The sequence below is a fragment of the Cricetulus griseus genome, chromosome 6 (assembly GCF_003668045.3).
Source record: "Cricetulus griseus strain 17A/GY chromosome 6, alternate assembly CriGri-PICRH-1.0, whole genome shotgun sequence".
Lineage (NCBI taxonomy): Eukaryota > Metazoa > Chordata > Mammalia > Rodentia > Cricetidae > Cricetulus > Cricetulus griseus.
The window spans coordinates 25472286-25544010 of NC_048599.1; the positions used below are offsets into that span (position 1 = coordinate 25472286).

At 44.3% G+C, this 71725-nt stretch overlaps 2 protein-coding genes across 2 annotated transcripts; both read right to left on the reverse strand.

Moving 5' to 3' along the window:
- Positions 1-12809: 12809 nt before the first annotated feature.
- On the reverse strand, positions 12810-17052 carry LOC100754051 (BPI fold-containing family A member 1). Its single transcript, XM_035446018.1, has 7 exons — positions 16842-17052; positions 16514-16673; positions 15118-15225; positions 14676-14825; positions 13504-13582; positions 13155-13218; positions 12810-12850 (listed from the first exon to the last, which is right to left on the reverse strand). Exons 1-7 carry the CDS (start codon positions 17050-17052, stop codon positions 12810-12812), a joined length of 813 nt encoding a protein of 270 aa, XP_035301909.1.
- Positions 17053-23573: 6521 nt separating this feature from the next.
- Positions 23574-30884, reverse strand: Bpifa3 (BPI fold containing family A member 3). Its single transcript, XM_027420951.2, has 7 exons — positions 30758-30884; positions 28207-28357; positions 26368-26475; positions 25518-25667; positions 24503-24587; positions 24069-24132; positions 23574-23608 (listed from the first exon to the last, which is right to left on the reverse strand). The coding sequence occupies exons 1-7, from the start codon at positions 30882-30884 to the stop codon at positions 23574-23576; spliced, it is 720 nt and encodes a 239-aa protein (XP_027276752.1).
- Positions 30885-71725: the final 40841 nt, after the last annotated feature.

Consider the following 71725-nt stretch of genomic DNA (forward strand, 5'->3'; position numbering starts at 1 on the left):
CACATGTTTGCATATTATTTTATTTAAGCACATGTTTACCCAAGTCTGTGCATATGTGTCTCTGTGCATGTATGCACACATGTGTGTTTGAGTACCCACAGAGGCCAGAAGAGGGCATCGGAGTGCTCAGAGCTGAAGTTACAGAGATTTGGGAGCTTTTCCACGTGGGTGCTGGGATACGAACTCCTGACTGTAGGACTGAGCAGCAAGCACTCATAACCACTGAGCCACTCTCCCAGAGTGGGAGGCTCATCGGTGACCACCAGATACAAGGAGATCCTAGAAAAAAGCAGGGCTGTTTGGCTTGTCTGCTGCCTCTACTTTGCTACTGTTGCTATCTCTCACCATCATAACACAGATTCTTTACCTTTCTAAGGTGACTGAAGACCAGTGACTGTTTGGGGATCCTCCAGTTCTTTCATGCCACATTGGGACTGGAGGCATCCAGTCTTGTGGACTGAGCTGGTACAGGGTCCCCAGTCTCTCTGGTGTGCAGAGGTCCATTTAAGGACTACTCATCCCATGCCATGTAAGTCAATCTAAAAATCCCCTTCATAACACATCATCTCATGCTATTGGTTTTGTTCCTTTAGTGAATCTGGACTAATACACCTGCTCTCCCACTTTCCCCCAGCCTAGTGCATATATGTCCACTTAGGTTATGTTTGCACTGTCCTCCAATATCTGACCTCATGAGTGTGCAGCTGGGCAGCAAGTGGCCTCTTTGGTCCTTGTGCTTGGATTAGAAGTGAGTGGCCTCTCTGCATCCTTATCCCCCACTATCTTCTCTACTTTACACACCAGAATGAACTTCCTTCTTAATTATTGAGGATGGTGGGTCAAAGAGCTCTGGACTGGGGCAGGAGAGATGGCTTAGCAGTTAGGAGGGGTCCTGGGTTCAGTTCCCAGCACCCATCATGTTGGACAGCTTATAACCACTTGTATCCGGCCTCAGGCAGTCGGATACTGTTTTCTGGCTTCTGTGGGCACCTGCACTCATGGTTACAAAGGAACACATATATGCATATATATACATAATTAAATATTAAAATCATGTCTGGACTCTGGAATGTGCCGCTCATGTTCCTTCTGCTCGAGACTGCCTCCTTTGGCTTTGCTGGCTGTTCTTGCCTCTACAACTGCATTTCCTCAGTGTCAGGTTCCTCAGCCCAGGGCCTGGAAACCTGCAACACTGCAGGGAGTCCCAAGACTCACCCGTTATGGAGTTTGTGACCCCTGGGATAAAAACATATAATCAATTCAAGTATAATGAAAAGATTTATTGGTTATCTGCTAGCAGGTAATTATCTCTGAACCAAATTTGAGATTGCCACGAAGGAGGGGTGTGGGGAAAGACTTCTAAAGGGAAAAACCACACAAAGACCTTCAATATCTGTGCAAGCAAGCAAAAACTCTTCTGCTCTGGTAAGTTAAGTGGTTAAGGCAACTCAAAACAATCTTTGGGTATATGTGTAAGCAAGTTACAGAAAAAAAGCTTGTGCATTTTGTGTGTGTGTGTGTGTGTGTGTGTGTGTGTGTGTGTGTGTGTGTGTGTGTGTGTGTCTGAGTTCAGGGTTACTGGGAACTTATCTTCCAGGGACTGGATTCAGAGACAAATGGATGGTGGGTACCAAGAAGGATGGGTAACATAGAATGGAGCTTCTTTGGTCATAATATAACCTCTCAAGGTTTCCTCTTTGTTCTTCTACTGCCAGTCTAACTATCAAGACTTTTTTTCAGCAGACAGCCCAGGGCAACCCTTTCTTTTTAACATCCCATGGTAATGCCACTAACTTTGTCAAACCCACAGCATGGAATTCACTTGCATTTGTTTCCTCAGATTTTCCCATCCAGTTTTTTTGTGGCTAAAAGCTGTTCATTGGAGGCATCCATACACATACAGCTACACCAAACAGCACAGGGAGCAGATATTTTATTTCTCATAATAATAACATAAGGCTCATTTGTTCAGAAGCCATGTAATAAGACGTGCCAAGGGATGTTGAAAACTCATGTCATGCGTGAATATTCTAGATCACCCAGATGTTTTGCTTTGATGTTGATTGGTTTCAGATCCTGGCACAGTGTGAGCAGCTTCCTTGGTGACCTTCTTTCAGGGCCAGTGTGAACTGAGTCATCACCCCATGAACAAACTCCTCATCTAGGTATTATCTGTCTTTATTTCTTTTGTAATCACACTAGTCAGGTCAACACTGTCCCAGTATTCCATTACATTGTACAGGGCTGTGGTAGTTTGAATGAAAGTGTTTACCATAGGTTCATGTATCTGAACACTTGGCCTTGGTTGGTGGTACTGCTTAAGGAAGTTATGGGACTTTAGGAGCAGGAGCCTGGCCAGAGGAAGCACATCACAGGAATTGAGCTTTGAGATTCTATAGCTTCATCTCACAGTTCATTCTCTTTGGTAGAAATGTGATCAGCGGTTTCCTGCTCCAGCTCTCTGTTGCCATACCTCCCCACCATAATGGACTTTCTTCTGCAACCTCAAGCCAAAACAGCAAGTTGCTTTTGGTCATGGCATTTTAGTACAGCAACAAAAAAGTAACTAGTTCAAGAACTGTGCTGTTTGCATTGATAATGCCATCATAGACATGGGTGACATTGGATGCTTCAACTTATGGAGCAAACTCTCCTGAGGCAACTACATATCTCAGATTCCACCGTGGAGCCATAGTCAGTCAAGTTCTTTCCAAAACAGCATCTTGACATTGATCTTTCTCTGGATCTTCCAGCAATGGCCACAGGAGCCCCTACCAGTGCTGTGGAGACTCTCTCTCTCTCTCTCTCTCTCTCTCTCTCTCTCTCTCTCTCTCTCTCTCTCTCTCTCTCGGAAAGTTTCTCTGTATTGCTTTGGAGGTTTTTCCTGGAACTCATGCTGTAGACCAGGCTGGCCTCGAACTCACAGAGATCTACCTGCCTCTGCCTCCTGAGTACTGGGATTAAAGGCGTGCACCACCAACACCCGGCTTGTGGAGACTCTTATAGTCCTCTTCATTGAGGTGGCATGGCAAGCCACCATGGCTGAACCATCACCATCCTACCATCTTCCAAACTATGCTGCCCCAGCTCCTGCTTAATTCACTCCTGGTGAACCACTGAGCCCAGAACCAGAGGGCAGATATTTCTCAGTTTTTATTTCCAGCACAGAGGATGGAACTGCGGCCTTGGGCCTGCATAGCACACTCTCTACTATTGATCGATACTCTCATCTCCAATGTTTTTATTGATAAGTCTACAATCCTTCTTCAGGGCCCAATAATTAATGTGGGGAAAATGATGAGTGCATTTGCTGTTAGTACCTAGCTGGACACTAATCACATTCAAAATGGGTTCTTCCAGAAAGTAGGCTGGGCATGTGTGGAGCTTAGTTGGTAGAGTGCTTGTCTACCAGGAAGGGAAGCCTGGGTTCAACACGTAACACTGTATAAAACAGAAGTGGTACATTCCTGTAATCCCAGAATTCTGGAGGTAGATGCCAGCCTGTGTTACAGACCCACTTGTTCTTTTTGTTATTGTTTGTTTGTTTTAAAAGAACTAGGCTTGCTAGGACCCCATGAGTTTTCCACCTGCAGCAAATTACCTGAGTGGTGGACCTTGACTGCTGGCATCTGATAGACCCACTTCTCACAAGCTTTGTAACTTTGGGCTTTTAAGTCTCCATATCTGAGGAGATGAAATGAAATCCTTGCAGGATATAGAGGTGGTAGTCCAGCTCCTTTTGCATAAATGGTAAGAGTTTATCCACAGGCTGGAAGGGGGACTAGTGTTTATATACATCAGCTCCCTCTTGTGGTTGCAGAACAAACTGCACATTGATGCCTATGAGGGGCCTTTGGATCCTAGCTTCTAGAGACCTAGGGCAGAGTCTGGCTGGGCCCCTTCATTACCTTCATTTACATCATTGCTCTTCTAAATGGTCTACTTTTCAAAGGAGAAAAGAGCTACAGGCAAAAATATATTTACACTGCCCTTGTGCTTGTGAATATGTGTTCATACATGTACATGGGCATATGTGTTTAAGTGTGCATGTATGTGTGGCTGCTACTGTCCCTCAGGGGCTATCCACATTATTGTTTGAGAGAAAGTCTCTAATTGATTGTAAAATTTGCCAAGAAGGTTAGGCTTGATGGTCAGTGAGTCCAGAGATCCATCTGTGATTCTTCCATGCTGGGATTATGAGTATATACTACCATGCTGAGTTTGTGTGCACATGTTTATGTGTGTGTGTGTATATATGCGTGTCAGAGGAGGAGCAGTGTGCCAGTGGCCATGTTGGAGAAGTAGCAGGTGGCAATTCAAATTCAAGCTATCAGAAACTCTTTGATGGGCCAATCTTGGACAGACAAGGCCCTGAGACCACAGATGCTGTAATGTCTTTTGTTTCTTCTGTGCCTTTACACGTTTGCTGCTGTGATCTTTCTCTGGTATTTGGCATGGTGTGAATGGATATGGGGATCTCTCCTACTGCCTGTGGTGTAGTGTGTTTATCTCATGGAAACATCCTGTTCTACTGGGCATTTTTACCTGTGGAATCATTGAAGATGATTCCTCCCTAAGCTGTGCTGTCTGATTTATAATAAAAATGTTAGCTTATACAGAGTTTTGATTAGTAAAAATAAATACAAGGAAATGCTGCACAGCCAGAGCCTATGAGTTTCACCTAAGGAGCTGCATAGACCATAGCTCAAGTTAATGATTAAGGAAAACAATTGAGTCCTCAGGAGCCAGGCTTGCTCTAATTCTCTGAATACTGAAAGATGCAGCCTTGGTTTTGGTGTGCATCATTAGCTGAAACAAAGCTTTAAGATAACTTCAGGTTAGATCAGATGTTTTAATGATAGCTTTGAGATGAAAAACAGCAGAAGACAATCCAAAATTCACAAGGACACATAGTTGAGGACAAATATATAAAACAGCCCAATTGTTACTAGCTGACATACTTTCCTTGCTAGGGTTGGTTGATATCAAAGGTGATGATTAATTCCTTATATCCATTTCTGCCCTCAATCTTCTGATGAACAAAACTATTGATGAATGGGTATGTATCCTAAAATTTAAAATACAGCTGGATGATTGTTTTTCATGTATAAAACTTTGGGTTTGTGATTCCTTATAAAATTACTTTTAGTAAAATGATCGATTCTTTCTTTGTAACCACAATACACAGCCTGACAGCAAAACAGTTGGCTGTGAAAAAATACTTTCTGCTTGCTTATGTTCTGTTAATCTGTAACAAGTAACTTAGTTGTAAATGTTTGTGGGTTACTGGGATGACTTTGTTTTTAATCATGTAAGGGAGATGAAAAACGTTTTTACCTGTACTTATAATCATCCCTTGAAAAATAGGATGCCACCATGTTGTAATTTTTATATTGTGTGAAAGATTTTTCTGGAAAGAAGAGAGATAGAGTTAGATAGAGTTAAAATGGGCAAGAAGGAAAACATCAAGGATGAGAGAGTTAAAATGAGTCAGAAGAGAAACATCAGGAATGAGAGAATTAGAAGAAACTAGAAGGGAAACATGATGAATAAAGATAAAGTTAGAAGGAAAGCACCAAGAACGAGAGAAGGAAATCACCACGAAAAATGCAAAAGAAGAATGCAGGAAAGGTCTGAAGGAAACCATCAAGAGCGTGTGTGAGTGTTTTTTCTCCTAACATCCTCAGACGGAAAAGTCTAATGCACACAGATGCCACGGATTCCTCCTGAGCCCTCTGCGGTCTGCAGCGCCCCCCCTCCGCCCCTGCCCCCTGCCCAGCCCCAGGCAGTGATAAGTGTGTGTGTCTGTGTTTATGTGTGTGTGTGTGTGTTTATACATGTGTATATGTTTATGAGTGTGTGTGTGTGTGTGTGTGTGTGTGTGTGTGTGTGTGTGTGTGTGTGTGTGTTCTGGAGAATAAGTTTCAGTTCATGCAAGGCGAGTATGTAAGAACCTTACCTACGGAGCCACCTCCTCCCAGCCTTACTTCTTTTATACTAACCTTTGTACTCATCTGTAAGGCACTAACTTCCCTTCCCTTTCAGCCTGAAGGAAGGACCCCTTTAGGGCATGCTTATTAGTGCCAATCTCTTGGGTTATTTTATTCTTTCCAGTTTTTCCCCCCTGGGAAAACACCAACATCTATGTACTCACCTGACAGGGCAGCTGAGGCTGACCAAAGTGATGAGTTGAGAGGAGACTGCAGCAAAACATGTAGACAGAAGTGATTTGTTTGTCAGGTGTGGGCACACACCTTTCATCCCAACACTTGAGAGGCAGAGGCGTGTGGATCTCTGTGAGTTTCAGATCACACCAAGAGACCTAATTAAAAACAAAATTCCTCCTACAGTTTATTGTGTGTGCTGCTGGGGTTAGAACACGGCTTCGTGCATGCTACCCAACACCCCACCACTGAGCTGCACCTCAAGCCCCTTCTCTCCTCTTAAAGCACAGTTTCTCTGAATACTAAGTTCTTAGCTGATGGTCTTTTCTCTCAGAACCCACAGTTTAGGTCTGTCAGTGAGTGAATGTCTCCCTTAGCTCACTGTGCTTCTCAACTCTAGGCATTTAGGGGTTCTTTTCATTGATCCTGGTATAGAATTGATATTCTCTATTTGGAAAACATTGTTCTGATATTTTCTTCTAGTTTTTGTTTTCTCCCCACATGGTTTCTATGGTGGTTTGAATGAGAATGGTTCCCATAGGCTCATATAGTTAAATGATTGGGCCCCAATTAGTGAGCCTGTTTGGGAAAGATTAGGAGGTGTGGCTTGTTGGAGGAGGTGTGTCACTGGGGGGGTGGGGCTTTGAGGTTTCAAAATCCCATGACAGGCCCAGTCTCTCTGTCTCCTGAAACTTCTGGATCAGTTGTGAGCTCTCAGCTACTGCTCCAGAGCCGTGTTTGCCTGCTTGCTGCCATGCTTCCTGCCACAGTGACCAAGGACTCACCCTGTGCAACTGCAAACAAGCCCCCAATTAAATGCTTCATTTTATAAGTTGCCTTGGTCCTGAGTTTTAATAACAGCAATTAAAATGGTTTCTTAGATGTGTGTTTATTGAACATATTTAAAATAGAAAATGTAAGTCTTTGTGTAGTAAGCGCAACATCTGAGAGTCCTTGGGAACTTCTCAGAGGTAGGAGCAATATTTTCTTGTTCCTTCGTGTGTCTCATACATTTTCAAAATATAATAATTATCATTATATTTTACATGTGTGGATGTTTGGTCTGCATGTATGTATGTGCAACATGTGCACACAATGCTCATGGAGACGAGAAGAAGGCACCAGACTCCATGGTACTGGAGCTACAGATGGTTGTGAGCCACCATGTGAGGTCTGGGAACCAAACTCAGGTCCCTTAGAAGAGCAGTAAGTGCTTTTCACCACTGAGCCATTTCTCCAGTCCCTGCTTTGTGTCTTTGTGTCTCATACTTAAAAATAGAATACAATCACTTTGCAAGTTGGATTGGTCCTCCTTTCCAGACTTTTGTTGTTGTTGTTACTGGTTGTATAAGGTGTCTGTCTAATGACTGAACAAATTCTGTAAACTTCTCTTCTTTGTAGTGTGTGGCTTCCTAGTTGTGCCGAGAGTGGCAGTCTTTTTCAGGCAGTGTTTCGACCCTTTGCTTGGCCAGGTCAAGAATGAGCCTGTGGTGGAGATTCTGCTCCATGCTGTTTGTTGCCTGTAGTAGCATAAAGAGTTCTTTCCCTCTTCTGGCTCTGCACTCAGGTAAAAGTGGATCCTTGGTTTTGCCAGAGAAAAGAGCTTATATGAAGCAGAATTGGAGTTTGTTAAAAAGGAGGCACTTAGTATAGAATTACACACTTGTGTTATGAGAAGAGGAGGCATCCAGGAAAGGAGTGAGGCTTCCTCGACCTGGTGTGGGCTTCTCAAAGTGGAGTCAGGCTTCATCTTCACTATATCTGTCATGTGTACAACTTGGGTGGTTTTTGAAATTTTTGTATTTAAAGGGTTGCCAAGGAATTTAAATGAGGTAACAGAATGGCACCTGAGGTACAGCAGACAAGATTACAGTGAATAAATAATGCCTTAGATCATAGAGATATGGGAAGTTAGTGTATTTTGTATTTTCATGTATATAGTATTTTTTTGTGAGATTCTCAGAAAATACCTGTGAGAGGAGTGAGGCTCTATCTAAGATCATATATACCCAGGTCTTAAGTATGGTTTATTGATAGTCTATTATTGTCACCTGAAAATATTTCTATAGAAAAGGCAGTTTGTCTCTGTGTTATAGCAACCTACAGAGAAAATGCTATTCATACTGGAATTACTCTCAGCTGCTGAGAGTTTTTAACCAAACCCCAGAGTGAGGAGTAGCATCCTCAACTTTCTGTCTTGCTTCATTTTCTGTGGGATAAAGATGTCACAGTGTCTTTGCCTGACCCGGGGACCCTTTTGCTCTAGTTTTCCTTCACTCTGCTTCAATGTGAGCATCAATAGATTCAGAGATGTCCCCAGCTTTCAGATTTACAGACTCCACAGGGGAGGGATAGGAATCTTTGTGGCACAGCAGGGTGTTCCTGGTTAGCTGCTGGCATCAGCAGCTGGTGTGGTCTCTCTCCCCATCTCCCCTGGGTAAGTAAAGCATTTGTGACAGGTCATCCTGACCTCTTGATTGGATGAGATGCACCTATCTGATTAGTGAAGTGCACATGTAAGAATGTTTGTAAGGGGCATTCCAGAGACCACTAGGGAAGGAGACATGCTCTTGGTGTGGATGGTATCATTCCATAGGCTGTGGACCCTCATCTGGTGATAGAGAGGGAAACCTGTTAGCACAGACCTGCCTCCCCTCTGCTTCCTGATCACGAGGTGGTGAGCTGTGCCACACACCCCTTTTCTTCCTACTATGATGCACCAAAACCCCTGAAACCATGAGTCAGAATAAGTGCCACTTATTGATGTGTTCAGACATTTGCCACAGAGACTAGAAACTGTCAGCATTGTCCTGGTCAACACCTGTGTTTTCCTTGAAGAAGTCATTAGCAGCAAGCTATGGGTATAAGTGTTCACATTCTGCTCTCGGGGTGGGTGACCAGTATGTTCTGTCTGCTTAGCAGTCTGGCACAGAAAGCAGGGTCACCCAGGAAACAAGCCATGGCCTTGCCAAATGGTAGCCATTGCTCCAAGATGGGGTTGGCAGGGGGCAAGGGGTGATAGGAAAACTGAAGCGCTAGCATCCTTTGGCTTTTCAGGGACAATGTGGCGATAATGAAGTCTCATCACATCCCAGATGATGCCTGGAGCAGGCAGAGGGACCTGTGCAGGGGACCATCGTTGGTCTGGGTTGCTCGAGGCCACCTAGTAAGAACTGTTTTCATGCATTGATGAATAACTTATAGTCTTAATGAGAACGAGACTTAAAATCAGGTCATTTTCTGAGGGAGATATTTGACTTTGAAAGAGCAGATATGGACAAAAGGCCAGAGAAGCCTCACAACACAGCCGGACTGGTGTTTGTTTGATAAAGAACCATTGGAGATACAAATGTCTTAGGTTGAATGGTGCTCTCAGAGAATGGGCCAAGTGACTAGTGGCCTTGTTCCCCTGTTAGGATAAAAAGGAGCTAAAGGAGGACTTTCCTGTGGCTTTTGCATATTGGTGCTTCCAAGACAAGATTTTCTGGTCTCCTTAAAAGACAATGGAAATGGATGACAGGCAATTTGAGCTAATTTGCTGACCCAGGGTATTTTTCTGCCTGTGGTGTTTGTGTTCACGTGGGTGCGGCCCTTTGGGTGATTTCAAGTGCTGGTGACTATGGTTCCTATTGCTGAGTGCATCACAGCATTGACACACTGTCTGTTTGTGGAACACAGCACCATCAGCACCTTAGGGAATATATGCCTGCTCATAGTTAAAGATTTGAGCAATAGGAGGAGGATGTGTGAACCCCTGCCTGCCAGCCAAGCCCCAGTTGGTTAGTCAGCAAAAGCGATGCCATGTAGCTGGAGGGAAATGAGATGCTTCCTTTGTTCATCCAGTACTCACTGAGGCAGGATGTCACAAATAACCTTGTCACTATGGAAAGGTCTCTTTAGTTCACAAGACTTTCAGGGCATGAAGACCTCCCCCCCCAATACAAGTGGACAGACTCAACAGAACTCCATCTCCAAATAGAAATGACACATACAAGAATATCTAGGGTCCAGTAGTTCCATGATCAAACAGCCAGCTCACCAGGATTCAAAATTCAAACATGTGCCCTGACATGCAGTTCTACAGAACTGAAGGCCCACGGGGCCCATTGGACCTAGGCCATTCCTAGCCTGGTTAATTTGCTACAAATGAGTTAGTCAGTTCTGGTTCAGATTGTCCTGCTGGAGCCTAGTGCAGGAACTCAACCCAGAGCAATGGCTTCCCATTTAACACCCCCTTTCCTTAGTCTATACCACCTGCTCTCACAGAACTTTCAGGTGAGCCAGAGGTGAGGGCCTAGGTCCTCCTCAGGCTGTTCTGAACCTCAAAAACCCCATCATATGCATGCATGGTCTCCCGGAATCCCAAGAATGTGCTGCCCATTTTCAAAGCCTACACCCTGTTTCCCAGATTTTCCTTTGAAGGTCATTCAATTTGTGCATCATTGTCGTAAATGTTACCATCACCTCAGGCAGCTGGTGCTAAGCAAGACCCTTGATTGTTGCTCAACAAATGCATGAGTAAGAAGTTGTACATTCCTAGTCTGAACTATGAGTCAGGTCATATGAAGGCAAACTTAAAGGTGGGCTGTGCAGGGACCTAGTGAATTGGCCACATGTTGCCATAGCTCTGCAGAACTGCATGTCAGGGCACATGTTTGAATTTTGAATCCTGGTGAGCTGGTTGTTTGATCATGGAACTACTGGACCCTAGAGATTCTGGCTAGGCCCTTCTTGTATGTGTCATTTCTGTTTGGAGATGGAGTTGGAGTTGCTCAACCCTTCCCTGGCTTTGATGTTCTCTGGCTGCTTTATTTATTTATTATTATTATTATTATTATTATTATTATTATTATTGTTATTACTGAGACTGTGGGTTTTTGATTGTTTGATCTCTCAGAGACTCTTTTCTTGCATCCAATTTTTCGTATTCCATACAATCTATACAATCTCAATTTTCCCCTTCCTCTTACCACTTCCTCTAAAAAATTCCAATTTTTCCCCTAAAAGAAGTGACAACTTCTATTAACCTCTTCATTGCTCTCTATAATCAGTAAATACTTGGACCATGGTGCCCTTACTTTTGCCCTTTTTGTCATTTCTGTCCTGTTGCTGGAAGAAAAATGAGGCCAGTATGACAATGTCCTTGAGCTTTCCAGGTGTATTACTCAGGGTCTCCCAAGCATCTCCACATAGAGTGGTCCCCCTTCTCTTCCTGCTGTGATCAGTTCACCTTTCCACCTTCCTGGTTACCTCTAGCACCCATCCTGAGATGTGGGCCAGAGCCATATATGTCCTTCTCCACCCTCCTTTCATGCCCAGCTCTGGAGCATATTTACTGAGGCTGCTTCAATTCTGTGGTAACTTGTGTGTGAGCATTGATGCTGAGTGCTCATCCACACCTTGAACCCCAGCCCTCAGCTCTTTAAGACCACGCAGACCCAGGATGAGAGGCTCTAGGGCATAACCCTGACTGCCTAGCTGGTGAGCTTTCTAGCTTCTAAAGCCTCAAGTAATGGTGACGAACACAGGGCACTAGTGCAGATGCAGAGCTATTTTATTTAGTAATGATCATGGGATTAATCATTCCTGATGAAAAAGGAGATCAGGTTTCTTGGGTAGAAGGCTAGCATATAATTTTCCAGGACACGGGCCTCCTCCTGTGAGCCGTGGGAAGATGGGCAGGAGGCTGAGCAGCTGCAATCCTCTGTTGGGAGAAGAGCTTGATCAGGAGGGAGATGTAAAGTCAGTGACTCTCATTGGTATTTTTAACATCAAACTGGCCCTCTGAGGGACAGAGGCATGCTGAGACCCAAGGATAAGATCTCAGCCATAAGGAGCCTGGGTCTTTGTGCATGTGTTGTCTTTGTACCTGTGTGGACTTGACTGTCATGAGTCTATACATGTTTGCACATATGTGTAAGTATAGTGGTATGATACTGCATGTATTTGTATCACATATGTGTCTGGGGTGTGTGTGTGTGTGTGTGTGTGTGTGTGTGTGTGTGTGTGTGTGTGTGGTGTGTCCATGATAATGCACGTTTCTTTTTTTTTCCAATTGTGTTGATGTGGTGCCTGTATCTCTCTGCCTCTGTCAGCTTTTCTATGGACTATTGTGTGTATTCCTATGTATGCCATGTGGATGCTTGTCACTCTTTGGATATTGCTATAACTTGAATCTTAGATGTTGCCATAAGGGGCCAGATGTTAAAAGTGTGGTCCCTATGGTAGCGATGCTGTGATCCAGTGGAGCAGTAGGAGTGGGGTCTCTGGGGAGTGGGAGGTCTTTAGGCGACAGGGGCATGACCTCTGAGGGAACTGGAATTCTACCTCTTGCTGCCTCTGGGCTACTGAACGAATGAATGTCTTCCTCCACTATAACATGCTGCCTTATCACAGTCCCAAAGCAATGGAACAATTGGTCATGAACTGGATGTGCAAAACTGTGAGCCAAAAGAAACCCCTTTTTCTTTATAAGTTGACTGTCTTATGTCTTTCATTAGAGTGATGGAAAGCTGACTAATACTGATGACGCTGTTCCTAGATCCCTGCTTCCTTCTAGAAGGATAATGGCCAATCCTCAAATACCGAGGAATGTGGGATAGTACTCACCAGCTCAACTAAGGCCAATCCTCCCTTCCTGGGGGCTTAGACCTTGATGACAAATTGTAATCCATGGATCAGTAATTCTGGACAACAAAAACAACACAAAAGCCAGATCAGAGTCACAATCTGAAAGAGTCCAGCAAGACCTATGGTCACCAGCCAGGCTTAACACACTCAAGCATGTGGGGAAGGTTGAGCCTCCTCCTCCAGACAGTCCAGCTGTTCTCAGGTCAGGCTGAGAGGGGAGGCAGGTTTTACTTCAAACTCATCTGATCATTCATGGTGACAAAAATACCCCCAAAGAGGGAGGGACGATGTCAAAGGACAAAATTCACTGGGGGAAACATGTTTCCTTGGAGTGGGAGAAGACTTGTAAACAGAACTTACCAGCAATATCATGCACCAGGGTGACATCCAAATGGCTGAGAATCCCATTGACCAGAGGACACACCTGACCCAGGGTAGAGGGGGTGTTAGATACAGCACTCCCTACAAGGAGACCCTTGGAGAAGCAGCATGCCCCAAGTGGATTATACTCAGGAATACTTTCTACATCCCAGAAGAAGCCAACCAATGTGTTTGGAGAGTTGGAAAGAAGTTACACAGATGGCTGGACCACAGGACAGATGGACTGATGGATGGATTCATTCTCACACAGAGTGGCTCAGCTTAGTTCACTACAGAACTAAGAGACTCTAAGATCCCTGGACAGGGGACTGTCACTTTGATCTCTTACCTTGCCTTGCACCAGGTCAGGAAGGACTTTAGTCAAGATGTCTGTGAGGCTGTCAAAGACGCTTTGAAGTGGAGTGGCTCTGGAAGAAAATCATGGGTGTGACCCAGAGGCTTGGGGTTGTTCTGGAGAAGTTGAGCAGCCACTATGCACACTCAGTCTTGGCACCTAGTAACCGAGACCAGGCTTTGCACACTCATGTCCATGCCATATTTAACAGCAAGGATCCCAGATGAAGAGAGTTACACCCAGCCCAGCTATGCACACACAGTTGAGTGTAGAATAAAACATACTTCATGGACATAGTAGGTATACACCAAGACTGTGGAATCCATGAATGCATGAAAAGTATTTAGTCTGTAGCTGTCATGGGGTCTCAATGAAATGATACATGCAAAGCCCAATATATATTTATTAATCAATTGTGAGTCATGGTGTGGCCAGGTCCTATACACTATGAATGACTGGGTCTTCCCATGTGGCAGGCAACTGGAACAAGCATCCCAATTGGTGCTACATCTATTTACCTCTTAGGAGAATTCTATCAATAACCACATGTAATTTTGTATTACAAATAAACAGCATGAGACAAAATTTGAGACATATTAGTGAAGCTCACATCCCCTGTGATAGGTAGGGCTTAAATTAAAACTATTTATTGCCTAATCCATTATAAAATTAGCCATACTATTAAAAGTATAACAACACAATAAACAAAATAATTTTCTCTAAGAGTGTCTAGCTCACTTTTGAGCATCTTACAGTAATAAAATTTGTCTCTTGGTACTAGACAAGATAATTTTAGATTATCTGTGAAGGTCCATGAAGTCGGTAAAACAGACAAAAATATTAATGTCATTAAAAAAATCACAGTGTGCACAGCATTGCTAAAAAAATCACAGTGTGTACTTTTTCATAGCATTAAGAAATTGGCCATTCTGTCTAACAAGGGATAAGTGAGCTTTTATGTATTCTATTACTTAACCATGTGTCCATGTTTGTATATCTTTCTCTTCCCTCACCAAACATACATACATCAGTCTACCTACCCATCCTCTTCTCCTCCTCCCCACATACCCATCTTCCTTCTTATCCTCTTACTCATCTGTCCACCCATTGTTCTGTAATTCCACACTGCTGTCTCTGGGTGGGAGAAGCTAGCTCTTTGGCCTCACCCATTGAGCAAGGTGATTTGCAGGCTGCCAGGGGAGTGGGTGCAGTCACCGAGGACCAAGTGGATCCTCCCCTGATTGTCTTTCACGGCTAAGACTTCTGCAGTGATGTTCATCTTCACAGCCAATTTCAAAAGACTTCCAACCAGGGGCCTGCCAGAAAAGGAGGAAACAGCCCTACTGGATTCCGTCTTTTCCCTGTATTTCAAGGTGGAGGGTTGACAGGAGGGCCAGCCTCACTTCACCCTATATGTTTCACAGTTGTTCTCATCTCCCAAGTAGGAGAAAGCAAGGCTCAGAGAGGTCAAATTACATTGCTAAATTTTCTCACGGTAATAACAGCAATGTGCTAATGTTGGAGACCCCGGCATTTGAAGCTCCCCATAGCCATCAAGCTCTCCCTTTGTGAGGCACCCCCTTACCCACCCACTTGAGACCTACTCACGTATTCACTTTGAGTGTCAAACCCAGAGGGATGGTGACATAGAGACGATGACCATCAGGGCTCTGCACAAGGCCAAGTTCCAACAGCTGGGGATCAGTGATTTTTATGCTGTTCAGGGGGTAACATTAGAGGGATGAAAATCAGTGGTCTCAAAGGTTAAACCTGGAAACCTCTTTCACACAGTTTCACCCATCTCAGAGGGAGAGCTGGCCACTTCAGACAGGGAAGACAGGAAGACAGTTTTACAGCCATATCCATCTTCCTTAAATAGTATCCGAATTGAACCCGAACACACAAGGCCTTCTGTCAATCTCAGGTCTGGGAGGTATTGATGAAAGAGACTGCATATGATAGCACAGAAACTTATAAAGCAAGTGGATGGTTCTGAGGGTTGGGGGATACATAGAAGAGTGGATAGAAGAGCAAGTAAGATGAAAGGAAGGAAAGATGATGGAGGGGTGGATGGATGGACTGTCAGATAAAGTACATGGGCAACTAGAAAAGCCCTGCGCAGGACTCACAGCAGAATCACTAGCTCCGTCATAACCTGCAGTAGCATATCAGCCCTCAGTGCTTATCACAGGGATTAAAGAGTTGGAAAGAATGCAAAATGGTGGGAGGGAGTCTTCCCTGAGCCATCCACGGTGCCAGGTACTAACCCTTCTCTGGTCTCCTCCACAGCCTTTCTCTCTCTGTGTAAAACCCCACCTCACAGATGGAGAAACCAAGCCCAGGAGACCCGATCTTGGGTTATCCAGCACAGACAATTCTAGTCAAGCTCAAGTCTGACTGTCTCCAGGTCAGGAAGCAAAGGCCAGGGAATCCTGGCAATGACTTTGGTCCAGTCTTACTAAGGACTTAGGCTTGGGTATCTGGTCACTGGCGACAAGATCTCCACTGTGGCTTCATGCCTAGGAGGCTATTGAGTGGCTCATGGGAAGCACCACATCGGGTCTCAGCCACATCACTCAGGTGATCCGGCTGAGGAGGCTATCCTAGTGACAGCTCACATTCCCCAGATGGGATGAGCAGGGGTGGAAAAGGCCCCCGCCTGGGGCTTCTCTGAGTTAGATTCCTGACTCTGCATTACCCAAGATATGTGAGCACAGGCACATCTCTGTGCCTCAGTTTTTCCATTTGGGAACTGGGGATATTGGAGCTGACATAGAAGGGTTGTCATGGAGATCATAGGTCCTGCTGGGGCTCAGGATGTGCCTTAGGACTGGGGACAGCTCCAGGTCAAAGGGCCACTGTTTCTGGTAGAGTGGAGAGAGGCCTGGGGACTGAATCTTGACTCCATTCTCAACCCACCCCTCTCCCTCTGTAGGGCTGCTGCCTGGGACTGGCAGGTGTTCAGTTGTTAGTGGGAACCAAATCCCTCTTTTGGGCAACTCACTCAAGAATGTTGTTCAGGAGAGGGATAGATGATGTCAGTTTTCCAAGTAGGCCCCCAACCAGGCCATTAGTATTGCCTCCTCCAGACTTTAATATATCCAGGAGTGGAATATTTTCCAAAATGCCCAGCAGTCCGCCGGACAGCAGGCCACCACTTAGAGCTGCAAAGGAGAAAGGGTCCTCAGGGTCACATCTGCTGCCTCAGGTCCTCACCCTCTTTCTCACTCATTCTTCCCTTCCCTGTATTGGGAGGTTAGGTATATTAGAGCACACATGTGTAAACAGACACGCATGCACACATACCCTGAAAGAGACTGTCATAGACTCACCATCTGTGAAGCTTCCGGCAAGATGGTCTGTGGGATTTGAAAGCAGACCTGGGGTCACAGGCAAAGGCAGGCCCTGGTCCAGTGGCAAGGGCAGGCTCTGGTCCAGTGGCAAGGACAGACCCTGGCCCAGGGGCAAGGGCAGGCCTGCCAACTGGGCTGAGCTCTGGGCCAGCAGCCCACAAAGGACAACGAGGCTCCCAACTAGAAACATCTCTTGGTATCTGCAGAAAGAATGACAAGTCTGCTATGGTGTGGGCAGCAGGGGATTCTCTCACTGCCTGCCCTGTTAGGGGTGGTGGATATCTTTCCTCCCCTGAACCCCAGCGGGTGATAACTAGCAACAACAGCCAACACAGACATAGAGTAGCTTGTCCCATGTCACAGGCTGATACATCCAGTCACCAACTTCATTGCCACCTCATCTTCAGATGCAGGCACGGACAACCCCTACTGCACAATAGGAGCAGATGCCTAGTCACTCAAGGCAGTCTCCCCCAAGGTGACAAGTTGCAGTAGTGAGAGGAGCTGAAGTTAAGCATGCCTGACCCAGAAGCTTCTGTATAGTTAAGTGACTGTCATATTTACTCTGGGGCCAGAGATGTGACTGTGGTGGCCTGACCCATTGCCCTCACCCTTGCTCTTCAGATGGCAGAGGCTGAAGATCTGCACTTCTTGTTCATCATCTCTGCTAAGGGATGGTTCTTTGGTCTGTGTTCAGGCCATGAGGGTTTGTAGATAAAGAATGTCCATGGTCACATGACCAGAGACAGTGTCTCAACTGTGAAATTTCAAGTTGAAATTTCTTCCCTAGAGCATTCACTTTGGGCATGTGGAGAGCTCACTGATCATCAATGGTGCCCTCCCTAGGAAAGGTGAGTGAGTGGCTGGTCCTTGCCCGACCATGGCCATCCCTGTTTCTCTTGTAAGGTCCCCAGTTAGTGACAGTACAATCTGCCAGCATGAGCCTAGAGTAAGGCACATGGCCTCCTGCTACCCAGAGCATCTGTGGAGTAGAGGAAGGGGCTCACCTGAGTCTCAAGGTCTTGGCGGCCGTTCTGGGCTCCTCTCCTACCACTTCTGTCACAGAGGAATCAGCCTCTTTTATAGAATGGGAACTGGGAAATCTGATATTGGATGATGGGCTTCAAGATAATTCCAATTTCTGCAATGTGGAAGTGTCTTTCAGGGCTCTCCAAAGTAAATAATGGTCAATTACTCTAACAGGTGAGTCAGATAAGCTGTTCAGTCCACAAATTAAACAAGAACATCTGAGATGGAGGCTTACTCAAGACTTCATGGTTTCATGCATGACGCAGAGGTTGAAGACCCATGCTCACATGGCTGGCAGATCAGATTTTCAGTGTTGAAAGGAGCAGTCGGTCAGACCACGCAGAGTTTTGACCTTGCTCTCGTCTCTTGTGCACTCTTGTCCCCTGGTCCCATTCTTTCTATAGTTGGCAAACTCTTGTTCCCACAGTGATAGGAGTCAAATTGCATTTGCCCTCCCTATCCTCCACCACCCCTCAAATTCACTTGTGTGGGTGTACAAGTGGGTCTTTTGTTTTCAAGCCCCTGGTACATGCAGTCATGTGCCTGTACGTCCTCTTAAGATCTTGGGGCAGAAAGGTCACTGCTGTTTCCTTACAGAGGAGGAAACTGGGGCCCAGTTAGCACAAATGGTCCAGAGAGGAAGTAGCAGAGTTCGAAGCCAACTCATTGGTTAACAATAACTAGGAACCAAAGCCAGAGGTGAATACTTGCCAGGCTCTAGCCTGTGCCAGGGCCACTCATCCTGGTGAGGTGGCGTTTGGGTTCCTACAGTGAGAAACTGGGGCTTCAGCCTTCCCCACACTTGCTCTCCATTTTGGTTCCCCACACTGCACCTCTCATATCTGTGTTCTGGAAACATCTTTCTGGGTTGCCAGGCTTTAGGGATCTTGTAGCTCCCGGACCTTTCCTCTCACCCCTACCCTGTTCTCAGATAAAGTGATGAAGCATTGATCTTCACTACTTAGGGCTATGAGGACTACTTCACAGAGGGAAGAACAACCAGGCCATTTGATATCACATGGGATTGATTGCTTTGAAGTCACTATGAAGGCCAGGCTAGCCTTGAACTTATCCTCCTGCCTGAGACTCCTGAGTTCTGGGATGACAGGTGAACCCTTAACCTGGTCTGAGAGTAGGTCTTGCTACTAACTTTTGGGTAAATGGTGGCTGGTAAGGCCTGGAAAAGATCTGGGGCTGTGCATTTAGGGAATGGAAATCTTTAAAGTTGGGTATGGTTATAGTAGAAAACAGGGCAGGCTGGTCCATGCTGACCTGGGTAAGCCAGTTATGGAAGCTTTTCCCTCCTGTGTAAGATGGAGATGATGTCACACACCTCAGGGCTATGAGGAGAACACACTTGGGGAGCTGGCATGCATCTCGTTTGGTGTCATAGGCGTCCATACATTCTTCAGACACATTCTCCCAATTTATGCACCACCTCCTATTTCTGATTGCATTTTGTGCAGTTACAGAAACGTCTTCATTTCCCTTGGAGGTCTCATGTCTGCTCCAGGGACCTTACCTTTACCACTGTTCTCAGAGGAGGCTACCTTGTCCTTGATCTTGACTGGAAAAACAGGCACACCATGGGCCACCTGGCTTCCTCAGATTTAGCATTTACTGTCTTCTCCTTGGACACACAGCATTGTCTGTGCCCATATCCTTAGGCAAGACTATTGGAGGGCTGTTAGCCCAGCTGCCTATACCCACCTAAGCCCTCTGGTTCACCATCTCTCCTTGTCATTGTCTTGGCTCTGGGCAGAGGTGTGGGCACAGGCACCATCTATTCTCCATTCAGGATGTCTGTGAGGTTTCCCGAGTCTGTCCATGCTGAGTTCTGTCTTTCTCCAACATAGGGAATCATCCAGTCTTGAGGGTGGGGACTCTTTTTACACCCTTACACATTTGCTTTCAGCACTCTGCCTTGAGTTTGAAAAGCCCCAGATCAGGTGCACACACAAAAGTAACATTCAGTAAAGGTGCTCTTCTTTCAGTGTGAACTTGTATGAATTCTAAACTAATATGGTTTTTTGTGTGACCATCATAGTAGGGGCTGGGGCATTTCAGTCCAAAACATTCCCCATCCATACTGTCCTTGGTACCCATTCATCTGCTCTCACTAGCTGGGTTCAAATCCTAGACTTAGGAAACTTAATGCACCCTATCTATACTTCTGCTGGAATTGCTCCCTGAGGAGTTCCATGGGCTGCATGCTTGGTGCTCCAGCAGGGAAGCTTCTGAGCGGGCACAGCAGCAGGACTCACAGCTAATGTTCCAGACCCAGCCTCCCCTCCCAGGTGACACTGTTGAGGCCCAATGTGTTTCTTTGAATTTCTCTGTTAAAAGATTACAGTCTGTTCCAGGTTTATTCCCTAAAACTTGGGAGTGGAATATAAGGGAGGTAAACTTGAGAAGGATTTCAAATGGGCTTGGAAACTCCAGAGGGCAGAAGAGGTGGGGGAAGGAGAAAGGACCAAAGGGAGGGAGGGAAGAAGGAATTTGATGAGAAAATGGACCTAATGGGTCTTCTCAGGTGGTGTTAGCCACAGGTAAACTCCCCTTGAGACTACCTCACCAGCATCAGGGACAGCAGCAAAACCCTCTTAGGAGATCCTGGAGTGATATACCCTCAAGTATACCACTTGTCATGATCCTTTGGGGAAAACTGTGACCTGCCTGAAGTCACCTCAGCTACAGAGAGGTGACAACATGCTATCATCAGTTAGGGCTGTATCATTTCAGTGCCTTTCAAGGACAAGTTTGCAGTCTTCAGTTCTGAAAGAACTGGCCATGTTCTCTGGAGGCCTCCTGTGGGCCATGATATCAGCAGGTTCAGAGTTCCAAATCTGACAGGCTCATCACCAGAGGAATGATGCTGGGAAAAGTGTTTCTCTCCTCATCCTTTCCTTCTCTTTTTTCTTTTATGTTTCATTCATTTTTGAATTAAAAAAAGCTGTGGTAATAACTCAAGCTAAAGCCCACTTCCTTTGTGGACTTTCTAGTATGAGATACACCACTGTTATCTATAGGAACCATGAAGGAAATTTCTAGAACATTTCCAAGGCTTCTCTTTCACTTTTGTTACCTCACCTATAACATGGAGTTAACCACAAACACCCCCCAAGACTGTGAGAGGTTAAAGTTTGGGGAAAGTGGTGTAGCTCCAGCTACATAGCTGATTCAAAGGCTGCCTGGACACCAGAGGGCAAGGAAGGTGTAAGGCACCCAGAGGTAGGACTGGAACAAAAGTTCTGACTATCTGGGGATAAATGTCTGCTCTATCCACCCATCACTGTGGACCCCAAGAGCACCAGAGGAGTCGGTAGTCAAACAAGCTCTTCTGGAAGCAAGTGTGGAAAGTCCCCGACTCTGTGAACCTTAAAACAAAGACAGGGTTGGAGAATACCAAGGAGGCTTCTTGATGGAGACCTTGAGACAACCCAGGAGGTACCAGGAGGAATGCAGACAAAAGCCACTCCCAGGGAAGCAGGCAGCCTTTTGGCCTAGCCCTCCTGTGTTTGCTCTTTGACTCAAGAGCAGGAAGAACCCTGTAAGCCAAAGGCTATTGTAAGTGGAATGCTCCGGAACATGGCGTTTAGGGTTGCAAATCCCCGGTGAAGCATTTCGGATTAGGGAGATTGAATTGAAAGATGGAGACAAGAAGTTCTCTGGCCCTCTTCTCATCTCTGAGCTGTCCACACTTCCTTGTTTGAGCTTTTCAGTTCACCTGAGCCTGGATTTCATCATATTCCCCTTGGGTGGGAGGGACGGTTGGAGGGGATGCTAGAAGGGAGGGAGGGAATGCCTGGGGGATGGGGTCTCACAGTTAAGAGTGTGAGCTTTGGAATCCTGCTGCCTGCGTGTGACTGATGGGGTTGACCTGGCTGACATGGCCAGTTCATCTCTGTGTGACTTTAGGCAAGTAACATTCTCTTTCAGAAATCTCACGTGTAAACTGGGTGACAGTTTTGTACCTCATGAAGTTGCTGTGAGGTATTTAATGAGGTGCTGAAGACTTGTCATGTGTTTATGATATGTGCTACTATTTATTTATTTTTAAAGATTGGTTTTCAATTATGTGTTTGAGTATGTATGCCACATGTATGCCCATGGAAGCTGGAAGAGGGTACTGGATTATCCTGGAGGCAGTTATGGGCCACTCAACATGGGTGCTAAGATCTGAAACTAGGACCTCTGGAAGAGCAGTAAGCACTCTTAACCACAGAGCCATCTTTCTACCCCATGCTACTATTACTAATATGTGTACAATATTGATCCTTAACCTTTGATGGGTTAGGATGGGACTCAACATTCAATCACTGAGTAGCCAGTAGGCAAATAGTTAACGAACTCAATGACCTTGAATAAACATTTTCCATATGGAAAACATCTTGCAAATGGTTTCTCATATACCGTCCCCCCCACATGTGCTGCATGCTAGATATTCTATTTAAAAATTGTTAAAATATATTATGTCTTAGAAAAAGGTACATATATGAATAGTTGAATTAGTTTTCCATAGACTTTTCTCCATAGCCAGCATCAGGTCAAGAAATAGACCGTGACTGCTTCTCTAGAAGTCCCTCCCTGCTGCTGAGCCTTGCCCTACTATAATTACCCTGACCTCTAGCAGTATGCATTATCTTTGCTATTTTTTTTGACTTGTGTCATTGGAGTTGCAACACAGTTGGGCTTTAGGTCAGGCTTTTCTGATGCAACTTGGGAAGATTCACCCAAATGGCTTTGTGAAGGTCATTTTCATCACTATTTCATCACAGTGTGTGACTCTCCTACCTTCCTAACTGCATGCCGGTTCTCTGGAGGTGTTTGGGAGCATTGCCACTTTAGGGCTGTAGTGAGCACTGCTACCACGACACCCTTGTCTTTTGACAGCTTGTGATGAACCTGTCACATTACTAAGCTGGTGCAAAGCTCAGCTTGACAGAACGTTGCCAGTGTCCTAAAGTGGTGGTATGATTTCCCTGACACCAGCAGTGTCCTGTAGAATTTTTATTCACATATTGCAGGTGACAAAGCCCAAAGGGTGAGGGCCTTTGTCTAAGACACAGATAGTGAGTCCTCCAGCCAGGAGTCATCTACTTATTCTACCCCAAACCTTTGCTGAGCTTGCCCCCTTGCCATCTTTTGTGTTGGGGATGGGAACACTGGGTGCCTTTATATAGCTGAATCTGGTCTGATCCTGGGTCTGTTTTGTATTCCTGCTCTATTATGCTTTTCCCCAGAGGTCACAGACATGGCAACAGACATGGCACAGAGTAGGTGCTCACTAAACATAGATGAGGAGTGAGGAGTGAGACACCTCTGGCCCTGCCCTGCTTTGAGCAAGGTCCATGGCTGCAAACAACAGGCTAGAGTAGGCATTCTCCACCATTACTGGGCTGATGAGCAAACCAGGGATATATAAACTAAATCTCAAGGTAGGTTGGGGTTACTAGGTGGTGGTGTACCCTTCAGGTGGGGCTGGTGTATACTTCAGAGTTAGAGTTTATTGTTTTGGAGAGGACAGGATGTCTTGGAACCTGGGGGTCATGTTTCCAGGGGACAGCAGAAGACACACATTAAGAGAGACATAAGGTCTCAACCAGAAGTACCTTCTTCTGACCAATGGCAGGCAGCAGGAGGCAGGCCCCTCGAGCCTGGCACCCGAGAGGTTTGACTGATTCAGAGTTGACCGAGATTACGAGCAGCCACCTGTTCTGAAAGGAGAAGGGGAGCCTTGGTTGCTTGGTGACCCATCTAATCCCTAGGTCCACAGGGAAGGGAAGAGTTTCCCATCCATCCTCCAAGGGCTGGGGCCAGGAGCATTCCCATCACTTTTTCAGAATGACATCCCCTGATGGAAGACTTCCTGCACTCCATTCCCAAGACTGTGAACTCCACCAGGACAGGGGCCTAAGCAGTCTACCTGTCTCTGGAGCATGGCTAGTCTCGAGTTCAGATAGTGGTGTCCTCCCTACTGGACTTGTAGCTCTAGGGGGAAGCTAGAATCTCCATGGTACCTGGTTGGCAGGGGTTTCTTCTACTCTTCCCAATCTCTTGCGAGGATTTTACAATAGAGTCCCTATAATATGTTATCACAGCACATGAGAGTTATGGCTCCTCCCTTAGTACCTACCAATCCCAAGGAGGCCTCCCAGAATGGACCCCAATACTCACCCACAAGGCCTTTCAATAGCTTCACATCCAGCTGCCGGAGAATGTCACCGATCAGAGGACATACCTAGGTCCCCAGCCCAGAGACGGGGTCAGTCAGGGAGAGGAAGGAGCTAAGGTCTTTGAGGCAAGCAGCCCCAGCACCACTGGATTCCAGCAGGACCCAGCCAACCACTAGGAGCTATGCACAATACACCCAAAGCCCCACAACTATGAGGTGGGGACTTCAACTGCCTCCTGTACTACACACGAGGACATGTGTAGACACTTAGGGTGGCTGTCCCTTGCTTGTGGAAACAAATCTGATGGTAACTGGGATTTGCTGTCAGGCTCCAAAGCATTGGGTTAGAAGTTCTCTGCTAAATTAGCCAGATGTGTGCCTTGATCCTTAGACTCATGGATGCCTGCGGGGCAGATGGCACTAGAGGACACCTTACCTGACTTTCTACTAGGTTCGGGATAACTTTCCCCAGGCTTTCTCGGAGGTTGTGGAGAAAATGTTTCATCTTGGGTGGGACTGCCCTAGGAAAAGAGGTGGGAATTCAGGACAGAATGAATCAGTCCAGGCCACACTAATGCTGGGAGGTATGTACTGAACACAGTCTCCCACTCCAGATCCTTGCTTGGTCTTCTAGGGAGGTACTCTTGTCAACCATCGTCAATAGGGACCCGGAGAGGTGATGTGGCACGGCCAAGGTCACACAGAGAGTAAGTGCTGACTCTCATGAGGACCATGACAGGATAGTTCATGGTCTCACTCTGCCTTGTCAATGTCTGCTACCGTCTAAGCTGGCACCACACACCTGATGTTTACATGGGCAGGCATGCAGGGTATCATGGTTCAACACTCAGGAGTTACACAGAGAAATCAGCACACCTCTCACAGTGGTGTGTTGAGATGGACAATTGGTCAGTCAGTCCCCAGAGCTCCATCCAACTCTTGTGTCTATCTTGTTCACCCAGGTGTCTCTAGCATGAGGCTGGGTGCCTGGCACTAGGAGCTTCTTGAGAAATACTTGGGGATATCGTCATGAGTTGCTTAAAAATGCCAGAAGGCATTCCAGAAACGATATCAACATGTGCAGGCGTAGGGGTGTGAAGATGAGTGACTGTTAGTGGAGGAGAAACGGCCACAGAACTGGGCAGGGATGAGGACAGAGGGCTCAAGAGGCTTTTCTGAATTTGTTATCCACCTCAAAGACTTGGAGCAGGAACCAAGGGGGAAGTACAAGAATTCTGCATTAGGAACTTATTTCTGTGGTGGTGGGTGGAGAATGGGGTGGGGTCAGGGAACACAGGGAGGGAGGGGGCCTGGCTTCTTGGAGCAGGACACAGAAGGAACAAATCCTGGTGAAGGGATGAGGTCTGCTTTGGACTCATGAGGACAGGTAGGGGATATGAAGCCATAGTTGCTCATGAGTCAGGGCTGCCCTGGGGTGGGGGAGGCCTTACTCAGTGGACATGGATGCACCCTCACTGCCGGGCTCCATGTGGCATCTGCCCATCACCAGTTCCCTCCGGCCAAACTCATCTTTCTCCAGCCAGGACTCTGCAGTAAGGCCCATGCGGGCATGCGTTTTGATGATATTTGAATTGAAGGGCCTATGGTGAGAGAGGGGGAGGCAGAAGGGATGGAGTAGAGGGAGATGGGGAAGCCATCAAGAAGAGCAGAAAAACCAGACACCACCCACTGTCCTCCCAGCAACTATATCTGCTAAACCCTAGGTTAGTGAGTTGACTATAGAGACCTATATGATTGTTTTTCTTTTTTCTGATGCTAGAAATGGAGTGCAAAGCCTGGGCATGTTAAGCATGGGCTCTACCACTGAACCCGCTCCCACACCCCATCCTCACTGCCAGTTGCTTAGGGAGACCAGTTTAGGAGTCTTTGGAAATCCAAGGGTTGAGAGTAAGCTGCTATTTTAAGAGATTTTCTGTGTGGCTACAGCTCCTGGCTCCCTTGTAGGAAGTCTGAGCAGGAGGGGAACAAACAGAGGAAGAGGAGGAATGGTTCCCCTCCCTTTCTTTCATGGTACCTAGATGCTGAGATCACATGGGTTTGAATGAGCAAGTGACCCTTTCACTGTGAGTGTCATCTCTGCTGCTGCAGAAGAAACCAAGGTTCAGGGAAGAGTGACTCATTCCAGGTCACAGTGAATCAGTGCAGGGGATCAGGATTTGAGTTCAGGTTGGAGTCCCTCGATCTGGATTTCCTAGTTTGCTACCCAACCCCACCCTGAGCTCCCAGGTCCCCAAGAAGGAATAGTGCCCGAGAGATGCTGGTTTGTTGGGTAGGACTCACAGTTGGAATTCGACATCAAATTCCAGTGTGATGTTTGTGGAGAACCACTCTTTAGGGAAAGCCATCTGGATGCCATCACAGTACAGCTGCACATTGGTGATGTTGATGCTACCCTTGGAAAAAGCAGAGGTCCCACAAAGATGAGGGATGGCAACTCAGCAACGAGGCTAGCCTTGACTGCAAGGAGGGGCAGGTGGTCGGGCTGGGAAACAGAGTTTTGTGCAAATGCTCTGACAGCCTGGGCGGCCAGCTGTCCCAGGGCTCCTGAAGCATCCCACCCCCAGGCTGTGTATTGTGCAGTCCAGAGCCAGATGTTGACGGGCAAGACCTTACTTCTCAGAACAAGGCTCCCTCTGTAATAGATAGTCCTATCATCTGTCTGGGACTCCAGAGGGAAGCTCCTTGGTGCTTCCACACACCACATACCTTCTTGCTACCTGCAAATCATCTTGGCCTACTTCAATATACACAAGTTTGACTACTTTTGTTGCTCACACCACCTCTTCCTGAAGATGTTTCAGTTCCTTCCTGGGCTCCCTGCTGCAAGCTTGGCCTTTCTGTAGACTATTCTTCATGAGGCAACCTGGGTGGCCTTCATACAGTCCCTTGACCCCTGGTTCCTCCCTACTCTTGGAATAAGATACAAACCGTACACCACAACCCCCAAGACCTGCAGGGTCTACACAGAGTTTCACTGTGGCATTGATTTCTCCACCTCTACCACCCACCCTTTACTCAGCTAGATGTGCAGGGGTGCTCTTTCTTCTTCAAATGCACCCATCTCTTTCCTATCTCTGGGCCTTTGTACCTACAGCCTCTTTTTCCCCAACCACTCTGCTGTATCTCTCATGTCATATGCTACCTTCTCTTCCAGGGTCACCTCTTAGACAGGCTCTGATAAGCCTCCTCACTCCCACACCTCACCTTGTTAAATTTGTTTTTGTGGCATGCCTCTTCATATGAAATTAGATCTATATCACTGGGATGCAATCTCCCCAAGGGTAAAGGTCATAGGTTTTGTTCATACCTCTATTCTCCTTGTGATTTGTGCACAATAGATGTTGGATTATAACTGTAACATTTGTTGAAGGAATGACTAAAAAGATTTTGGCTGCATGCTTCTTAGGAAAACCCTGATAGTGACTTCTGTTGCCCACTCAGATAGAGAGAAATGTCAGGAGAAGGTGCTCAGGGAAGAAGAGGTAGAAGAATAGCATTGCCAGGACAGAATGGAGACCCAGGAAGTAGAAGGTTCAACGGGGCAGTCTTAGTGGGTATGGGTAGGGTGTACTCAGTATTGCCATGGAAACCCCAGCTACCAAGGGTTATATATCCATGGATTCACCACAAAAGTTCTGTACAGGACTGGTAGAGTCCCCAACATCTGCAGTGGGACGATTACTGTCATTGTTTCTCTGGCGAGGGCCCAAGGTTTGTGTGCAGTGTAGTCCACTGCTTATGCAGACACACTTGAACAAAGATTCAAGTATCTGGTTGCAGTCCTGGTCTCATTTGACATCCTAGCTCTGTTCTGTGTTCCCATTTTGCAGGTGCATTTAGAAAGGATGAACAATTTCCCCAGGGTGGGTGGCAAAGCTGGGCTTTAGGTGCAGACATGTCTGCTTCTGAGCTGTTATGGCTAATTACCCTCATGTGCCACCTCCCCAAACAGCTCCCAACAGTGGCCTCCAGCTTGTTCTCATCTTGGGCTTTGTGTCTTACCTTCCTTGAGTCTGACTGAATGCCTTCCTTCTTCAGAAGCCTTGCTCTCTGTTTTGTCCTCTGACCCCAAGGTCCCTAGAGTGCCCTCAGTGTCTTGAGTGGAATTCGAGGTCTCACCTGATCTCTTGTTGCTGCTTGAAGTTCATGCCACCAATCAGCCAGCCCACCATCCCTGGGGCTGCCATCCCCGAGACATTCAGGCGGTCCAGGAGCCTTATGCTCTGGATCCGGCCTTCAGCGTTGTGCTTCAGGAGGCCCTGTGCAATAACTGGAAATGGAGAAGGGATGGTGATGTGCATATTGCTGTAGGAGAAATAGGTCTGGTCTGAGCCCAGGGTGTGCTCTTTCTGGTGAGCACTTATTCATGTCTCCACGTCACCCACAGAGAAGAAATGGATCCGTTTTTAAGAATTTCCTAAGTAGAAACTGTGGCTGAAGATCTCTCCCAGTTGTACCCAAAACACCTACTAGGATGATAATAAGAAAATAATTTACTTTGCAGCAAAAATTATACATTCTCACGGGACTACTTGAGTAACTATGCTCAAAACTTACAGAAGATTTTATGGGGCATAGAGTAAAATCTGATTAATAACACACTAAGCCTGTGGGCGGAGTCTCCCATTATGAAAGCATTCCTTTCTTCTAAATATACAGACAGATTCAAGGTGGATGTGATCAGATCCAGATGAAGCCTTTGAGAGGAGCTCAACACACTTGAAAATTCATGTGGAAGAATAAAATAGGCTGTCAGAAAGATCAGTCTTGCACAAAGAGGCAATAGTTAAAGTGTTATGTTACACAGAGAGGTCTGTGAGCAGGTGGAGCAGGTCCTTGTGTTGTTGGGAATTTGGCCAGTTAGTAGATGATCTGGGAAACAGACTCGTGTGGGCAGAAGTCTGGCTCTTTACTTTCCATGCACAGATGCACACAGAAATAAATGCCCACTGTGTGTGTGTGTGTGTGTGTGTGTGTGTGTGTGTGTGTGTGTGTGTGTGTGTGTGTGTATTAATACCCTCAGTGTGGAAAGAAAAACTAGAATTCTGTTGATAGAGACAACTAGAGTAATTCTGGGATGTGATAAGATCTCCAGATTCCAGACACAAACTATATAATGAGATATTGGTGAATTTGAAACTATTCCTGCTCAACAAAGTCAATAGGTGGCATTTGGGAGGAATACTGTCCAACTTCTGTTTTATCTGCAGAATCAATCAACCATGGGTTGGAAATATTTGGAAAAAATTACCTGTGTTCTAAAAATACCAAGTCTTTTTTGCCATTATTCACTAAATGGGCAATAGCAGTTATTTACATGTGATTTGCATTGTCCCAGGTCTTATGAGTAATCTAGAGATGGTTTTAGGTATGAGGAAGGATTTGCATCAGTTCTGTGCAAACACTGCACCATTTTATGTAAAGGGTCTGAGGATCCAAAGATTCTAGGATCCAAGGGGGAAACAATCCCCATGGGAACCTAGGGACAGCTGTATTTGATATAGTGCTTTCAAGATAGTAAATACATTTAAATGAGGTCATAGGGTTGGCCCTAATCTAATAGGACTGGTATCTTTGGACGAGGAAGACATCAGGTATATCCTTTTCTGAAAGGCTATGAAAGGATGCCATCCATAAGCCAGCAAGTGAGGTCCCTTCCCAGACATCAAACCTGTCATCACAGTAAACTTGAACTTCCAGCTGCCAGAACTATGTAAAGAATAGCCGTATGTTGTTTGGCTCAACTGCCACCACCCCAGCCTCACCCTATCTATGGCATCTTGCTTTGGCAACACTGATTGATTGATACAGGTGGATACCCTCCAGTGGTGGGGAGCATGCTGACAGATATGTTCTCTTACAACTGGAGTTAGTGTGCACCAGCACAGTCATTTTAAGAGGACTCCAACAGTTTTAATTACATCAAGCTTACATCTGTTCTGGATATATATATATATATATATATATCTCCAGAGAACTCAAGAGGAATCCTCTGACATGTTCTAATGGGGACACGTCCAAGGATACTCATCTCAGTGTTGTTTACAGCAGTGGGAAGGTACAGACAGTTTAGGTGACAGTCCCGAGGCAGCAGCCAATTAAACGGAGGTAATGAAATGTGTAGGCTTCTCTGCAGCAGCCAAGGCAACTGAGATGCCATCAGTAGAGCAGGGAGTGAAAAGTAGAGCAAGTGACAAGTCAGGGTCATACAAATTAAAACACCTCCTGCAAAGGATGCAGATAGAGTCTCACGATATGAGACTAGGCTGGCCTCAAACTCAGAGACTTGCCTGTTTCTGACTCCCAAGTGCTGGAATTAAAGGCATGCACCACCATGCCCACTTAGATACAGACAGATACACATGCTAAGTACATGGCAATTCCTGACAAGGTCTGTAAGGGAGTGGGAATAAGGATAAGGGAGAAAGAGAAAATGGCATAAAACAAAAGACCACATAGCATGAATTGGAAAAAAAATTTAACTTAGTCTCAATTTTCTATACTTAAGGTCCAAGAGAAAATAAATAAGTGAACAAACAATAAAAACAAACAAATAAATAATAATTAGAAGAAAGGCTGACCCAAGGTGGTTCAGCAGTCAGTGGTGTGACCCAGGCTGTGCCCTCCCTACATTCTTTGGATAGCAGGCCACATCCAAGGGTGAGCTTACTTCTTTCTAGGGTAGACCTTCCATCCTTGTGGGCTGTGGTCAGTCCAGGCCAAGGCTCCTTGAGCAGGGCCGAGGGCAAGACTAGCAATCCCAGTAGGAGGATCAAGAACCTCCAGAGTGGATGCATCTCAGGAGCTGGCACCTGAACCTGCAGGTGTCAGTAAGGGTCCCGCAGGGTCCAGGCAGCTGGCTGTGAGTGTGGCCACCCAGATGGGTGGGCTTAAGGCTTCCTTCAGGCAGGTGGCTCCACAGCTGCCCGCAGCATGCTGTGGGAGGTGGTGCAAATGGCTCTGGCAGCTGCTCCCAGGGCTGGCTCACATGGCCAGCAGATGCAAGAGGCCAGGTCTTCAGAGGCAAGCCTGGTTGCTTGGAGACGCTCACCAGAGCTACTGTTGGGTCATCCAGCAAGAGTCCTCTCCCTGACCCTGGCACAAGCTGCATGTTATTGATGCTTCAGTGAGTGAGGATGGTCAGCCTAGCAGTGTCCAACTGGAATAGAACTTTCTTATTCCTTTTTTCTTTTGGGGGGAAGGCAGCCTCCAGAATTTATTCACCCCTAACTGCAAGGCTGTATCCCTTGAAGTCCATCTCCTCACCTGTCTATCCTGTCACAGGCCCTGTTCTACTCTGTTCCTGTGCTTTCTACTTGTTTTAGATCCTACTTTCAAGTGAGATCACACAGTGTTCATCTTCCAACAACTGGCTTGTTTCACATAGCAGAATAGCCTCCTGATTTGTTCACATCATCACAAATGGTAGCATTTTCTTCCTTGCGAAGGTCTAATAATATTCCATTCACCCACTGATAAACACCGCAGCCATTGTGAACACTGCCTAACTGAACAAAGGAGGACAGGTTTTTCTCTGATGTGACCTTTATTTCCCCTATATACCCAGAGTGGGATTGCTAGATCATATGGTGGTTGTTTAATTTTTTGAGGTTTAATTGTTTTCCATATGATCAATTTACATCCCATCAGCAATACAAATGGGGTCACTTAATGTTCTCTCCAACATTTGACATCTTTCAACTTTGTCTTTTTATATGATATTTTGTTTATTCTTTCAGCATTTCTTATACAGCTTATTTTGATCATATCCACCCATCCCTCCCTCCCTCCCAGCTTCCTCCAGGCCCCACAACACATCTCTCTCCAGTTAGTGCTGCATATATGCACATCCCCCATCCGCGGGATGACGGGAATCATCTTTTCAATTCATTAGCTCATCTATTGATTAGATTTTATTTTGTTCATTTTGCTTGTTGTTTTGTTTTTCAAGACAGGGTTTCTCTCTGTAGTCTTGGCTGTCCTGGAAACTCACTCTGTAGACCAGACTGGCCTCAAACTCACAACACTCTGCCTCCTGAGTACTGGGATTATTTAAAGGTGTGTGACACCACCACTTGATGATTGGATTCTTTTGTATTTTTGCAGTTCTTTGCAAATCCTAGATATTAATTCTCCATCTGATGTGTAGTGAAAAAAGATATCCCCCCCCCCCCCGTTCCATGGGTTGCATCTTTGCTCTGGTGATGGTTTCCTTTGCTGTGTAAAAGCTTTTTAATTTAATATGATCCAATTTTCCAGTTATTGGGATTATTTCCTGTGCTTTTAGTGTGCTGTTCATTAAGTCCTTATCTATGAATATATATTTGAAATGCCTTCCCTGTGTTTTTCTCTATTAGCTTCAAAGTTTTGTGTCTTGTATTAAGGTATTTGATCAGTTTTAAATTGATTTTTTTTTTTTTTTGCAGGGTGAAAGACAGGGATCTAGTTTCACTCTTTTTTTTGTTTTTTTGAGACATGGTCTCATGTATTCCTGGTTATCCTGGAACTCACTGGTCCTGTAGACCAGGCTGGCCTTGAACTCATAGAGATCCACCTGTCTCCGCTTCCTAAGTGCTGAGATTAAAGGTGTGTGTTACCATGCCTATCTTATTTTCATTCTTCTGCATGTGGAAATTTAGCTTCTTTAACACCATTTGTTAAAAAGACTTAGGCTCATATTTTGTTGGGGCAAGATGAACAGTAATATGGACCAACACACATACTTTCCTGAAAGAAAGTGCTAATGAAATTAAGTGCCAATGAAATTTTGAGTGACTGACTGCACAGATGTGTGAAGATGTCTCTGGTACTTAGTCTATCTAAGTCACAGTGGCAAGATATCTAAGACAAACAAAAGGAGTGGGGTTTATTGCTGCTTCTGTTTTCTGAGGTCTCAGTTCTTGATTGCTTTGCCTAGTTCCTTTGGAACCTACAGTGGGTACTCTAATATGCAGGAAGCACATGGCAGAGGAAAGGTGCTCACCAGACGGCAGCCAGGAAGCAAGGACAGATACTCATCTTCATAACAAACCCCTTTGTTTTAGTCACTGTTCTACTGCTGTGAAGAGACACTATGAGCAAGGCAACACTTATGAAAAAGGCATTTAACTGGAGGGTTGCTTACAGTTTCAGAGGTTTAGTCCATTCTCATCATGGCGGAGAGCATGGCAGTATGGAGGCAGGTGCAGGAGCAGTAGCTGAGAGCTTTACAACCTGATCCATTGGCAGAGAGAGAGAGAGAGAGAGAGAGAGAGAGAGAGAGAGAGAGAGAGAGAGAGAGAGAGAGAGACTCTAGGCTTGTCACGGGCTTTTGAGACTCCAAAGCCCACCCCAGTAACACCCTTCCTCCAACAAAGCCACACCCTAGTCCTTTTAATCCTTTCAAATAGTGTGACCAAGCATTCAAACACATGAGCCTATGAGGGCTGTTCTTATTCAAACCACCACATAAGAGGCTCCATCCATTAGTGAGATGAAAGGCCATTTGATTCAGTTATCTGTTAGCACCTCCACCTCTTAGTATTATGGCACCAGGGACCAACCAAACCTTCAACATTATGAGCTTTAGGGAAAATTTAAGGTCAAACCACAACAATGCATTGTCTCTATGTGTCCTTTAAATTATGAGGGAAGAGCATGTGTCTAATTAGCCCTGTGTCTATAGTACCTACCACATTTGGCACAGAGTAGTTACTAAAGATGCTTCTTAAATGAATGGTTGGATGAATGAGTGGGTGGGTGGTTGATGGACGGATGGATGGTGGCAGGATGGATGAACTTCAATTACTTGGTGAGGTTCTGAGGAGGAACAGAGAGGCTGGAAGTAGAAAAATCAGGATTCCCTGTAGCTCTGGTGTGTGTGTGTGTGTGTGTGTGTGTGTGTGTGTGTGTGTGTGTGTGTGAGAGAGAGAGAGAGAGAGAGAGAGAGAGAGAGAGAGAGAGAGAGAGAGAGAGAGAGATATTCAAATCACATCCCGCCCTCATTGTCTCAAAAGTGGAACCTAGATTCCCCTGAAGTCCCAGTTGCAGCCTTCGAGCTGCATTTGACTCCCCTGTCAGCTCTCTCTATCCATTCAGTAAGAAGATCGTGTCCTCAATTCCACCGTCTTACTACCTCAGGCCACCCACCACTATGCCTTGAGCCATTGCAAAGATTCCCCGGCTTCTGCCCTGCCACTTAACAATTCTTTTCTGCACAATACCCAAGAAGTCATCAGAATTTGTTAATCAGACCATGACACACCTCTGCTCGAAATTCTGCTACTCCACACAACAAGAAACTTTGTGAGCCATGCCCTCTCTGACTTTCCATCCCCTCCTATTTGCTTTGTGTGTATGTGAATGCCTGGGTAGTGCCTGTATTTGTCTCTCTGTATGTGCAGCTACATATGTGTGTATGTGAGTGTGGTGGCCAGAGGTTGAGCTTGGGTGTCTTCCTCAATCACTGTCCATCTTAGTTTTTGAGACAGGGTCTCTCGATGAACATGGTGCTCATCTGTCAGAGCCTGCTCCAAAGTGTCAGCTCGGTTATCTGAGTAGGGGCGTGAGGATTGAGAAAAGGCAGATAAAAGAAAGGGAGACAGAACACAGGGCAGATTCAGGAGGACTGTCCAGGCCGTGCCTTTCAGCACACTGGACAGCCTCAAGTTTAATTTAGACTCTGCTTATATACAGGCTCGAGGCAAAGCAGAGCAAAGAGCAGCATAGTCAATTAACCATTTCCCTGCACTGTCCTTGAATTGAAGAGCAGTAAGTTTCACTATCTATCACATGCATCCTGCTAGCAGCAAGCAGCTCCATTCCCTATCTCCATGTGCCTTTTGGCTGGCATCAGAAGCTTGTTAGTTAGATAAAATGCTCTTTTCCATGGGCTTAATCAGAACTTTCTCACAGTTCTCAAGGAGACTGAAACAAGCACACTTGAACTCTCATGTCTTATAAGTTAGAATAGACTGCAGATGTGAATGCCTGGGTAGGCTCCCACAGTCATCAATTCTGCTAGGCTAGCTAACCAAAGAGCTTCAGGGATCTACCCATTTCCTCATAGCCCCAGCTGAAGCACCTATCTTTTATGTGGGTATCAGGGATACGAATTCAGGTCCTCACATTTGTCAGTATGCACTTTGCTGACTAAGCCATCTCCCTAGCCTTCCTCAAAGGAATTGCTACTGTCTGTGTGCTTTCCCTGACACTATGGGGTATGGGCCAGGTCAGGTGATGGAGAACAACTCTCACAGAAGCACTAGCCCACCCTGGGACTGTACACTCTGGTTTTGCAAGAGATCACATTGAGAACTTTATCTCAGGGTGTTGGCATTGCACTGTTTGAGATCTTTTCTCAGAGTAAATGCCCCCCTTGAGGATGTTTGCAGAATATCAATTACTTCTTAGTGTGCTTTGGTGCCCTTCCTGGTCTTATGTAAGTAGTTAGAATTTAATTATTTTTGTCAAGAAAAGCAGATTAGAGTAGGCACCACTGAGGGACAAACTTGGTGCTCTGGCTCTTAGGTGTCATTGCCTGGAGGAGGGAGGTGGTGGCTGGGATGCTGTCTGTCCTATCTTCTTGTAACTATAGTTCTCAGGGTCATAGAGTCTCATGGCACAATAATGTGGAGAGTCTAGTCTCATAGATCTTAGCTTTTGATATGAATGTAGTTAGAGGGATGAGAGGGCCATGCTCAGAGTGACTGCTGCTTTTGGACCCAGCTGGGTGCAGAATGACATGCAACTGAGAGCATGTGTTCCACAGTCATGAAGACAAGATGGAGCTCTTTCCTCTGCTCTTGGATGAGGGAACAGAGGACCACAGTACAGATGTCAGAGGTGGATGAGCATGGGAGGGAGTGTGCTCACAGACTTTTATCTCCTTCATCCTTATTGGTTTCTGTCTGAGACTCAGCTTCCTCATCTGTAAATCAGAACAGCATAAGAAATTACAGAAAGCATGGGTGTACCAAGGTAGTGCCCAAGACATGGGAAATGAATGGCAATAGAAGACTGTCATTAATGAGAACACAAATTCTGGGGGAAGGTGGTAAAGTCATTGGGTACTGTTTGCAGTGTTCTGGAGAGAGGCCAGGCAGGGTCCTTGTCCTCATGGGGCTTGCTCACATGGAGACTGACAGTTTTCAAATGTCACTGCAGCTGGGTGGCATTGGAAGTGTGGCCTTTCCGGGAGGGAGGTTGGACTGAGGAGGGATGGGACAGTGAGGGAGACCTCTCCAGTTAGGGTGTTGGGAAAAGACTTCCCTGGGGACATAAGTTTGACCTGAGATCCATAGAAAGACCACAAGTTGGTGAACCATCGCAGCATTACACTGTGGTTTCTCTAAGAGACAATGAGGGCTGAGGGGTGTTTTTTCATATATAACTCCCTAGAGGGCGCTGCTGAGCATTTCTCTTTCTGCTTAGGGTTGTTTGACTGTTCAGGTTATTTTGTGTTTCTTTATGGCTTTTAAGATTTTTTTCTCAAGAATTTCATCTGAATATTGCTGGGCATTGCATTGAATCTGTAAACTGCTTTCTGTCACACACCTCATAATGTCAATCTGTCAGTCTATGAGCATGGCATGCCTTTCTGTCTTCTAGTATCTTCTTCCGTGTGTTATATTTTCAGTGTAGAAGTCTTTCACTTCCCTGTCTGGGTTTATTTCTGAAAATTTTATTTGAAGCTAGTGCAAAGGTGACTATTTTCTCTGGTTTATTTCCCAGCAAGTTCTTTATTGGCATATATGAAAGTTCTATATTGATGTGTACATAATAAAAGCTACTGACTTTATTATGTTGACTGCATTCTGCTGTGTTGCTGACAGTGTCTGTCAGGTCTGAGTGTTCCTCTTCAGGGTCTTTTAATTACAGAATCATGCCATCTGCAAATGCAGATGTCTTAACTTCTTCCTTTTCTATATTAAAGCATGTGCATGTTTATGTATGAGGGGTGCCTATGTGTTGGGGGGTGTATAGGCATGGGAATCAAGATTTACTAGACTCTGTACAGGTGAAGTGAAGTTTATTTGGGAAGAATGCACTTACACAGGAAACAGATGCCTGTTGTGGGTTCCTGCTCCAAGGATGCCGACCCCGCCACCCGGATGCTCTCTTTGACCCTAGCAGGAAGCAAGAGAGCTCCGAGCCCAAACCTAATCCTTATCACCGGTCACATCTGCACCACACCTTTTGGGTGTGGTCAGTGCTGCAGGTGTAGAGGTGGATATCACTATAGGGGTGTGTGTATGCACATACATGTTCATGTGGCTAGAGGCCGGAGGACAATGTCAGGGTGTCACCCTCAGGAATGCTATCACCTCTTTTGAGGCAGGGCCTCTTATTGGCCTGGAACTCACCAATTAGGCTAGACTGGTTGTCCAGCAAGTGGCAGAGCCTCCTGTCTCTGCCTCCCCAGCACTAGAATTACATGAACCCACAACCCAGCATTTTTATGTGGGTCCTGGGGCTCAAACTCAGTTCCTCATTCTGAACTGTCTCCCAACTCCTCTTCTTATTTCCGATTGTATTCCTTTAATTTCTTTCTCCACTCTCCTTGCTTAGCTAAGACTTCCAGCACTATATCAAGTATGAGGGGTCACCCTCGATTCATTCCTGATTTTAAAGGAAATGATCCTAGTTTTTCTTCATTTAATATAATGCTGGGTATAAGTTTGCAATAAATAGTCATGCTGGAGTATGTTGAGGTATGTATGCTTCTTCTGTTCCTAGTGTGTTACGATAAATATTTCTGCCAAAAGCTGCCTGAGCCCCACCGCCACGTGTGTGCTTTATGCCAGCCGCCTGCCCGAGTTAGGCCCAAATGAATACACAGAAACTTGTATTAGGTTCAAAGCTGCTTGGCCAATGACTAGGATTCTCATCCGTTAGCTCAGTCTCAATTATCATACATCTATATATTTTATAAGACTTATCTTATCAGATGCCTTATGGTGTCCATCTTTGCTGGTGGATCACATTGTGCTGCTGGAGCAGGAGTGGAGGGGAAAAGAGAGGGCCCTTCCTGTTTCTCCTTCACTTAAATATGAGTCTCCTTGCTATGTCACTTCCTGCCTGGATCAGCACTTCTCTACTACATTTCCCAGAATCCTCTTTGACTCCTAGTCCTGTCTACTTGCTGTCTTATTGGCCAAACAGTATTTTATTTAACAATCAATAAGATAAACATACACAGTAATTCCCATCATCTCCTCTTTTCTGTCTAAATAACTTATCTTTTATAATAACTGAAGAAAACTATAACCATAACTATCTGTCTTTAACTCTATCAAAGACCATAGAAGGATAATATATAAACTCTTGAATTGACAGAGACTTCTTGCTACCTGGACAGTCACCCAAAGTTCCTCTTTAATGTTGGGGCATCCATCTTTAGCCTATAGGCCACAGTGTGTCTAGCAAACTTCTCTATTTTAACAGGAACCCTTCAGTACTGTCTTGTTTTGTAAGTTTAGCAGTCATTTTCTTATGGCTCCTGCATGTCCAGTTTACACAGCAACAAACAGTCCAGGCAAGAGTAGTTTCTTGCCCAAATGGCTAATCTTGCCACATTGAAAGCAAACTCCATAACAAGTTTCTTTGATGCCCATCTTTCTTTCTGACGATCATCGTCCCATTTCAGCAGGAAGTAACTTGGAGGATGCTATACCCCCTTTCCCCATTGTTGTCACTTAGGACAGTGTATATACCTAGTTAGGGATAGCTTTCTATTGTTTATGGTTGGACTTAGAAGGAGGTGTTCAGGCTTGGATAGCTCTCTCAGATGACTTTAGGGTTTAGTTAACTCGAGGGTGTGGTCAGGGTGACGTAGAGCGAGATTTGACAGGGACTGCGTCTCTCTTTCGGTTTCACTTTTGGGCTTGTGTACAGACCGCTGCCATGCCAGCTGGCTAGGTTGCTCTGTAAGGAAGGCTTTTCCCTATTAAATACCCTTATATTTCTACCTGACTCCATATTGGTAATTTCACACTATACTAGTGTCTTCTTTATTTATTCTTTAATTACTACTCATATTTATATATCCATCCCCCCTTCCCTTGCCTTCCCATTCTCCCATGTTCCCCACCAACCTCTCCTAACCCAGCCCCCAACTCCTCCCCAGGGATAGTGAGGGCATCCACGGGGGACCTTCAAAGTCCATCATATCATTTGGGGGAGGTCTAGGCCCTCCTTGCTATATCTGGGCTGCAATAATATCCTTCCATAGGGAATGGGCTCCCAAAGTCCATTTGTGCTCTAGGGATAAAGACTGACTCTACTTTTAGAGTAGACTGCAGTCCCATAGACTGTCTTGGCCTCCTATCAGGCACAAATTCAGAGGGCTTGGTTCGGTCCAATGCTGTTTCCACAGCTTTATGACTAGGATCTCCATGCTATCAGTAGGTCAGGTCCACTGTTTCTGCGGGTTTCTCCAGCCCTGTCTTGGCTCCTTTGCTCATCCCTCCTCTCTCTCCACAACTGGATTCCAACAGTATAGTTCAGTGTTTAGCTATGGGTGTCTGTTTCTGCTTTGAATAGCTACTGGATGAAGGCTCTAGGAATGGTAACCAAAGTAGGCGTCAATCTCATTATAGAGGAAGGGCATCAATGGCATCCTCTCCACCACAGCCTGGCTTCTTAGTTGGGGTCATCCCTGTGAATCCCTTAACATTTCCCCTGTGCCAGACCTCTCTCCAAATGTGTACCGTCTCTCTCTATCAAGAAGTCTCCTTTCTTGCCCTCCTCTATTCCTCCCCTGTCTCAGTCCTCTTGTTCTCCTCACCCCTCACCTTCTTTTTCCCCTTCCTCTCCCCCTCAGGCTCCCACTTTGTCAGGTGTTCTTGTCCCCATCCCCTTCTTTGAGGGACTATGCAGTCTTCTCTTGGGGTCCTCCTTATTTCCTAGCTCCTCTGGCAGTGTGGTTTGTAGACTGGTGATCCTTTGCTCTGTGTCTAAAAATCGAAAATGAGTGAGTACATATCATGTTTATCTTTTTTGTGACTGGGTTACCTCACTCAGGTTGGTTTCTTCTAATTCCATCCATTTGCCTGCGAATTTTAAGATTCCTTTGTTTTTTTTCCCATTGGTAGTACTCCATTGTGTAAATGTACCACATTTTCTCTATCCATTCTTCAGTTGAGGGGCATCTAGGTTGCTTCCAGGTTCTGGCTATTACAAATAATGCTGCTATGAACATAGTTGAACATATATCCTTACTGTATGAGTGTGCATTCTTTGGCTATATGCCCAAGAGAGGAATTGCTGGATCTTGAGGTAGACTCCCATTTTCCTGAGAAACTGCCATACTGATTTCCAAAGTGGTTGTTCAAGTTTGCACTCCCACAAGCAATGGAGGAGAGTTCCTCTTTCTCCACATCCTCTCCAGCATAGATTGTCATTGGTGTTATTGATTTTAGCCATTCTGACTGGTGTAAGATGGTATCTCAGAGTGGTTTTGAGTTGCATTTCCCTGATAGTTAAGGATGTTGAGCACTTTCTCAAGTGTCTTACAGGCATTTTAGATTCCTCTGTTGAGAATTCTCTATTTAGTTCTGCACTCCAACTTTTAATTGCATTGTTTGGTGTTTTGGTGGCTAGCTTCTTGAGTTCATTGTATATTTTGAAGATCAGCCCTCTGTCAGATGTGGGGTTGGTGAATATCTTTTCCCATTCTGTGGGCTATCGTTTTTGTCTTGCTGACTGTGTCCTTTGCCTTACAGAAGGTTCTCAGTTTCAGGAGGTCCAATTTATTAATTGCCGATCTCAATGTTTGTGCTACTGGTGTTATGTTCAGAAAGTGGTCTCCTGCACCAATTTGTTCAAGGGTACCATCTACCTTCTCTTCTAGGAGGTTCAGTGAGGCTGAATTTATGTTGAGATCTTTGATCCATTTGGACTTAAGTTTTGTGCATGTTGATAGATATGGATCTAACTGCAATCTTCTACAAGTCTGAATCCAGTTATGCCAGCACCGTTTGTTGAATGCTTTCTTTTTTCCACTGTATAACTTTAGCTTCTTTGTCAAAAATCAGGTGTTTATATGTGTGTGGGTAAATGTCAGGGTTTTCAATTCGATTCCATTGGTCTATCTGTCTATTTTTGTACCAATACCAAGCTTGTTTTTTGGACTATGGCTCTATAATAGAGCTTGAAGTCAGGGATGGTGATGCCTCTGGAAGTTCTTTTATTGTAAAGGATAGTTTTGTCTATCCTGAGTTTTTGTTTTTCTATATGAAGTTGAGTATTCTTCTTTCAAGGTCTGTGACGACCTTGTGTTGGGATGTTGATGGGAATTGCATTGAATCTGTTGATTGCTTTTGGCAAGATCGCCATTTTTACTATGTTGATCCTACCTATCCACAAACACTGGGGATCTTTCCATTTTCTGGTATCTTCTTTAATTTCTTTCTTTAAAGACTCAAAATTCTAACTGTACAGGTCTTTCATGTATTTGGTTAACATTACCCCAAGATATTTTATGTTGTTAGTTGTTATTGTAAAGGGTGATGTTTCTCTGATTTCTTTCTCATTGCATTTATCATCTGTATATAGTAGGGCTACTAATTATTTTGAGTTAATCTTGTATCCTGTCACTTTGCTGAAGGTGTTTATCAGCTGTAGGAGTTCCCTGGTAGAGTTTCTTGGGTCACTTATGTAAACTATTATATCATCTGTAAATAGTGAAAGTTTGAGTTCTTCCTTTCCAATTTATATCCCTTTGGTCTCCTTTTCTTGTCTTGCTGCTCTAGCTAGAACTTCAAGTACAATATTGAAGAGATATGGAGAGAGTGGGTAGCCTTATCTTTTTCCTGATTTCGGAGGGATCGCCTTGAGTTTCTCTTCATTTAGTTTGATGTTGACTGTTGGTTTGCTGTATATTGATTTTATCATGTTTAGGTATGTTCCTGTTATTCCTGATCTCTCCAAGACCTTTATCAAAAGGGATGTTGGATTTTGTTAAAGGCTTTTTCTGCATCTGGTGAGATGATCATGTGGTTTTTCTTTTTCAGTTTGTTTATATGGTGGATTACATTGATGGATTTTCACAAATTGAACCATCCCTGCATTCCTGGGATGAATCCACCTCAATCATGATGGATGATCTCTCTGATGTGCTTTTAGATTTACTTCGCCAGTATTTTATTGAATATTTTTGCAACAATGTTCATGAGGGATATTGGTCTGTAGTTCTCTTTTTTTTAGTTGTGTCTTTGTGTGCCTTGGGTACCAAGGTAATTGTAGCCTCATAAAAAGAGTTTGGCAATGTCCCTTCTGCTGCCATTGTGTGGAACAATTTGAGGAGTATTGATATTAGCTCTTCTTTGAATTTCTGGTAGAATTATGCACTGATACCATCTGGCCCTGGGCTTTTTGTGGTTGGGAGACTTTTGATGATGACTTCTATTTCATTAGGGATTGTAGGCCTGTTTATATTGGTTATCTGTTCTTGATTTAATTTTGGTAAGTGATATCTATTCAGAAAATTGTCCATTTCCTTTAGATTTTCAAATTTTGTGAAGTACAGGTTTTCAAAGTATGACCTGAAGACTCCCTGGATTTCCTCAATGTCCGTTGTTATGTCCCCCTTTCATTCTGATTTTGTTAATTAGCATGCTCTCTCTCTGCCTTTTGGTTAGTTTGGATAGAGGTTTGTCTGTCTTGTTGACTTTCTCAAAGAACCAACTCTTTGTTTCGTTGATTCTTTGTAATGTTTTCCTAGTTTCTACTTTATTGATTTCAGCCCTCAGTTTGCTTATTTCCTGGCATATACTCCTCCGTGGTGAGTTGCTTCTTTTTGCTCTAAAGCTTACAGTTGTTTTGTCAATTCTCTAGTGTGACTATTCTCCAGTTTCTTCAAATAGGCACTTAGTGCTATGAACTTTCCTCTTAGCACTGCTTTCAAAGTATCCCATAAGTTTGGGTATGTTGTACCTTCATTCTTATTGAATTCTAGGAATTCTTTTTTTATCTTTCAAAATCTTTTTTAAAAAGTTTTTTATTAGTTCAAATTAGGAACAAGCTTGCTTCACATGTCAATCCCTTCTCCCTCTTATAAGATATACCTTGGTAGAATACCTGTCATTTCTCCTTGTCCAGAGGTTTTTTCTTTTCAACTCGAATCTTGATCAACCTTGATGGTATCCAAAGTTTTTCTTCTCCTGTGGAAACCAATGCAATACCCCTACCCCATTATAATACTTGTCCTGGTTTCCATACAGAGGTTAGTACATCTTTGAAGTATACCAGCTGATTCAATTCAGCAGTTTTTTTTCCATAATTCAGTGTCGTTCTGTAGCCGTTTGTCCTTTCTCATTGGCATTAAGAAAGTTTAGTGTTAATAAAGCATTATGCAACTTATGTTTTTTTTTTCTGGGGGGGGCGTCTTCCACGCTTGTTTGTGGAGCATTTCCTTAAGTGTTCTATTAGATCTCTCTATCACTGCTTGTCCCATACGATTGTGTGGTATACCGGTGACATGCTTTATGTTATAATATTTGAAAAACTGCTCCAATTTTGTGGAGACATATGCTGGAGCACTGTCAGTTTTTATTTGTGCAGATATACCCATAACTGCCATCACCTCTAGCAGGTGTGTAATAACAGAATCAGCTTTTTCAGAGTTAAGAGCAGTAGCCCATTGGAACCCTGTGGGGATGCTGTAGCTAAGCCTGCGAGGGTGTGGTCAGGGTGACATAGTGTGAGAGACGTTCAGGTGGTGGGTTTCGCTTTCGGCTTGCTGCACAGACTGCTGCCCACTGGCTGGCTAGGTCACTCTGTAAGTAAGGATTTCACCCTACTAAAATCCCTTGTATTTCTACCTGGCTCCATATTGGTAATTTCCCACAATATCTGGTTGTCAGGAGTGGGATATTGTAAACCTAGCTGCCGTTTGGGATGCCCTGTGGGTCCCACGGGGACTTCGGCCTAGGCCAGGAAAGCTCCCTCTCTCCACAGGTGCTCCTGGCTCGCAGCTGACCTGCTGTGCCACAAGTGCGTCCCCGCTGCCGCTGAGTCTCTATGAACTGTGTGCCCAGCGGAGAGACTTCCACAGACTTCCCACGGTTACTGTCACAGTTTCTAGCTGCAGGCACAGGACCTGCTGGGACTACAGCTTACCCGCACCACCCTGAGGCCTACTGCCCTAGAGCTGAGTAGGCCTCGGTTTTCAGCAGGGCCTGCGGCTTCCTCTGGCCTCAGCAGCATCTTTTTCAGTGGTTGCGGCCCCAAGGCTGTATACTCTCTAAGATAAACGCAGCTGCTTTTGTGACCTCTCTCCACTGCTGCCACAGACCACTGCCAAACACCGCGGACTCATTGAATGCCTGCGCCACCTGCTGGTCAAAGATAGTTACTGCATCTGGAGTAGAAATCAAGTAAAATTACGGCGGAATATTTATCATTTGCTAAAATTGGCAATATTTTTGCTTGTTACATGAATTCAATGTTTGAGGAGGATGCTAATCTGCCAATTACCGGCCTATATGCAGTAATGGCAGTTAGCTTGCGGGTACAAATAACATTCCTAGCCAGAAGCCTCAGGAACAGGGACAAAGATAACCTCATCACCTGCTTGCAGGAAATAACAGCTTTACACAATGAGGTTTTGGAGAACAGATTAGGTCAGACCACAATTGTGCAGCAAGTGGAACAGAAATTGGATGATAAGCTTGGCTCTGTGTCCAATACGCTAAAGAAAGAGCTGTCTGTTACCCAAGATGAGATGCAGCATACTTATGATAAGATAAACACAGAGAGATCCTTCATGTCTGAGGCGTTAGAGGCTAGGCTGTCAGAGGACAGTGAGAAACTAAAGAATATTTGTAGCCAGCTAGAAACTCAGATAGGCTCTGTTAACCAGAAACTAGATGCAAAGGTGCAAAATACCCAGGATACGGTTGAAGAATTGGACAATGCCATTCAATCAATCATTGAAGCATCTAAGATAGCAGATCACAAATTTGAGTCTAGATTTGAATGTTTGGAAGATAATTTATAGTACAGGGTTGACAGATTAGATAGGTCCATATGGTCAATTGCTGAGGACTCAAAATCAGCAAATCATGACCTCGAATCTAGACTCCAATACCTAGAAGGCAGTTTCCATACCATTCAGATGCTGTCTAAGGATGAGCATATTAAAGACCTAGAAAAACGTACAGAGGAGCAGTTAGAGCAATTTACAGATTCACATTTGTGGTACAGTGGGTTGGCTACAAGCAGGGAGCACCTGTAGAGACAGGGTGCTTTCCCACAAGGGCATGACCAGGCACACCTTTAGCAAGCCCCTAAGCAGGTATGGCTACAGCATCCCCTACAAAGATCTTTTCCCATTCTGTGAGCTGTTGTTTTGTCTTACAGAAGCTTCTCAGTTTCAGGAGGTCCCATTTATTAATTGCAGATCTCAATGTCTGTGCTACTGGTGTAATGTTCAGGAAGCAGTCTCCTGTGCCAATTTGTTCAAGGGTATCTCTCACTTTCTCTTCTAGAAGATTCAGTGTGGCTGGATTTATGTTGAGATCTTTGATCCATTTGCACTTAAGTTTTGTGCATGGTGACATAGATGGATCTATCTGCAATCTTCTGCATGTCCGAATCCAATTGTGCCAGCACCATTTGTTGAAGATGCTATCTTTCTTCCATTGTGTAGATTTAACATCTTTGTCAAAAATAAGGTGTTCATAGGTGTGTGGGTCAATATCAGGGTTTTCAATTCAATTCCATTGGTCTATCTGTCTATTTTTGTACCAATACCAAGCTGTTTTCAGAAATATGGCTCTATAATAGAGCTTGAAGTCAGGGATGGTGATGCCTGCAGAAGACCTTTTATTGTACAGAGTTGTTTTGGCTATCCTGTTTTTTTCCCATAAACGTTGAGTATTGTTCTTCCAGTGTCTGTGAAGAACTGTGTTGGAATTTTGATGGGGATTGCATTGAATCTGTAGATTACTTTTGGCAAGATTGTCATTTTTGCTATGTTGACTATACTTATCCAAGAGCATGGGAGATCTTTCCATTTTCTGGTATCTTCTTTAATTTCTTTCTTTAAAGACTCAAAGTTCTTATTGTACAGGTCTTTCACTTTTTTAGTTAGAGCTACCCCAAGATATTTTATGTTGCTTGTGGATATTGTGAAAGGTGATGTTTCTCTGATTTCTTTCTCATTGCATTTATCATCTGTATATAGTAGGGCTACTGATTTTTTTAGTTAATTTTGTATCCTGTCACTTTGCTGAAGGTGTTTATCAGCTGTAGGAGTTTCCTGGTAGAGTTTTTTGGGTCACTTATGTAGACTATCATATCATCTGCAAATAGTGAAAATTTGACTTCTTCCTTTCAAATTTGTATATCTTTGATCTCCTTTTCTTGTCTTATTGCTGTAGCCAGAACTTCAAGTACAATATTGAAAAGATATGGAGAGAGTGGGCAGCCTTGTCTTGTCCCTTATTTTAGAGGAATTGCTTTGAGTTTCTCTCTATTTATTTTGATGTTGGCTGTCAGTTTGGTGTATATTGCTTTTATCATGTTTAGATATGTTCCTGTTATTCCTGTTCTCTCCAAGACCTTTATCAAAAGGGATGTTGGATTTTGTCAAAGAATTTTCAGCATCTAGTGAGATGATCATGTGGTTTTTCAGTTTGTTTATATGTGGATTACATTGATGGATTTTCATATGTTGAACCATCCCTGCATCCCTGGGATGAAGCCTACTAGATCAAAATGGATGATTTTTCTGATGTGTTATTGGATTCAATTCATCAATATTTTGTTGAGTATTTTTGCATCAATGTCCATGAGGGATATTGGTATGTAGTTCTCTTTTTTAGTTGTATCTTTGTGTGGCTTGGGTATCAAAGTGGTTGTAGCCTCATAAAAAGGCATTTGGCAATATCCCTCCTGCTTCTATTGTGTGCAACAATTTGAGGAGTACTGGTATTAGCTCTTGTTTGAATTTATGGTAGAATTCTGCAGTGAAGCCATCTGGTCTTGGGCTTTTTTTTGGTTGGGAGGCTTTTGTTAAGTTTCTGTCTTGTGGTACTGTCTAGTGATGAATGCAGGGTTTTGAAGTATCCTACTATAAGTGTGTGTGGTTTTATGTGTGGTTTGAGCTTTAATAATGTTTCTTTTACAAATGTGGGTGCCTTAGTATTTGGGGCATAGATATTCAGGATTGAGACTTCATCTTGATGGACTTCTCCTGTGATGAGTATGAAATGCCCTTCTTCATCTCTTTTGATTGATTTTAGTTTGAAGTCTAATTTGTTAGATAGTAGGATTGCTACACCAGCTTGTTTCTTGGGCCCATTTGATTGGAAAATCTTTTCCCAGACCTTTACTCTGAGGTAATGCCTTTCTTTGAAGTTAAGGTGTGTTTCTTGTATACAGCAGAAGGATGGATTCTGTCTTTGTATCCATTCTGTTAGCCTGTATCTTTTTATGGACAGGTTAAGGCCATTGACATTGAGGGATATTAATGTCCATTGATTGTTGGTTCTTGCTTGTTTTGGATTTATTGTTGGTGGTTTCATTGTGTATGTATTTTGCCCTCCTGTTTCTTTCTGTGTTTGGTAAAATTGGATTATCTATTGCCTATGTTTTTGTGAGTGGAGTTATCTTCGTTGTGTTGGAGGTTTCCTTCCAGAACTTTCTGTAGTGCTGGATTTGTGGATATGTGTTGTTTAAATCTGGTTTTGTCATGGAATATCTTATTTTCTCCATGTATAATGATTGAAAGTTTTGCTGAGTACAGTAGTCTGGGTTGGCATCCAGACTACTGGATATAATCCAGGCATCCAGCCTACTGGATATAATCCAGGACCTTCTGGCTTTCAAAGTTTCCATTGAGAAGTCAGGAGTAATTCTGATAGGTCTGTCTTTATATGTTACTTGGCCTTTTTCCTTTGCTGCTCTTAATATTTTCTCTTTATTCTGTAGGTTTTGTGTTTTGATTATTATGTGTCAAGGGGACTTCTTTTTGTAGTCCAGTCTGTTTGGTGTTCTGTAAGCTTCTTGTACTTTCATAGGCATATCCTTCTGTAGGTTGGGGAAGTTTCCTTCTATGATTTTGTTGAATATGTTTTCTGTACCTTTGAGCTGTATTTCTTCACCTTCTTCTATACCTATTATTCTTAAGTTTGGCCTTTTCATGGTGTCCCATATTTCCTAGATATTTTGTGTTAGTGATTTGTTGGACTTGAGATTTTCTTTGGTCAATGTCTGTATATTCTCTAGTGAGTCTTCAAAAACTGAGATTCTCTCTTCCATCTCTTGAATTCTATTGGTTATACTCAAATCTTTAGTTTCTGATCATTTATCCAGCCTTTCTATTTCCAGCATCCCCTCATTCTGTGTTTTCTTTCTTGTGTCTATTTCAGCTTTCATTCCTTGAACTGTTCTGAGTGCTTCCTTCACTTGTTTGGTTGTTTTTTATTGGCTTTCTTTAGATTCTTTAAGTGATTTGCTTAGTTATTGAATTTTTTGGTTTGTCTTTTCCTCCATTTCATGTAATTTTTTTGATTGGTTTTTCTTCTATTTCTCTAAGGGATTTTCATGTTTCCTATTTAAAGGTCTCTATCATCTTCCTAAGATAATTTTTGAGGTCCATTTCTTCTTCATTCTCTGTGTTGGGCTTTTCAGATCTTGCTGGTGTGGATTCCCTAGATTCTGGTGGTGTCATATTGGTCTTTCTGCTGTTGAGTGTGCTTTTACTCTGTCTTCTTCCCATCCCTTCTTCCAGTGAGTGCAGTTGGGTTCTCTCCCTCTCTCCCGTGGCAGGCGGAGGGCTCAACCTCTAGCGGCAGCCAGATGGCAGAGGGCGGTGGGTAAAGAAGGTGAGGTATGTCCAGACTCAGGGTGGGCCTTCCCTGTCTGTGCAGGTCCACTCTTGTCGGGGGTAGGGGGTGTTCAGGCAGAAGCGAACAGGGGCTGATTGGAGAGGTTGGGGAGCAGAGCAGCGACCAGACTCATCTGAGGCTCGGGTATCCGCCGTAGGACAAAGGGCAGAGTGGAATTCTAGGCAGTCTTTAATTTCTTCCTTGACACAGGTATGGTGCAGTTCCTCATTATTCAATTTCCATGAGTTTGTAGGGTTTCTGCAATTTGTGTTGTTGAATTCTAATTTTAAAGCATGGTGGTCTGATAAGATACATGGTGTTTTCCAATATTTTTGTATCTGTATAGGTTTGGTATGTTGCTGAGTATATAGTCAATTTTAGAGAAGGTTCCATGTGGTGCTGAGAAGGTATATTCTTTTGTGTTTGGATGGAATGTTCTATAGTTGTCTGTTAAATCCAGTTGGATCATAACTTCTGTTAGATCCTTTGTTTCTTTGTTACGTTTCTGTCTGGTGGTCCTGTCTAGTGGTGAAAGCAGGGTGTTGAAGTATCCTACTATAAGTGTGTGTGGTTTTATGTGTGGTTTGAGCTTTAATAATGTTTCTTTTACAAATGTGGGTGCCTTAGTATTTGGGGCATAGATATTCAGGATTGAGACTTCATCTTGATGGACTTCTCCTGTGATGAGTTTGAAATGCCCTTCTTCATCTCTTTTGATTGATTTTAGTTTGAAGTCTAATTTTTAGATAGTAGGATTGCTACACCAGCTTGTTTCTTGGGCCCATTTGATTGGAAAATCTTTTCCCAGACCTTTACTCTGAGGTAACGGCTGTCTTTGAAGTTGGAGGTGTGTTTCCTGTATACAGCAGAAGGATGGATTCTGTCTTTGTATCCATTCTGTTAGCCTGTATCTTTTTATAAGCAAGTTAAGACCATTGACATTGAGTGATATTAATGACTATTGATATTTGATTCTCGTTTGTTTTGGATTTGTTGTTGTTGTTATGACCTGTGGATTTCCCCCTTTTTTTCTTTTGGTGTTTGGTAAAGTGGCATTATCTATGGACTATGGTTTTTTGAGCATAGTTATCTTTGTTGATTTGGAGTATTCATTCCAGTAATTTCTGTAGGGCTGGATTTCTGGATATGTATTGCTTAAATCTGGTTTTGTCATGGAATATCTTATTTTCTCCATGTATAGTGATTTAAAGTTTTGCTGGATACAGTACTCTGGGCTGGCATCCATGTTCTCTTAGTGTTTATGGTACTTTCATCCAGGGCTTTCTGGCTTTCAAAGTTTCCATTGAGAAGTCAGGTGTAATTCAGATAGGTCTGCCTTTATATGTTAGTTGGCCTTTTTCTTTTGCTGCTCTTAATTTTTTTCTTTATTCTGTAAGTTTGGTGTTTTGATTATTATGTGGCAAGGGGACTTCTTTTTTTGGTCCAATCTATTTGGTGTTCTGTAAGCTTCTTGTACTTTCATAGGCATGTCCTTCTTTAGGTTGGGGAAATTTTCTTCTATCATTTTGTTGAATATGTTTTCTGTACCTTTCAGCTGAATTTTTTCACCTTCTTCTTTACTTATCATTCTTTGGTTTGCTCTTTTCATGGTGTCTCATATTTCCTGGATTTTTTGTGTTAGGGACTTGTTGGACTTGAGATTTTCTTTGTTCGATCACTGATCCTCTAGCAAGTCTTCAACAACTGAGATTCTCTCTTCCATCTCTTGGATTCTATTTGTTATGCTTACATCAGTGGTTCCTGATTATTTATCCATCTTTTCTATTTCCATTATCCCCTCATTCTGTGTTCTCTTTTTTGTTTCTAATTCTGCTTTCAAACCATTGACTGTTTGAATTGTTTCCTTCACTTGTTTGGTTGCTTTTTCTTGGCTTTCTTTAGATCCTTTAAGTGATTTGTTTAGTTCTCGAAATTTTTGGTTTGTATTTTCCTCCATTTCATGTAATTTTTTGCTTGTTCTTTCTTCTATTTCTTTAAGGGATTTTCTTGTTTCCTCTTTAAAGCTCTCTATCATCTTCCTAAGATAATTTTTAGGGTGCATTTCTTCTTCATACTCTGCGTTGGGCTTCTCAGTTCTTGCTGGTGTGGAGTCCCTAGATTCCGGTGGTATCCCATTGGTCTTTTTGTTGTTGAGTGTGTTCTTATTCTGTTGTCTTCCCATCCCTTCTTCCAGTGGATGCTGGTGGCATCTCTCCCTCTCTTTTAGTCTTCTCAATCCAAGAGCAGAGTGGGCACCAAGTGTTATGTGTGTCCAGACTTGGAGTGGGCCCCTCTGGCTGGGCAGGTCCACTCTACTAGAGGGACAGTAGGCTCAGAAAGAAGGAGGAGAGGTTTATGGGGGAAATTGGGGCCAGAGGAGAGCCCAGACTCACTTCATGTTGCAGGCAGCAGGCAGAGGGCAGAGGGGGGACTGAGAGTGAGGTGTGTCCAGATTCAGGGTGGGCCCCCCTATTTGGGCAGGTCCACTCAACTGGAGAGGCAGGTTCAGGAAGAAGCAGGAGGGGTTTATGGGGGAGTTGGGGCCAGAGGAGAGCCCAGACTCACCTCATGTGGCAGGTAGCAGACAGAGGGCAGAGGGCAGAGGGCAGAGGGCAGAGGGCAGAGGGCAGAGGGCAGAGGGCAGAGGGCAGAGGGCAGAGTACCTGTTCTTAATGTCTTAAGAGTTTTTGATATGAGCATTGTCAGAAGCCTTCCCAGCCTCTGTTCACATGGTCCTGTGGTCTCCATCTTTAAGCTTGTCTATGTCTTTGTCTGGGTTACTATTGCTGTGATGAAATACCATGACAAAAACAACTTGGGGAGAAAAGGGCTTATTCAGCTTTACACTTCCACAGCATTGTTTATCACTGAAGGAAGTCAGGACAGGAACTCAAATAGGGCAGGAACCTGGAGGCAGGGGCTGATGGAGAGATCATGGAGGGGTGCTGCTCACTGCCTTCTTTCTTCTCATGCCTTGCTCAGTCTGATTTCTTACAGAGCCCAGGACCACCAGCACAGGGATAGCAGCACCCACCATGGGCTGTCAACCACTAATTAATAAAATACTTAAAGCTGGTTCTCATGGATGACTTTTCCAGTTGTGGCTCCCTCCTTTCAGATGACTCTAGCTTGTATTAAGTTGTCATAAAACTAGCCAGGACAATTACACTTACTGGTTTGTGTATGTTGAGACAATCTGTTGCCCCTAGAATGAATCTAATTTGATCATAGGATATGATCTTCTTAAAATGTGCCCTTCTATTTAGTTAGTAAGAATTTTATTGAGAAGTTTTCCATTTTTGTTTATCAGGGAAATTGGGCTATGATTCTCTCTTTTTGTTGTATCTTTATCCAGTTTTGGTATTAGGGTAATGTTGGCTTCATAGAATGACTTCCCTTTCTATTTTATGGACAGTTTAGAGAGCTTTGGTGTTAACTCTTTTCTTTTGGTAGAATTTGGCAGTGAATTTGTCTGGTCCAGGTCTCTTTGTTGGGAGACTTTACTATTATTTCAGTCTCACTACCTGTTATAGACACACATCTGATTTCTTTTTCTTTTGTTGTGATAAAACACTCTGACCATAGAAATTTAAGAAAAAAGGACACAGAGTTCTCCATGGGGGTAAGTGTGGAACCCCACTTTCTGTAACTATGCAGAGCAATGAGATGGCTGGTGGGAAATTATAGCAAGGCTCCTGGGAGGGTGAGACTGCAGGGACTGTGGGACCATCTCCTACATCATCTTGAGTTCTGCTTTGTATCTTCCCAGGTAGGATGTTTTCATAGGGAGAGCAGTGGAAACAGGAAGTGGAAACTGAGACCAGCCTGGAAGAAGTGCAAGAAGACTAGCACCAAGGGGTCCTTGAGGAAGCCAACAGGAACAGGAAAGTGGGACAATGGAAGCTGTGAGGTCACCTGGTGTGAGCCAGGTATGTTAGTTGATTCTCTATTGCCATGATACAACACCATGACCAAGGGAACTTCTAGAAAAAATGTCATCACCATCATGGCATGGAAACATGTCAACATGCAGCATGTTGACTGGTGCAGTTGAAAGCTCATATCTGTATCCACTGACAGGAAATGGAGCCAATAGAGAGTGCCCTGAAGCTTTGGAATTGCAAAGGGGGACCCCAGTGACATACTTCCTCTAGCAAGGCCACATCTACTAAGTCTTCTCCAATAGCACCAACTGAAGACAAAGTATTTAAATACCAGTGACTGGGGGGACATTTATCATTCAAACCACCATATAAGGATAGTATTTCTAGGAGACCCATAGCTGTGGGTTCAAATTCTGGCTCTGACCCTTGGTCACTATGTGGCCCAAATGAATTACTTTGCCCCTATGAACATCAGTTACTTCCTAATGGCATTAGGATGTGGTGAACTATGAAGGAGACCTCATGAGTTGCAGCCTCCCTGACAAGCATGGGGTCAGGGACCAGGTGGGCATCACCAGGATCCCTGGTCTCCTCAGGGAGTCTAAGTAAGCTTCCTAGAGTCTGACAGGTGATGTCCAGGTGCTGAGTAGCAATGGGAGGACTTATTGAGGGTGGAGAGGATAAGGACTCAACCTGCCTCTGAGGAGGAGACATGAAGGAAAGGGCACAGCCACCTGAGCCTGTCTGTCTGTGCTTCCTCATCTATTGAAACAGGGAGGTCCTCATTCTGCACCAGTCCTTGGACCATTGAGGAAACATGACAAAGGTCTGAGTGATGTTGTTTTCCAGCATGACTCCAATCCACTGCCTGCCTGGAAAACACAGTTTTACATGGGTACCTGGGTGGTTTGGGGTTCTGCTACAGTTATAAAGTAGTTGTGTGGCCACTGTCTCCATGCTTCAGCAATTCTATGGATAAAAGAAAGCTGTAAGGTATGTCCCAATGGCCCCTCCAGCTCTGGATCTGTCTCTGTCACTCAGTTGCCTTCTCACCCCAAATATACCCCACTAATAACTCCTAATGCATGGACTGGAGTAAGCACACACCAGGGTGCAGTTAGGATTTTATTGCTGGGTTAGTGATAACAGGCATGGAGACCACCAAGAGACGAAAGGAGTCTGGGCTCAGGCACAGTTTGCTGTGGCTCATAGAAGCAAGGAAGAAGAGAGGAAGATGCTACAAGGGAGTAAGATGAAGCCATTGGGAACCAACCTGGAATGAGAACACAGGGCTTCAGAACATTGGCTGTCACAGAAAGAGTTGGAGGTGGCTTTCACAGAACAATGATTGCACCCAAACTGCCTGGCTCTACTGTCTTCCACTTATTGCACAATGTCCAATATGAAGAAAGAGAGCTGTGAATTTGTGGTCTAGCACCTGACCAAACCCCTCCACATGCCTTCTTCAGGAGTATGGAAGATGGGAAAAGATTGAGTAGAGGTCATGCCCATGCCATGGTGGGACTTCAGGCCATGGCCAAGTGTTTGTGCACAAAGTGCAGTCCTGGCCCTGTCTTCCTGCCTGGGTGCTTTGACAGTGCTTAGAGTCTACCTGTGAGGTTTGATGAGACTGCTACCATAGGCTCATGTGTTTGAATATTTGGTCCCCAGTTATAAAAACTGTTTAGAAAGGATAAGAAGGTGTGGATTTGTTAGAGGATGTGTGTCACTAGGGATGGGGCTTGAGGTTTCTAAAGCCATGCTCTTCCCAGTCTCACGGTCTGGTAGTTGTATCTCTGATGCAAGCTCTTAGCTACTGCTCCAGTGCTATGCCTGCCTGTCTGCGGCCATGCTCATCAGCATGATGGTCTAACCCTCTGGAATTGTGAGACACCTATTAAATGCTTTCTTTTATAATTTCCCTTAGTCACATCACAACAATAGAAAAGTCCCTAAGACACTACCCACACCAGCAGGGCATCATGGCACTCCTCTTTTTGCTCCTTCATCTTTAGGTAGTCTGATCCTCTTCTGCCAGGTGCTTAGCTGAAGGAATCATGTCAGGATCAGCCTCAGTCTTTAAGATGGGAAGTTGAACAGAGGCCCATTCAACTTGTTACCTCCCTCTAGCCTGTTACTGTGACAATTATGTGACCTCAAGTATGTCACTGTTCACCTGAAGGTGAGCAATGAGGATCCAATGAGATATTGCTTGCAAGACACTTTAGGACTGTGTAAAGGGGACATATCCATAGAAGGTCCACATCCAGGGCCTGATACCTTCAGTGGTCTATTTCTTTTTCCCCAGCTGCCCTGTCAATCACGAGGAACTAAATGCCCAAATGAGGCCTCCAGTGAGGGGAGGAGAAACTATAAGCCTGCCTTGGTCAGGATGCAAGGTCCCTATCTGGAGTACTCCAACTGTTGTTATCTTGGCTCATGGAAGGCACTCCAGTCCCCAGGCTATTACTTACAGAGGCAAACCTAATGAACAGTTATGAGAAGTGGCCTTATCTGAGAAGCAGAGAGAAGGTGGGAGAAGGAAGAGGCCAAGGGAGAAGGAAAACAGATGAGACTCTGTGGGCAACATACTACCTACCTTTCCCCAACAGAGGAGCTCATTTCCAAGATGATAACAGTTAACCTTATCAGTCTGGAACTATGGAATTATAGTGGCCTAAATTACAGCCTTCCCAGGATGCCAAGAGCCCACCACCTCAGGATATCAGAAGTTCTCGGATCTGAAGATATAGCATCCAGAACCTTAACAGCCCAGACTCCTGAACTTTGAACACCTGAACCCTGGAAATTCAAGCCCTCAGGAAGCTTAAGCCTTTGGAGAGCCCAATTCCTAGTTCCCTGCAGATTCTCATTCACAGTGTGTTCACAGCATTCTAATCAAAGTGTGTTGATTACAAGGAAACATTGGCTTAAAGGCCACAGGTGGAGCATGGATGTGGTAAACAGCTCATGGCAGCATCTGAAATTCCTGCTTGCTCTCTGTGCAGACTGGCTACTGAGGAGTGTGATGTGCCTACAGATTTCCCAAAGAGGAATATGCACCTCACAAGAGACAGTGTTGAGTACACAGTGACACCTACAGTTACCTCTTCTTTCCCCACCAGGCTCTGGGTGCCTAGAGTTGCTTGGGGGTCACTTGATTTTCCATCAGGGAGGACACTCTGTCACGGAGCTAAATACTAAGTACATGATGTAGTTCATCGTGGAGCTTGGCTTGCAAGAGCAGGGATTTACAAGCGTGGTTAATACTTCAGCATGGCCAAGAGTCCTCTGAAGATCAGGTGACCCACAACTCTGCTCTTTGGTTTCATTTTGTTGCCCAGTGTTCCAAGTCAGCATGGACCATCACTGGGCATCTGATAATCTCATGTCTAACTAGTTCCTTCCTCAGTGTCTGGGTCCTCATCACAGCTGTGACACAGCACCATCCACTCAGGCTCTATTTACACATCAGCAGGCTGAGCCTTGGGGCACTGGGCAACAACCTCCTTCATAGACAAGAGTCACTGAGGTTGTGTCCTCTCCCCTTCATCTCTCATCCAGCTGCTATCTCCTGAGGTTCATATCATGATTGTTCACTGAAGGGAGGGTTTGCTCTACTTGTGCTCTGCTAAGTGTGATTGTCTATTTAGGCATCCCCATTTTCCTTGAATTGGTTGATTGACCAAATACTCCCATGCCTGCTTTATCCTCAGGATATGTGACAAGGAGACAGAGAGCCTATGTGTTTTCACCAAGTCATCCTGCAGAGCTTAGCACAGCGCCTGCCTGTATCACATAGCAGAATTAGTAAAGGGGAACAGGGCGATATCTCAGTCCACATATTATCTTCCTTGTAGGCATGAGGACTGAAGTTCCATCTCTAGTACTATGTGAAGTAGGAAAGAAGGAAAAGCCAGTTGAGAGCAAACACTTGTAACCCAGAGCAGTGAAGACAGAGATGGGAGAGTCCTCAGTTGGCTTAGCCTACTTGGTGACCTCCAGCCATGACACACATGCATGTGTATTCTCACACAAACACCCATACCTCCAACACAAAATAAGCCCAGAACAGTCAAATACATGCTGTGACATCTGGTCTAGTGTCACCCACCTATGACCCCACCAGTCAGGAGACAGAATCAGTAGTATCTATGTTTGAAGTTAACCAGAGCTATACCATAAAGCCATCTCACAAAGTATGTGTGCACGCTGTGACAACAGAGATAGGTTCTCTGAAGAACTGGAGAATATTGTTATAAGAAAAAGAGAAGGAAACTAGTAAAGGCCCTGAAATGTGAAAAGATTCAGTGACTTTGAGTAAGTAGAAACATGTTTCCTGGAACCACAACTTCCATGCCAAGGTCCTGTGGTAGGAAATTGCTTGTTTGGGGCACAAAACTTAAGACAATGTGTTTAAAGGAGGGTGACAGCAGAGACATACCAAGAGAGTCTACATGGCCATGGGGATTCAGACACGGTGGAACAATATGACTTCCCTGGGTTTGCTTGGCAGAAACCAGGCCTTTTATTTCCTTCCAAAACTTGGTACTAGCTTTGATTTGAGATCAGATCTTAGGAGAAAGAGAATTGGTGGCCTTAGGATATGATTATCAAGAACAGAAACAGAGGCCATCCCTCTATTCCTGAATAATGCTTCCCAGCCCCACCCCTTGACTTGCAGGGCATATTTCCTGTCCTGGACAGTGGGTAGCATCCTCTGCCACACCTCTTGCCTGAGACAAACCTTCTTTTCCTAACATAAAATAAAGATGGAGATTTTGTGGATCAACACAGATCAATAATAGTAAATGACAGGATTAGGATGCAAAGATCTCATTGTAGTACTTTTTCAGAGGATAGAGATTACTTGAGGACAGTCAGAGTCCACGGTAGTATCTAATTTTCCAACTTCCTTCCATTGGGGGTGGATGCAATGTTACTGTGTTCAGAGGCATGAGGTCCATTGACCCAGCTGAGAGGTACCATAGATAAATGCATGATTATGGTTGGAGAGGTCATCCTCCTACCTCAGCAATGAAAAGGAACAGTCCATAGAGTCACTGTGCATCTCATGGCTCTTGAGCACTTAGCATGTTTCAGGTTCCAATCTAAATGTGTATATTCTCATGTCTTTATCCTAGAAACTGATAAGTACAGATCTCTATCTACTATTCTAATGCACAGATGTGCCAACTGAGCTGGAGAGTGACAGAACTCATAGTTGTGAGCGAATTCACAGTCAGAGTTAGTCTATTTGTATATTCCACCATGGTGCTTCCTAGGTGTAGGAATGGGATTAAAGTCAGAGGTCGTGAAGACTCTTGACAGCCCTGCTCTGCTGGGTTGCTGAGTCTTACCTGCTTGATTAGCTGGCAATGCCATTCAGTATTTCATCTGGCATTGCCACAGGTTTCTAATGCGTGGGGAGTTCTGGCCTTCTAAATGAACCTTGAGTAAACATCTGAGTCTCAAGAAATAGTCAGTGTTGTCCCTGGGATTAGCATTAGGCCTGCAGAAAAAGAGAGTCACATTAAACACAGGTATAGAAGGCTTTGCAGCTTTCCCTGGTTTTCATCTTCTCAGTGGACACAATGTAGCATGTCCATGGGCATTGTCAACATTTGTGGAACTTCAACATGTTACATATTCTCCACAAAATGTATGCATTTGTAATAAAATTGTTTTTGTTATGCATGTCCAGCACAAAAGAGATTTTTTATTTGGCATTAGACAAAGAATGAAAATAATTGCTAACATTTATGACACAAAATACCTGTGTGCATTGTACTTGGTTTAATCTGTTTAACTATTACAACAGTGCTAGGAGATTAATCACACTCTTTTCAGAGTGAGGTTATCTGGGCATAGAGAGGACAGGTAACTACTTCAAGATCTAGAGCTCATAGCTTCATATGTGCAGGGAATTTATACAATACATATGCCACCTCATTGCCTATGACAGAAGCTAGGGTCTTACAATGCTGGGGTCTTGCTCTCTCCAAAATATATACTCCTGTCTCCTGGAATTCTCTTGCAGAAGCTCTTGATTTTGTCATTTCCTTATCAGCCTTTTTAAATTAAAAAATTAAAATTGTATTTTACTTATCCAGCTCATCTAACTCAAATCTCTGAGTTCTAGATTTTGTGAGAATCCATATTTCATAAATTAATATGGCTTAAGTTTGAGGCAGATTCCTGATGTTTAACTCTGATCTCCTCCATCATGTGTTAGTACATGTATAAATCTGTATACAAACGAATACACATATGCAACACAGACACTAAGTGTATTGCACTGGACATTGTTTTGAAAGAGATTTAACATGGCCTGTTTTCACTGAGTACTTTAAAGATTGGGATTTTAGACCTCAGAGGGTTTGCATTTTACAAAAGCAGGAAACTTAATGCGTGGATCATGGAGTACTTGGAAATTAAGTGACTACTCTAAATGACCATGTCACCACGTCCTCTAAATCCAAGTGGCATATACTCACAGACCCACAGAGGCATTCATAACCAGGGGTATCATCAGCTCTATACTGTTGCCATCAGAAGACAGTTCAGATTGCATGTCCTCCATTCTCACTGCATTGATTGTCAACCTGCCCAAAACAGACAAGTACTTTTAAAATATTTTATTGTTTTTAATTACTCATATTTACATATCCATTCCCCCATTCCCTTGCCCTCCCCTCCTCCCATGTTCCCCACCCAACCCACCCCAAACTCCCCCCCCCACTCCTCTCCTGGGATAGTGAGGCCCTCTACCAAGGACCTTCAAAGTCTATCATATTGTTTGGGGGAGGGTCTAGACCCTCCTTGCTGTATCTGGGCTGAAATAGTATACTATTGCAGACAAGTACCCTCTTGTCATTCCTCCTAGCAGTGTTTGCAACTCACATCATCAAACTCTTGTCCTCACTACATCCTGTTTAGAAAGGTGAGCCTCTACTGTCTCAGGTGCAGTGGACCGAGCAAGGGAAACAGTAGGCAGCAGAAATATAACTTGAACCCATGACTGTATGACACAAAACTCCATGAAACCACTGTTTGGCACTGTTAGGTTAGGAAATATGTTCTCATGTATATGTCCATGCACTGTTTCCAGGCTCACTTCATCTAATATCTATTAATTAGCAACAGAACAATTGATCAATTGACGTACCAACTGAAGCCAAGTGTGTATACCTGTTTTCCGAGGTGACTTGAGGATCTGTTGCTTTAAATGAGATTGTTATGTGAGTTTGAGAATCATATTCAAGCAATTGAGAGAATAAGCTAAGAATTGGAAAAATCTAGAATGAAAAAAAAAAGCATGGAGGGAAATACTGCTCCAGTCAGTGAAAGCGGGAAATAGAGGTCCCAAAATGACAGCTTGGAATCCAGGCCAGAGAACAATAATTAACATTGGAACAGGAGTATAGAGTATCCTAACAGAAGATCTCTGGGAGGTACTGGGAAATGCAGAGAATAAATGCCATGTACCAGACAGCATGTGTGAAATACTAATGATATTTATGTAGATTTATATTTCTACTGTGATACAAAGAAATCATTAACTCAAAGATAAAACAGAATGACTAGCAACGATAGCAACAACAAAAGCCTTTATTCATAAAATAATCCATGACTTAAACTGCTTCTTTTAAAATATGGATTATAAATAGTTTTGTCTTCTAATTTCTCCAAAGTTTGAAACCTGTTTCATTTCCATGGGTGTAAAGTCTTTAGATTAGAATCATGATATCATAAACGTTTGTCTCATTAGTATAGTGATGTTTCACTCATTACTTGAGCTTTAGCTGCTAAATCATACACCTGTGAAGACTAGCTTTGTTTCCATAGACGGCTTTCCTGTTCTGTGTTGAGTATTTTTAAGTAATGTTGAAAGGATTAACATCTTCCATTAAGACTGTTTTTAATATATACATATACATTAAAATACATATATACATAATACATAAAACATATAAATGGACCTTATTTGTTTTAAAGGAAAGAATTCAAGTATAAGTATATATTCTCTGTGATTTCAATTCACTGTTGAGACTGGGGAGATGCTCAACAGTTAACAGTGGTTGCTGCTCTTGCAGAGGACAAAAGTTCAATGCCCAGCACCCTTCTTAGACAGTTTATAATCGTGTGTAACCCTAGGGCATTTGACACCTTCCTCGGGCTTCTGGGGTACCACACACAGATGTACGCACAGAGATACACATACATATGAATAAAAATAAAATCTTAAAAACAGTTTTAATAAAACAGATGTAATTTATTTCCTGTATCATGGCTCTGTGCAGGATCTATCTATTACAATGATGCAGACACTGCCACCTTAGGTTGAATTGCTTACAGAGCTCCATTTCACCATACAACTCCCTATTCACTTTGAACCTGGTGCCCCCTTTTTTTTCTGCATGGGTACTCCTGCTGTGGAATGAGAGGAAGGCTCCTTTCTTAAGCTTTGAATGTTGCCTAAATATTGACAGTATTTGGAGGCAGCTTTCCTGTTCTTATAGGAACTGCTTGTCAGTTATCCCAGTTGTACAGCACAGAACAGAGCTGCAATTAAACAGAAAGTTATTGATTTATGAACATCTAAGCCAGGTGGCTTGATGTCCTTTATTTCCAGCAAGTCAACACAGATAAGTAAGAAAGGTCAAACAATCAACAGAAAATATGCTAATAATTTTGACACAACACATTAGTGAAATCATGTAAACCAGCAGTAAAGATATGAAAAATGAGAGGAAGTTTAGAGTTACAGAAACACAAAGTGAAGTGAGTCAAGTCCTCTTATCTCTGATAACAGTAAACCAGTTAAAGGTGTTCAGGATAGAGCAGGAAAACAGTGTGGGAGACAGGTTCCCTCAGACTGCTAGAGAAAGAGCATAGGGAACACCAGTCAATAGATAAAATAATTTAAAATACAAACTTTAAAAATTCTGAAATCTCATTTTGAAGAATTCATCCTATGATATATTGGCAAGTCTGTTTTAGGGTATTATATCAACACACTGTTTATTTCTAAAAATATAAATGAGGGACAGGAATTGAATAAGTGCACACTTCTCAGTAGGCCACCCATAAAGGACCACACTGCCCCTCCCAACAGCCTCTGATATTGCAGGTACAGTGTTCATTAGGGTTAATACTTGGAGGAGCTAGTTGGTGGCAACTTTACTGACCCACTTCCAGAGACAGAATTCAGAATGTCCAAATTATTAAGCTAGTTCAGTATTACCCAAAGGTGATGCTGAGGTCCCAGTGAGCAGGCCAAACAAGACAACAAGTCTCCCAAATTGGAACATCTTCGATGATGATTCCTGGATGGTCATAGGAGGAAGAAGAGAAAAGAAGGACCCACAGTGAATGCCTGTCAATCTCACACTTGACCTTCCTACAAGACAGATGTGCTTCTGTTCACAACAGGTAAGAAATGGACCCAGCAGAGATGACCTCCCTTAGTAGTGTGTAAAGATAGTGAGGCCAAGTGCACAAAGGGACTTTATTCAGTCATAAAGAAAAATATAATCATGACATTTCTGGAAGTGAATGAACTTGAAGTCATTGCTTAGCAAAATGAGCCAGATCCCTCCAGAAAGACAAAATACTCCATTTTTTCTGTCTTGTACAACACACACACACACACACACACACACACACACACACACACACACACACGCATTGGATGTTAGTGAGGTCATAAGATAAGGAGCCAGGAGAGAGGAAGATGATATCAGAAGGAAAGAGAAGAGGGGGGAAGAAGAGCAGAGAATGAATGTGACATGAAAGTCAATGGAAGGGGGAAGACATTGCCTGGGCTGGAGATGGGAAGAGCAGCAGGGGAGGGAGAGGGATAGGTCTAAGAATATAGGAAAATGCCACAGCAAACCCACTGCTTTCTATAATGAATTGAAAATAATAGACATAAGTACTTACAATTATGATTGAGGAAAGTAGTTGGCTTGTTCTAGAGATGAGCTGACTAGATCAGGAAAGGAGAGAAATTTTAGAGACAAAGTTAGGTGTTTGAGGGGCAGGGCAAGGAAGCCAAGCTGACCCCAGACCATGCTCAATATGCTCAGGTCCTTTGTGCTTGCTGTCATCTCTGCTTGAAACATAATTTCTCCTTGATTTTCCACCTAATTTTTTTATCTTTCTTCAGGGACATGTCATACCTCCCATAAAGCTAACTGCAGCCCTTCTCAGAGACCAGGTTGAGGTTCCTGATACCTGGCTCCACCAAGCTTGAGCCACACCATCCTTAGTAAAATACCTATGGCTTGTGTCACTGTTGAGTTTAGACTTCAGGAAGAAGCCCTCTCCATAAACCGAGTCAAATCATTTGAAGAGTAACATATGAACAGTCAACAAAACCCACATAACCTTATTTTAATGTGACACAGTATCATGTATGTCTTCAAAATTGCTAGAGTCTGAAAAGTCCTAAATCAAACAATGCCTTCCCTCTGCTTCTTGCCCCCAAGTCTCTTCCTCCTGAAGACCCTTGTGTGGGGATTCACATTGTGGGGGCTACTTACTAGTTTAGGGAAGGATGCACATGAAATCCTTGTTTCTGTGCACAGTCTTCTTGGATTCTGGGGTCACAGTGGCCCTTATATAGTGGTCATAGGATGAGAACAAGTCCTCATTTCAGGATGTTCTAAGGAGTCTCCAAAGAAAATAGCGAATGTCAGCCAAGATACTCTAACCCAAAGGTCACCCAGGCTGCTGAGTTGTAGTGATGGATGGTGTTGACCTTGTGTCAACATTAAGACCCAGAGTTGGGGAACTTGAGGGCTGTCGTGAAGTAGTGGCTTCAGTGTGACCTGGGAAGAAGACCCAGAGTGGATGAATGGGAGAATGTCCGGGTGGGAAAGCTCATAGTGTTTGCCTAGGCTAGTGCATTTCATCATTTGGAAACTCAGAGGTAAAGAGAGCTGCTTGCAGTCATGCATTAAATAGGGTAGAATTGTGGCTTTCAAGTCTCTCTGCCATTCCTTCCTATGCTCCCTCTCTGCAACTGAATGTCCTCATGAGCCAGCATCTGTGATTGGGTGCTGTGAAGGGTCAATAAAAAGAACTCTCCCCATCTCACTGATGGCTATATGATTTTGTTCAATAACTCCCTTCCCCTACCAATGCTATTATTCAGTGCATAATATTCCTTGAATACTAAAAAGAAATTAGGAAAATAAGTGGAATCATGGCCACTATGCTGCCATGGGGCACTGTTTCTTTTTCATGGAGCCACCAAGGCTGGTTGAATAATTCACATTTCTTCTACCTTGAAATTGTTCTTGGCCCTCCTCATGTATCTGGGCTGAGAGAGTATCCTTCCATGGGAAATAGGATCCCAAAGTCTATGAATAAACACTGGTTCCCCTGTCAGAGGTCCTATAGAGTGCCTAGGCCTCCTCACTAGCACCTACATTGAGAAGGCTTGGTTTGGTCCAACACTGGTTCCCACCTTTATGACTGGTGTCTGCCTGCTTTCCCTTGGTCAGGTCAGCTGTTTCTGTGGGTTTCTCCAGCACTGTCTTGACCCCTTTGCTCATCCCTCTTCCCTCTCTACAACTGGATTCCAGGAGTCAGCTCTTAGATGTGGGTCTCTGTTTCTACTTCCACCAGCTACTAAATGAAGGCTCTATGATGGCATATGAGGTAGTCATCAATCTCATTATAGGGGAGGGGCCTTTAAGGTAGCCTCTCCACTATTGCTTAGATTCTTAGTTGGGGTCATCCTTGTGGATCTCTGGACATTTCCCTAGTGCCAGATTTCTCTTTAAACCCATAATGGCTCCCTCTATTATTATCTCTTTTCTTGCTCTCCTCTATTCTTCCCCTGGCTCAGTCTTCCTGCTCCCTCATGTCCTTCTCCCACCTCCTCTTCTCTCCTTCTCTGTTTCCTCCCTCCCTCCTCCTCTCCCATTGCATCCAATTTGCTCAGGAGATCTTGTCCCTTTCACCTTCTCCGGGGGATTATGTATGTCTCTCTTAGGGTCCTCCTTGTTTCCTAGCTCCTCTGGAAGTGTGTATTGTAGGCTGGTAGTTCTTTGCTCTATGGCTAATATGCATATATGAGTGAGTACATACCAAGCTTGTCTATCTGTGACAGTGCTACCTCACTTAGGATGGTTTCCTCCAGTCCATCCATTTGCCTGTGCATTTAAAGATTTCATTGTTGCCCCCCCCCCCCGCTGTGTAATACTCCATTGTGGAAATATACCCCATTTTCTCCATCCATTCTTCTGCTAAGGGGCATCTAGCCTGCTTCCAGCTTGTGGCTATTACAAACAACGCTTCTATGAGCATAGTTGAACAGATGTCCCTGTTGTATGAATGTGCATCCTTTGGGTATATGATCAAGAGTGGAATTGCTGGATCTTGATATCAGAAAAATAATCCACCATGATCAAATAGGCTTTGCAGGGTTGCAGGGATGGTTCAACATTTGAAAATCTATCAATGTCATCCACCATATAAACATTCTGAAGTAGAAAAGCCACATGATCATCTCACTAGATGCTAAAAACGCCTTCAATATTGGCCATTTTTACAGTGTGGCTATGTGACCCACAGGCTACCAGTATAGAAGATAGGTGATGTGTGAATACAGAAGCCAGAATTGCTCTGGGCTGAGAGGAAGGATCCTCTCAGCTTATGTGAATAAAACAAAGAAGCTAGGGTGAATTAGGATTTGAAATGGAAACTCATAGACTCCATCTGACTTAGGGTATAGATGGGTCCAGGACCTAAAATGATGACCTTTATTTCATGTTCTTAATAATGGTTTCATTCCCTGATGGACTTTGAAAGAAATTGTAACTAAAGAATTATAGATGAAGACAGACAAGTAGTTCTGTGGACAATCTACTATGAGCATGGAGAGACCATTTTTTCTTTTGCCACCGGAGATCCAGTGGCTTAGACTCTACCTTGCAGGCAGAAAATATATGTTTTCTTCATGGGAATTGAAGTCTCTTCCCGTGTATGTGAGATGGTCAGCAGAAGAGGCACTTTCTTCACAGGCCTCCAATAACTCATGTTTCCTCAGCAGAGCCAAAGGAAAGGTTGAAAGAGGCAACAACTCCTTAAAGTCATCGTATGACCTCAACAGGCACATGCTCACATTGTACTTGCCCTCACAGGGTCACACATGAACCTGCTCTTACACACAGACATCATACACACACACACACACACACACACACACACACACACACACACACACACACACACACAGAATAAAAGTAAAAGTTTAAGCAATTTACAGATGTTCCTTAGGCCTTATGACTGTGAACTCTGACCATAGCTGGTATCTGGCCTCCCCAGGATGTCATGGACAGAATCATCTTGTGTGTAGGACTTACAGATGACTGTGAGCTTGTCCTGTCTCATTTTTAGGGACCAACGTATACTTTTAAACTCTTGCTCACATGCACCCCTCTTCACAGTACGGATTGCAGAAACATGAGCCCTTAATGCAGACAACTGGCAAGGACCACTGTCCTTTATTTACCACCAGGAACTTTGCTGCTTCAGTGTCTCCCAGTGACATGGAAGGAGGTTCAGACAGGAAAGGGCATTGCTGGGATGAGAAGGTAGCACCTGTGCCCTACAGAGCACAGGCAAAGCTGTTCCAGCATGCAGCCTCTGGGGGCTGCAGTGAGCAGGATGAGTTCTAGGTGAGGGTAGATGCAGCCATTTGCTTGATGTCTGGACTTCAGAGTAGATACATTTTATTGAGTCAGTCGTCATCAGGAGGTAAGTTTGAGAGCCTCGTTTTCCATGGGAAGAAACAGGTTTCTGAGAGACCACAAGTGTCAAGTTCATACAGGGTAGAAACTCTGACCTCCACAGGCACACGCTCACACATGCACCGGCCTTCACAGAGTCACACATGAACCTGCACTCATACCCAGACATCATTCACACACACAAACACAAACAGAATAAAAGTAAAAGCTTAAGCAATATACAGATGTTTCTTGGGACCTTCCACCTATATGAAGCTGTGGCCAGCTGCCAGGAAGGGACTATCCCTAGGTTGTACATCCTGTTTTCCACAGGCCCTATTGTTAAATTGAACACCATCGATGGGCCCAGGTAAAGCTGAACAGCACAGAAATTGTAAGGAGTTGGGATTTTGGCTTGGAAAAACACAGAGCTGGGCCTACTATTTTGCAAGCCCTGAGGGCCTGTCCTGAACATGAGGATAGAAAAGGGCATTATGACATTGTGATTGTGGAAGCTCAGGCATGTAGAGCCTGCCCTGTTCTTGTCATGACTTGCTTCTATATTCAGTCACTCTTCCTTTCTGCCTGCCATAATGTTCTACAAACCCATGGAGACACTGTTTCCAGCTATGGGGCACAGAGCTAAGGGCCAGACTTAAATCCCTTTAAGAGGGTTTTTCACACCCCAGGAATACAGCTTGTGGGTCCTGGATTTGGAGGTGGTCACCTTAGTTGCCCTCACTCATAAATTGTTTTACTAAAACTTTGTACATGGGTCTTCAGGGCACGATGCATAGGGAGGTTCCTGGGACACCATGAGGGTGGTGAGGGGACAGGCAGTTATCTGCTCAGTGCCTGTCCCTGGGACTGGGAGGATGCAGTTCAAATCATCAATCTTCCCACTGCAGGCTGATTGACATGGGACGCCCTTCTTCCTTCTCTGTGAAGTGGTACTGCAAAGTGCCCGTCACCTCCCTGCTCTCCACGTGCAGGGAAAACGTGGGAAACACACGTGGATGTCTCACACAGGGCAGGCTGTGCACACAATTGGCAGTGCAGGGAAAACGTGGGAAACACACGTGGATGTCTCACACAGGGCAGGCTGTGCACACAATTGGCAGTGCAGGGAAAACGTGGGAAACACACGTGGATGTCTCACACAGGGCAGGCTGTGCACACAATTGGCAGTGCAGGGAAAACGTGGGAAACACACGTGGATGTCTCACACAGGGCAGGCTGTGCACACAATTGGCAGTGCAGGGAAAACGTGGGAAACACACGTGGATGTCTCACACAGGGCAGGCTGTGCACACAATTGGCAGTGCAGGGAAAACGTGGGAAACACACGTGGATGTCTCACACAGGGCAGGCTGTGCACACAATTGGCAGTGCAGGGAAAACGTGGGAAACACACGTGGATGTCTCACACAGGGCAGGCTGTGCACACAATTGGCAGTGCAGGGAAAACGTGGGAAACACACGTGGATGTCTCACACAGGGCAGGCTGTGCACACAATTGGCAGTGCAGGGAAAACGTGGGAAACACACGTGGATGTCTCACACAGGGCAGGCTGTGCACACAATTGGCAGTGCAGGGAAAACGTGGGAAACACACGTGGATGTCTCACACAGGGCAGGCTGTGCACACAATTGGCAGTGCAGGGAAAACGTGGGAAACACACGTGGATGTCTCACACAGGGCAGGCTGTGCACACAATTGGCAGTGCAGGGAAAACGTGGGAAACACACGTGGATGTCTCACACAGGGCAGGCTGTGCACACAATTGGCAGTGCAGGGAAAACGTGGGAAACACACGTGGATGTCTCACACAGGGCAGGCTGTGCACACAATTGGCAGTGCAGGGAAAACGTGGGAAACACACGTGGATGTCTCACAGTGTGCACACGATTGGCAGTAATGTGTGCAATTGCATTACAAACATGCACAAAGGGTACTTGTTGGGGAGAGACTGGCTTGTCAGAGGCCATCTCAGGTCTGTGCTGGCTGCTCTGAGCTACCTTCAAAAGATCATCCCTCCTTGAATGTAATGTACTTGTCTGTCAGGGACACATATTGGGCCACAAGGGTTGTGGGATGAGTTTCTCATTGAAGCTCTCCAGAGAAGCTTGAAGGATTTTCTGTCCCAGGTTAGGACATTCTATTCCAAACATGTGCTAATCCCATGTCATCAAAGCTTGCTGGTCCCAGTGACCACAGTACTTACTTTGTTCCCAATCAGAATCAGCATACTGTTTAGAAAAGGCTCCTGAGAGCAGAGAGGACACTACTGGGTCTGGGTGACTCAGGAACCGGCTTGGATGCAGCTTAGACCTTCTGCATCTTAGATTCCTCTTCCCCATAAGGACAGAATCATTCCCCAGACCTCTCACAGTACAACCAATATAGGACTGGGCCACCACCCACCAAATAGGTCCTTTATTGCAGAGTTCCAACCAAACCTGCAAAGTCTGTTTTGAGAAAGAGTGAGCAAGAGTGAGGAAGAGAGAGCTTGAGAGCTATTGGGATCATAGAGACAGAGTGACAGAGACAGAGTGACAGAGACAGAGTGATAGAGCTGGAATGCAAGAGGAAGAGTGATAGGGATAGAGTGTTAAAGCCAGAATGATCAGCCAGAGTGACAGCCTTGGAGTGATAAAGCCTGAGTCATAGAGCCAGAGAGCCAGAGAGCCAGAGCCAGATTTTTAAAAATTCTTTAATTACTGCTCATATTTACATATCCATCTCCCCATTCCCTCACCCTCCCATCCTTCCACGTTCCCCACCAACCCACCCAATCCACCCAACCCACCCCCTAGCTTCTCCCCAGGGATCATGAGGCCCCCTCCACCAGGGACCTTCAATATCTGTCAAATCATTTGGGGGATGGCCTAGGCCATCCTTGCTGTATCTGGGCTACAAGAATATCACTCCATAGGGAATGGGCTCCCAAAGACCATTGTGCTCTAGGGATAAAGACTGGCTCCATAGACTGTCTTGGGCTCCTAGCTGGCACCCACATTCAGAGGGCTTGGTTTTGTCCAATGCTATTCTCCCAGCTTTATGACAAGGGTCTCCATGCTATCAGTAGGTCAAGTCCACTGTTTCTGCAGGTCTCTCGAGCCCTGTGTTGGCTCCTTTGCTCATCCCTCCTCCTTCTCCACAACTGAATTCCAGTAGTGTGGTTCAGTGCTTAGTAGTGGATGTCTGTTTCTGCTTTGAACAGCAACAGGATGAAGGCTCTCCTTCCTGTCCCTGCTTCTGGGCTCCCACTTTGGTCAGGGGATCTTGTACCCATCCCCTTCATTGAGGGACTATACAGTCTTCTCTTGAGGTCCTCCTTTTTTCCTAGCTCCTCTGGTAGTGTGGATTGTAGACTAGTGGTCCTTTGGACAGAGCCAGATTTAAAGACAGAAGACAGTCAGAGTGATAGTGCTAGAGTAACAGAGAGTTCATGCACTTTACAAGACATTCTCACACTGAAACCACCTTCTGGGAAGTTATTGATTATAAGAAATAAAAAGAAAAATGTGTTTACGCACATTCCATTTTATCACATCTAAAAGTAGCAATCAGCGAAATTGTATAACATTAGTGTCTGAAGACATTTAATTACATTTTCAGCAATTATCTTGGTGACTTTTTTATTCCCAAAGTTCTGGTCCTTGAATTGGAGAAATGGCTCAGCAGTGAAGAGCCTTAACTACTATGCAGAGTAGCAATAGTTGTTTCACTGGACGCAAATGACAGCTTACCCCTGCCTGTTAGTTCCTGTCCCTGGAGATTCTCATCCCTCCTCTATCCCTTCAGGAAACTGCATACACATGGTGCACAAAAACTCTTGCAAGCACAGATACTTCCCACTTAAAATAAATTAAAAACCATAACAAAACATAGAAAAGAATGTATTGTTTTAGCCTGTGTTACACAGAGCCATTCAGGCTTTGTACAGGAAGATGGGAAGTAACCAAGATATTGCCCAGCCCCGAATGGGCTTTGCGTCTTCTTGTTCTGTGGAATAATCCTTGAGCATTTGCTGAAATCTTTCTAGAAACCAGAAAGTAGTTCTTGGTAGAATTCTTTGTGGTTCTGTTTTCTCTGAACTGCTGGATGTCTGAGTGTCTACTTTATCCATCATTGTCACTTGAGTTGGCATCTGAGTTTGTGGGAGTAAAAAGGGTGAGAGAAAGAAAAAAGCAAGGTTAAGAGATGGAGAGAGGTAGCAGGATGGAGAGAGGAGAAGAAGCAATGCCAGTGAGGTTGGGATGCAGGAAAGGAGAGAGTGAAGGTAGGAAAAGGGGAAAAGCTAATGAAAAGGGGGAAGAATATGAAGGAGCAATGGAACAAAGACAATGGGGTGGTGAAAGCTGTGTCCTGAGAATATAGAAATTTAAGGCTGGGGCCCACTGTCTCTGGGCTGTCCTTTTCCCACACAGAATCCTGCAAGTTTACTGCCATTGGCTGACTGCTTAGCTGCTGGTCACAGGGGGGGTGTGTTGGTCATGCATAGCCATGACCAGTTTGTTGTGCTCCTCTGTGTTCCATGCTCTCTCCCAGAATTTGGCTGGTTTCAGCTGCAAGGTCTTTCCTGAAGTAGTAGATATGCCTTCGTCCATCTGTATGTTCTTTTATCCATTTGTTGATCCCAAGATACCTTGTTCCAGAACCTCTAATCCTTTTCATAACTGTCAGCTTCTACCTAATGCTGAAAGCTGTGTTGGAGACAATGTGCAGGTTTGTAATTCTTGTCCCTGCAGTTGGAGACTGTGAGCCCCAGTAGTCAGCTCACCACTGAAAGGATGTCCATCAGCATCTTCAGCACCATGGCTTCATGGAGGAGGATCTGAGTGATGGGCAAGGGTTATGTCTACAGAGAAACAGTGAGGCAGAAAGACAAATGGTGTCTTTCTCTAAAAGTCACTTTCAGGTGAGGACTGAAAATGGAATCAATCAATAAACAGAGAAGAAAATGGTAGTCATCAGGTATGATGAAAAAATGGTAGTCACCAGTGTTCTGGTAACATATGATTTCATTTTCATTTGATTCTAGGATCTTTTTAATTTCCACCTTGATTTCCTCCCTGGCCATTGGTCACAAAACAATGCAGTATTAATTCTCAGTATTTGTATAATTTCTTACCTGTTGATTTCCAGTTTCTTCTGATTTTGATCTGATAAGATGAAAAAAACCTATTT

Coding starts and splice junctions, on each gene's coding strand:
- LOC100754051 (XM_035446018.1), bottom strand. CDS start 17,052: ATGTTTCTAGTTGGGAGCCTCGTTGTCCTTTGTGGGCTGCTGGCCCAG. Junction 14,826..15,117: donor TTGACACTCAAAGTGAATAC/GTGAGTAGGTCT, acceptor CTTTTCTGGCAG/GCCCCTGGTTGGAAGTCTTT. Junction 13,583..14,675: donor CAAATCACCTTGCTCAATGG/GTGAGGCCAAAG, acceptor ATTTTCTTCCAG/AGCCACTCCACTTCAAAGCG.
- Bpifa3 (XM_027420951.2), bottom strand. CDS start 30,884: ATGCATCCACTCTGGAGGTTCTTGATCCTCCTACTGGGATTGCTAGTC. Junction 28,358..30,757: donor AAGGTCTACCCTAGAAAGAA/GTAAGCTCACCC, acceptor CTCCATTTCCAG/TTATTGCACAGGGCCTCCTG. Junction 24,133..24,502: donor CGAACCTAGTAGAAAGTCAG/GTAAGGTGTCCT, acceptor CTGGGGACCTAG/GTATGTCCTCTGATCGGTGA.